This window comes from Tursiops truncatus, chromosome 1 (assembly GCF_011762595.2).
Source record: "Tursiops truncatus isolate mTurTru1 chromosome 1, mTurTru1.mat.Y, whole genome shotgun sequence".
Taxonomy (NCBI): Eukaryota; Metazoa; Chordata; class Mammalia; order Artiodactyla; family Delphinidae; genus Tursiops; species Tursiops truncatus.
In genome coordinates, this window is record NC_047034.1 from 37,676,567 (window position 1) to 37,748,655 (window position 72,089).

The window sequence follows — 72,089 nt, forward strand, 5'->3', positions numbered from 1 at the left end:
TCATTCTTTTTTATGGCTGAGTAATATTCCATCGTGTATATGTACCATCTTCTTTATCCATTCATCTGTCAATGGACACTTAGGTTGCTTCCCTGTCTTGGCTATTTTGAATAGTGCTGCTATGAACACTGGGGTGCATGTATCTTTTTGAATTATAGTTTTGTCCATATATATGCCCAGGAGTGGGATTGCTGGATCATATGGTAATTCTATTTTTAGTTTTCTGAGGAAGGAAATATCAATATTTAAGAAAGCTTTACTTTCTTGAAGTGAAATAACATATGAAACTGAAGAAATCCCAACGTCCACCTTGACTTTCCATGACCAGAGGAAGAGAAGAGAACCTATGGGTGATTCGAGGGGTGCTGTGAAGACACCTATCATCTTCCTTCTCTGCTGTTCCTTCTTCTTGGAAGACCTGCTGTGAGTCATTCCCTTGGGCTGCAGCACTGGCTGGGCTGGCACATGGAGCAGAGACCAGCCTGGCATTAAGAGCCCCAGGCCATTAAGCTCATGAAGGATTCCTTCAGCACAAATCCAAGTCCTGAGCAAAGTCCAGGAGGGCTCCTCCAAAGCTGTGGTCATGCCTTGTATAGCTCAGAAGACTTCAGAGGCTTCCACGGCCAAATGAATACAGTGCTGGTTATCTCTGACTTCACAACATGGCCTTGGCTTTCCATTCTGACCTTACCTGCTGCTATGTCCCTGCCCATGACCAGCACTCCAACCAAGCCTTCCTAGTTCTGGCTCCCTGAACCTTCTCAATGTTTTCCTGAGTCTATGCTTTTCCTCGAGCTGTGTCTTCAGGCTGGAATTCTTCGTCCTGCCCCTCAGCCCATCCACAGAGCTTTTCAAACCCGGTCCCATGCTGCCTTTTAATTGCAAAAAGAACAAATTTATCATAAATACTCATTCATATCAGGAAAGTATAAAGGAAAAGATTTCTCCATGCCAAACCTCCCACCACCACTACCAAGAATGACAACCTGGCATCTCCCTGGTGCCAGGGATGAGGGTTTGATCAGCTTGGTGGGCATCTAAAGCCCTCTGATACCCCCATTTACATAAGTGGGTAAGATCTCTCCAACCTCTGAAGTGCCCTGGTACTTAATATCCCTCTTACGATACTTTATCTTGTTCTGCATTATATTAGAGTTGTATGCAGATTTATCTTAATTGACTTCCACACTCACTAAAATGTAACTTACCTGAGGGTCTTCTGTGTTTCCCCCTTTGCAGAGCTTAGGACAGTTGGCTCCATATTTGGTTTAGCGTATCAAATCTCTATGAGCACCTGTCCTGGGCCAGCTAAGGACCAAAGAGGAAAAAGAAAACACAACCCAGCCTTCAAGGAACCTGCAGCTTAGGTGACCTTTCTCTTCTACCAAATAACAAACAAAACTGTGTGTGGAATTTTTAGATACTAACTACGTAGAAGCAATAGATCCTGTGGAGGCAGCACTTTGAGCAAAAAATGGGTTACCAAAAATATTGAGTACTTACAAAGCAATCATCAAATATGAACATATGAACACAGAGGTCAAAATGGGGGCATGGAATGAGAAGGAATGTAGGCGGAGGGGGGTTCAGACGGAGGCTCTCTAAAAGAGAGTGACTGAGGGGGTAGTTGGAGCACCTGGGACATTATTTACGATGCATTGAAAGCTGTCAACAGCATTCTTCCAGAGAATTCTGCCTGCAAGGGGAAATAATTTAAAAAGAAGGCCTGCCACACTGGAATGGATAAAGCTTTCCAGCTTCTAGTTTATTCCTTCTGACCCTGGAGATGAATTTCTATTTCTGTTGATCTTTCCTGGTCTTCTGTCATCGACTCTTATTTATAGTTTTAGTCAGTGTAGCATATATGTAGTGAAGAGGCTTTGATGTCAGAAAGACCAAGGTTCAAATGTCAACTCTGAGTTCACTGGGGACCAGAGCAACCAAGAGCCCAAATTTCCTCATCTGTAAAATGGGAGTAACAGTACCTAACACACACAGCTGTTATGAGATGAAATTTAATTGCATTTGGGAAATGATTTAGCTCAGTAGGTTAGCACAAAGCAAGTGATCAATGAACAGGATCTATTTTTATTGTTAGGCCCTTTACCTCTAACTAGAGCATAATCATTTTTGAGAGAGAGAGTCCATCTCTTGGCCCTCCTAGACACTAGCCAGATTCCCACGTGCTAAGAGCATTCATTAACCACCACTGAGGCTCCTGTTTCTGCTTGAAAAGATGAAAAGAGATGAAAGTACACAAGTTCCCACACCAGCTCATCATGAATGGAGCGAAGTTTCAAAGGATGGTTTACGAGCCAGAAAATGGATGGAAATAGAGAATCAATAGAAGCAGGAGTGTGAATGACCAAAGGACCTTTTCTATTAGACTGTGTGGGCGCCTGAAGCACATTGCCCAAAACTCTCAAGACAGGTTTAAATAGGTAAAGAGAGAGTGTACATTTTGTTCCATAGAAAGAAGATATTTTTGTAAAATATGACATCTTCTGCAAGAAGCCAAAGCCATGACTTTTATGAAAATATGGCTATGAGGCAATGATCTGAAATCTTTAGAGAAGTGAGCTCAAAATTTTGCACTGACCCTGAGGAAACAAATACTCCCACCAAAGAAGAGATGAATATGGACGATTTGTTCCAGTTTCCTTGGGACTTATAAATGCATATTTTCATATCAAATCTCACTCTATGTACTATACACAAGATCAAACTTAGGGGAGGTGAGATCAGTATAGAAGCTCTGTCTGAGATCTCATCTCTTTACCACTGTTCTCATTTCCTTTAGTGGTAGAAATAGAGCTAATCTCTGTCTTTCAAAAAGTTGTTTTGCATTTTTTGATCGAGGAGAATTAAATTGAATCAGATGTCTCTGGAGTGCTTATTAGAACCATTAGCTTTGGCATAATGGACATACCTAGAGAAAACATTTACATAAGGAAATCAAAGCTGGACTCATATTTTAGCCAGTGTTCTGACCTCCATTTGATTCTGACAAGCAGAATTTAGATGAATATTTCTTAAGATGGTACATGTAACAGTAAAATGTATCCCCTAAGATATTTACATAAATCCACATTTCCTTTTGCTCAAAGGAAAAACTGCCGAGAGAGAGAGAGAGAGAGAGAGAGAGAGAGAGAGAGAGAGAGAGAGAGAGAGAGAGATGGAGAGAGAGGTCTTCTCAAATATTTATAGGCATATTTTTCATCTGGGTCCTTATTTGAATTTTACTCTCATTTAGAATACAATTCTGACAACTCCATCATTAATACCAGCTCTGGCAATATTCCATGAAAAAAACACCAGTATAACACAAAATCTAGATGTGAAGGGGATTATGATGTCATATTTTAAAAAGGGGAAAGAGAATTAAAATGAGACCTATCTGAAACCATCAGAAATGAAATTCTCCTTGGGATAAAATGGCCTCTTCCAGAAATGCAGTCATTTAAAATAAGATTAAAGTGATGTTTTATAAGAACTAAAGCAGAATATAAATGATCTCTCCCTGAATGAACTCATATTTGCATACAACGGAAGGTAAAAGAAAAAGAGGGCATTTTTAGGCTATCAGACTGAAGCTTCCCCACTTTGCTCAACAATTTATCAACATACATTCCTACATCAATAACATCAGGGGTCTGTGTTAATGAAGAAAATTCGTGGGCTCCGTGACCTCAGAATCAGAATCAGAACACATATGGGGGAGAGGAAGAGATTCTGCATTTTAAACTAGCCTCCAGGTGTTTCTAAAACCCACTGACTTTGAGAACCTCTGGTTTGGAGGGTCTCTGGGGAGTACAGGTAGACCCGGACAGAATTCAAAGCAGGCTTTATATCTTAAGAATCACCAAGTCTATTCAGTAGTCCTGAGTTCAAGCCATTCCTATTTCTACCAGTGACCTTAAACTTAATCACGTAATTGACAAGTCAATCTCCCAGTTTTCTCATTTATAAAATGGGATCATTTGTTTCACAGGTTGCCTTGAGCCTTGAGACGTCGATAGTCTTCTATAAAAGTTACTCCTTGTTACCATTATTGTTACTATGTGGACAATGGTGTGATAATAAATGATAACTTTGTTTAACTAGCAACATCCCCACTGTTAAGAGAAGGAATATAGAGATCACAAACTAAGTAGCCCAGAAAATAACTAGCTGGTAAAATTCTGTATGATCATCAAATATGTGTCAAGAGTAAATATGAGGGCTTCCCTGGTGGCGCAGTGGTTGAGAGTCCGCCTGCTGATGCAGGGGACACGGGTTCGTGCCCCGGTCCGGGAAGATCCCACAGGTCGCAGAGCAGCTGGGCCTGTGGGCCATGGCCGCTGAGCCTGCACGTCCGGAGCCTGTGCTCCACAACGGGAGAGGCCACAACAGTGAGAGGCCTGTGTACCGCCAAAAAAAAAAAAAAAAAAGAGTAAATATGAATCAGTCAGTTGGCATACACTGAGATGAAAAGAATATTGATGGGAATGACAAGGTAGAATTAAGTTGAGACAAAGCCATGATGATACGTGAATGATCAGATCAGGGTGGCTGCCAGGAAGTATGTGGTTTTGTTTCTCAGAGACATCAGAATGATGAGGATTAGTGAGTGGAAATATGGACAGGTGACTATCTTTGTATAAGATCTGGGGACCAAAATCAGAGAGGAAAAAAGAAATTTCCAAACACCTGTGTCTGAGATGAAACACATCAAATGGAGGAAGGTGAGGTGGACATGGCAATTAGAAATCACAGCAAAGGAACAATGAAGAATCCTAAGGCTAAATTTTATTTCCAACTCTGAAGCAAATCATCAGAATACCAGAATAGAGGGAATTTTAAAATAGTTCCCTGATCACAAATGATGCAAGTTTAATTACTGAAAACCACAGCCTTGCTCTCCTTGCAGGTTCCCCACGTCTTTGGTAGGGGTAAGGGAGGAAAGGAGGGAAAGAGGGTGCTGTGCTTCTCCTGGAATGGGAACCAGAAGCACCAGGACCCAGAGTAGCTTTACTCCAAAAGGGTAGAGCTCTGGCTTCCATTGTGTCAAGCTCTTGGAGTTTAAACTTAAATATCTGAGGGTCTCTCCCCTTGAAGCCCAGATACATTGATGTCCTTCCTGGAAGTTCTGTCCTGTGCCCAGCTTTTACTCATTTTGTTCCCTTGCCTGAGAATGCCCTTCATTGCCTCTATCTCTGACCTTTCAAGTCCTAATTAATCCCTAAGTACCGACTCTAAGTGTCAACTCATCCACTGCTCTCCTCTTCATTACATCCATCACTCCCTTCTCTCTGACCTATGTTAGTATTAGGCATCTGCATATGAGTTTACGTTGAGAAAGTTCTTTGAGGTCAAGGACTACATCTGATTCACTACGTATCTCTCTAGATGCCTTCTTCTGTATAGTAAGGATGCTCAAAACACATTTACAAAGATACCCCCCTCGTCCTATACCTTTACTGGACTTTGGGTTGTTGTTCAACCTGAACAGATAGAACATCATTCAACAGACCCATCATAGGAAGAAACAGCCATGGGATTCTCTGATCCTTACAGCAGGATCTAAAGAAGGCTGCTTCCATGCCAGCAAGCCAGAGGATCGCAGTAAAGGGCTGTCTTTACCAGAGACCTTTGTTAGGAGGGATCATCTATTATTGAAGGTTGAGACCCTGGGACCCCTGTCCAGCTTTTCTCGGCTGTCAGACTTACCCTTTCTCACACAGTTGCATGTGGTCAGGATGGATGTCTCTGCTCGGTATACACTGGTATGTCTGGCCTATACATGGAATTCTCTCTATTGGTTGCCTGTTGTAGGAACTCCCTACTGACTAAAGTCATAACACAGATCAAATCAAGGAAAGTAAAAGAGGTCAAGTGTCTGAACATGGCTCCTTTGGACTCCAGCAGTTCGTATGCTTGTTTTCACCCAGGACTTGGCTTTGAACATCCTAGTGAGTGAGTCCATACCAATAGGGATTCTCAAGCAGAAAAATTTGATTCCAGCTTCTGTTCTTAGAGGGCTCAAAGACTGTCTGGTGCTGGAGGGGAATTTCAGACCACTCAATCCAACACCTTATTTCAGGAGGAGACAGAAGTCAGAGAAGGGAAGAGACTTCCCCACAGGTACATACTCTGTTACTGGCCAAAGTGAGACTAGAGCTCTGAAGTTTTTCAGCTTCTCCAGCAAGTCCTCCATCTCTAAGGAAAGCAACACTTCATCTTCCCCTATATAGTATCCCAGATCCTCACATCCATCTCTATCAGAGTCCAGCTTCCCACTTGGTTTACAAATAGGTCAAGAAAACCCCCTCTGTAAGAATGTAATGTATGCAAGGACAGCTCACTTGAACAGGCAAACTCGTCCTGCTGAGGTGCTAGACCTCCACTGCTTCTTTAGCATCCAACCCTCTTCCCTGCATGCCAGCCCACCTCCCACCACCTGGCTGTCTTCACGTATTGCCTTCTCAGAGAATGTTTCTCTGGCATCCTTATCCAAATTTTGCCCCAAATACACACATCCACTGATTATTTTATATCTTCCTGATTTTTCAATCTCCATGGAATTTTTGTGACTTGGGATTATGGTATTTATTTAGTTAGTTTTTGTCCTCTCACGCCAGAATGTAAGCCCCATGAGGTTAGGGACCTTCTCTGTCTAGTTCTCTTTGTGTCTCCAAACACCTAGAAGACTGCTTGGTACAGGGTTGGTACTTGGTTATTGCCTATTGTATAAAGGAATGAATAAATGAACTGAAAAGCAATGAGACCCTGGCTGTTACTTACAGATAAACAGAAACAGTCTGCACACAGAGGGAGAGGGGAAATGATCTTTTTTATGGACCTTACTGGCCAGTGAAGTCTAGAATGTTAACAGCATGGACACGTTCTTAGTTAACTACAAATCAAGGGTGGAAAGGTGATAATGTTGGGCCAAACATTTTGACCACATTGACTGATTTGTTCAAAGAGCTGGTATGGAATTTTAGTCCAGTAAGGATACACCATTGTTGGCACTACACACATGCATACAAGGAGTGTGTACATACACATATACACTCACTCACACCCTCTTATTACCTCCTGCCTATTAGATATTCTAACAAAGCCCTCAAGCTAAAAGTGACATGATGTCGTTAAGTTTCTCAGGAGAATCACCTATCCATGGAACTCAAGAGAGCAAAGAGGCTGGTCTATTGCGAAAAATAAGAGTCCAAAAACAATTATATTTGTCATTTTTTACTGGAAATATTTGTTTAGTCCAAGAACTAGTAAAGAAATGTTGAAAACGCAGGGACTTTTTGACATCATTTATTTTTTTCATACAGTTCTACCCCCTCTGCCTTGGAGATACATCTGGCATTAAGATGTAAACATCTTCCAAATTAAAAAAGAAAGAAGCTTTTTTTTTAATAAAGAAATGCCCACAATGCAACTTGTTTCTCATTAAGCACCGTACATGTCCAACGATGGTGGAGAATTTAGAAGGAAACAAAATCCAACTCCAGTTTAATTTCCGTTTTCCTGTTTAGCTCCAAGCTCAGTATGTGATCTTATAAGTTGACAGGGGTAACATTGCACCTATTAGCACTCGTCAACGGAAAGTAGATTGTTCAGGTTTCAATAAATGTTTTTTGAATTGGATTTAGCTTGGTGAGAAAATAAATTAAGTCAAAAATTCTTTGAGGCAAATTACATATTGAAATGAACAGTTTGATGCCCAACCCCTCCATCATCCCCTGCCGGAAAAAAAGACAGAAAGAAAGGAAAAAAGCAGAAGTCTTGCTTCTCTAGGCTGTGAGAATTTCTTCTGCTGTTGCATCTGTGAACGCTTTACAAGGCAATATCCACAGTTGGATTTTAACAGCCTGTGTTTGATGGGAGCTTGCGTGACATCTGGGGCTGCATTTCTGGAGAAATTTCAAAGCTAGTGATTTCCAGTTTTTAATCACCAGAGTATTTATTTTCTACCAAGGCATAATTGTCCATTGCTCCACATTTATTTTCTATGGGAGCACTGCAAAATGAAAATCAAGATGAATTACTAACTTGATCTTGTATCTCTCAAGGTTCAATGGCTCTTACCTGCTCTAGAGGCTAAAAGCCAAAGTGCTGACCTCACCTAACCGTGCTGGAAAAATTGAACACGTGGCCGTTGTCAAGGACAGAACACCCTCAGTTATAAGAACAAAGGGAACAGCAAAGGCTGGTGAGGGAAGAGGCCATGCACCCCAGACAAGGACACAGCATCCTGCACCTCTGCTCAGACCTGGGTCGTGTCTGTGGCCACAGGTGCCACAGGCAGAAGGGTAGGCTGTGCAGAAATTATTTTCACCCCTTTCTACTGAGAAAGGAAAACCTCACAGTGGATCAGCCTGCTCCTCCGTGAGGGAAAGAGTAAGTGCTTGCTTTTCACTGTGGTTTAATCCAAAAGCTTGGTGTGCTTGAAACTAAGAACAAGAACAGAGGCTGCTCACTGCAAACTCGCCAGGGCTTCTACTGCCCAGCATTAGGAGATTTGGGGTTTGGTTGTTTGGTTGTGATTGTTGATTTCTTCTCCTATGCTTTGGATGAAGCTACTGAAACTCAAGAGGGATGAATTGGGAGACTGGGATTAACATATATACAATAATATGTATAAAATAGATAACTAATGAGAAACTGCTGTATAGCACAGGGAACTCTACTTCGCTGTACAGTAGAAACTAACACAACATTGTAAAACAACTATACCCCAATTAAGAAAAAAAAGAGAGAGATAGCAACCACTAGACCTGTATCTAAGAAGGTAAGTGATTTGCCCAGGGTCACACCGTTAGTTCGTGACAGAGCTTTACAAGACTACTTTACATAAACCAAAGCAGGTGAGGTGGGGTGGAACAAAAAAATGGGTAAAGTGAGGGTCTTAAATTTATAAGAGCTGCATGACATGGAGGGGCTTTGAGGAAAATTAATGGATGGTGTTTTCAGTGCCCCTCCCCCACCCCCCACCCCCGCCACTGCCTTTTTCTGGCTTCAGTTTTCACCAAGCCCTCCTTTACTCTGAGTTCCGTCTGGGCAAGTCCTGAGCTCCTGGAATGCATCTCTGCCTTCCTTATCTGGGAGCTAATCACTAAATAGCAGGTGGCAAAGATTCTGCTTTTCATCTCTTTTGCTCTCTCCCCTCCTCTCTTTTACTCATTTCCTCAGGGCTGTGAATCTCTGAATCTGAAGCAGGAAACCGCCCTGATTTGTTCACACCTGGAATACCATCCTCTCTTTGTTTGGAGAGGAAGGAGCAGGGAGAATCAAGAGAAGAAGCCCATTGTCTAGAGAAGGAAGAGAGATGTCAGCAATTAAATACTAATGTACACACTCAGTGAGGCAGGGACACATTCACATATTTTAAATCAAGCATTCTTTCTTTCAATTCTTATATTTCCCCACTCATCTCCACTCCCAATCAATGTCTTACAAGACACATTTACTGTGTGTCGCTTCAGTTATCAACATTCCACACAAATAGGGTGACAGAGGAAACAGGCAAAGTACCTTTGCAAGTCTGTTTGGGGTTGAAATACCAACTACACAGCCTAGAGGCTCCCGGAGATTAGCTTACTTTTTGCTCCTACAAATGTTAGAAACTGGCTTTTGAGGAAAGCTGTCATCAACCTCCCCTTTGCCGTGGGTGTTAGGAAGTCCCAGCCTTCTTTAAGTCATGCATTCTGTCCTCTTCCTAGACTTTCCATTTGGCCTTTGGAATGTCAACTGGTGCAGGCTCCCACCTTTAGTTATCATGTGTCTCTAAGCTCAGAGACTGGTATTTGTGGTCTGCTGAACACTAAGCTCCCTCGGGGGAAAATGGAAGAAAATATTGGATCCAAGTGTGGAAATTTAAACCCGTGATTTCCAATCTGTGGGCCCTGGGACCCCACAGGGGCACCATCTTTGTGTGAATCAGTACCTATAGTTGTACATGAATCATACTGTTTAGTCAACTATTCTGATACTTCTAATGTACTAATTTATTCATTCTACAAATATACATAAGGTGCCTACTATGTACCAGGAACTGTGCTAGGTGCCGAGTATACAACAGATAGTGAACAAATCAACTATGGCCTTGTGGGGTTTCCAGGCCAGTGGTGAGGACAAAGAGTTACAGAAACACAGAAGGAAAGCAACAACTCAGATTTGGGATAGTATATAGATAAGGTGGTGATTAATTCAAATCCCGTTTAAGGTGATAGCCTCTATTATTAATATTTGCTCTCCCAGTGCATTCCTAAAGTGTAAGTATCTTTATCTGCAGGTCTATAAATTTTTTGAAATTAAAATGTGCTCTCCATACTAAAACAGGTTGGACACCACTGACCTAAATCAGCCCCAAGAGATGTCTTTTCAATCCCAGATGAATGAATTAAATAGCAAGAAGTGATATTTCACCAATATTCCAGCAACTCTCAGGTGGATAATTCTTCCCTAGGTCTGAGTTTGCATTGTTTCATTGAAAGTTAAACTCAGACTCCCTGTACCCCATCATCCAGGAATACCACCTCTCCGGGTGGTATTCCACCTCTCCTGGAGAAATCAAGAAAGAACATACCCATTTGGTCATAGATTCCTCCTCCCCAAGGGGCAGAGAGCAGCCCCACCTATGCCCTGACTTGGGTGAGGTCGGAGGAAAGTCTTGTGGTTGATTTTGGTATGCTGGGGAATTGTAGGCCTGGAGCCGCGGGACGTGACTTGCCGCTCTATTAGACATGCTAGATAATCTCCTGAAACAAAGAAATAAAGCAAAGATTAGATGGGAGGATTTTCTTGTCAAGGATTATGAATGCAAAAATAACCCAGAAAATAGAGCTGGATTTGAACAGGGACCAGGCAAGATAATAGACAGGAAGACCTGTTAAACGTGAGGTCCCATTTAAATCAAAATGAGCCACCAACTCTCAGCTCCCAATGGGGCCTCTGTATACACATTCAAGGGTAGAAATATTCTAGGGACATTATTACTGTATTAGGCAATGTGGTGGGCACTGAACCTACAAATAAAATATGGTTCTTCAAGTGGTTATATTTTAGCAAAGAAAAGGTAAAGAGCAATGTTCATTTAAAAGATAATTAAACAGTAGTTTAGGCTTTGTGACAATGGAGAGAACACCAGCATGGGGGACAGCACCAGGTTTAGAGTCAAGAGACTGGATTTTATCCTCGTTCTATGTCAAATTTGACTCTTACCTTTGGCAAGTCACTTCCCTCTTATCCTCAACTCAGTTTTCTGACCTATAAAAGGACAAAGGTTATTTCCAGCTCCTAGTGCTATGATTCCAGGCCCCATATCAGAAAGCACTTCTTTTTTTTTAATTAGTTATTATTTTTTGTGTGTGTGGTACGCGGGCCTGTCAGTGTTGTGACCTCTCCCATTGCGGAGCACAGGCTCTGGACGCGTAGGCTCAGCGGCCATGGCTCATGGGCCCAGCCACTCCACGGCACGTGGGATCCTCCCGGACCGGGGCACGAATCCGCGTCCCCTGCATCAGCAGGTGGACTCTCAACAACTGCGCCACCAGGGAAGCCCTAATTTATTTTTTATTGAAGTATAGTTGAATTACAATGTTGTGTCCATTACAGAAAGAACTTCTAACAAAGGTCCCTTAACTTATTTGGTCACGGTTATCCTTCCTATAGAATTTGTCACAGCAGAACAGAAAATCCACCTCTTTGCAGCAGGCCTGGGTTGTAGGGTAAGATATTTCCCTACAGACTCCAGAAGTGTCCACAGGTCCTCTCCAAGTGACACCACAAGAAGACCTATTAAAGGAAGGAGATCAAAAAGCCAAATGGTTAGGACAATTTGGGGGACCACCTGTCGGAAACAGATCCACTTATTTAGTAGGAGGAAACATAAATGCATGTATCATACAGTCCCCCAACACCCCACTCCCACCAAAAATAGAAAGAACACAGCAAAATCATTGGCACTGTTAGACTGCACCCATCTTCAGCCCTGGTCTTTCACTGAGATAATTTCTTCATCTGCTGTCAACTTGACATGTTGGTGTAGGTAACTGTTGCTTCATTCTGACTCATCACAATGTGCTTTGTGGAAGTGAACCCAGGAGCCATTGTTCCCTGGTGATCTCTGGCCTCCTTCTTCCAAATTGCTGTCGGGCAGCCACGGAGCAATGGCGCTGAATTGACTTTGCCTCGGTTAGTCAACGGCCTTTGCCCAGCTCCCTCCTGATCCTCTTTAAGCCCTCCTGAGAACTCACAATGCAAAAGTCCTGGTAAAAACCTCCCACATTCTGCTAATTCAGTAACAGAATTTTAAAGAGTAAAGACTGGGCATCCCAAGCCCCTGTAACGTGTCACATATGCCGCACCTCCAAAATCAGCTAGTTGAGGAGATCAAGCAGAGTGGGAAGAGGGCTTGCATTTTATTTTTTATTTTTTTTATTTTTTTTTGCGGTACGTGGACCTCTCACTGTTGTGGCCCCTCCCATGGTGGAGCACAGGCTCCGGATGCGCAGGCTCAGCGGCCATGGCTCACGGGCCCAGCCGCTCCGCAGCATGTGGGATCTTCCTGGACTGGGGCACGACCCTGTGCCCCCTGCATCGGCAGGCGGACTCTCAACCACTGCGCCACCAGGGAAGCCCAGGGCTTGCATTTTGAAGTCAGATAAACTCCAGTCAGATCAACCGCAGGGCAACAGTGAACTGCTCATAGTTCCACATATCTTGTTATTTTTAATTCCACACGTTGACTGTGCGACCTACTCTTTCTGAAATGTCCTGCCCCACCCCACATACTTTCTTCTAACTCCTGCTTATCCTTAACCCTCAGCTCAAACATCACCTTCTCCAGGAAGTCTTCCCTGACCCTCCCAAGCTGCATTAGATGTCCCCTTGGTGCTTAACCCAATTCCCTGTGTATAGCTCTATCATTTTACTTACCATATTGCTGTATAATTGCTGTTGTCCTCTCCTAGACTGTGAATTTCTTGTCAACTAGAACCAACTCAACGTTTTCTTTTTTTTCTCTACATAGCTTAAGGCATAATCTAGTTTGTTTACTGAATGAATAAATTATCTGATTCATCCACTTATTAGTAGTGTGTTCTGGGCAATGTAATGTACTTCTCTGGGCCTCTAATTTCTCATCTGTAGATTGGAGATAATAGTCCATTGCTCATTGAGATGTTGTTCAGACTTGGAGGTAACATACATAAAGGCCTACCACGATGCTGATGCGTAGGCATGGAGAATTAATGCACATAGGCCGTGGATCTGCACGGGGCCTGATGAAAAGGAAAGAGAACACAGGAAGCTCACTTGAGAGCTGTGAAGACTCCCACAGTCAGTCTGCAGTGCCTGCCTCTGTGGATGTATGTTCCCAGCCAGCAGCTCCCTCCCTATGGGGAAGCCTGGAAGTCCTTGTTTTTTGCTTTTTCTTAAATGAGAAATAGCAGATCATTCCTAAAAGTTTCCTGGGACTCCAGCCTCTCCAGTTGGATTGATTGACTAGCATAGCTACTCTTATCATTTCTTGCATTGACAAAGGGCCCTGTAGGCCTAGGACACCCACCCACACCCCGCCCCTGCAGACAACCCTCAACTCTATTGTAAATAGGTCCTTCATGTGGTGAGGTCAGACTCACCCAGAGAGTTTCTGGTGATTTATCTGCACGCTTTGGGTAGGAAAAGAGGAAGCAGCTGTGGTCTGAGCCTCCTGGAAACTTGACAATTGCCCTGACACTTGGAGGGTTTGCTCAAGGTGTCTAGAAAAGTTTCCAAATAATAGAGGTAAGGAAGCAGGGGCAGCTTAGCAGAAGCTAGGTGGTCACCATGGCAACAAGTGCTGTTGGCCTAGCCCACAATATCATTACACAGGACCATCCCCACATGCCCCCAGTTCCTCCAAAACACACACGCACATGAACACACACACACACACACACACACACACACACAGCCTCCCTCCGGGAACATGCAGGGCTCTCCACTGGTCAAATCCTCCCAGATCCTCTGGTGAATCAGGCTGAATCAGACCCTCTGAGTCACCTAGAGCCCATGCAAGCCAGGGTTAATTTATTCAATAGTCATTTATTGAGCAAGTGCCAGTGCCGGCTTTGTGCTAGGCACTGCAGGCCGATGCCTTCTAGAACATTCTTGAGAGCCTTTCTCTCCAAGCCGCCCCATGGGGGAGAAACCACTTCAGTCAGAAAGTTGGTGAGGCAAGGGCTTGGCATGGAGGTATCGCCAAAGAAGAGATCTGTGCTGAACTGGGCACGGCTCATTATCAATCAGCTCTTTCTGCAAGGACACACGAGAGGGTGCCAAACCACTTCCAGGGACCCCAAATGGCCATCCAATGGCAAGTAAACAGTGGAGGGTCAATACTGAAGAAGAGTAAATTCCCACAGAATTGCTGCCACTCTGAAACTCAACCATGGCCAGAGAACCGAGAAGCACTTGAGCAACATTCCTATGGTCACCTCCAAATTACTCTGGGATCCCAGAAGTGAAGAGGAAGGAGCTTCTTTTAGGAAAAAGGACAGAGAGTGATGGTGGGCTACTGCGGAGGTTTTAAAACATGTCTGAAAATACTTATACAGTCCTTCCAGGGAGAGGTAGGTTGATATCCCCTCCACCTGAATCTGGGCAGGCTTCTGACTTGTTGTAGCCAACTGAATGTGGCAGAAATGATGCTCCATGACTTCTTCAGCTAGGTGGGAAAAGGCCTTGCAGCTTCTACCTTGTTTGCTGGAACACTTGCCATCTGAGCCCTGAACCCTGAGCCACTGTGTAAGGCTGCTCCTAGGCCACCATGCTGTGAGGAAGCTCAAGGATATGGACCAGCCATGTGTGTGTGTTCTGCCCGACAGCCACACTGAGGTCCCAGTCCATCGCCAGTACCCCATGTCAGACTTGTGAATGGAGGAGCCTCCTAACCATCCCAGCCCCAAGGCCTTGAATTGCCCCCAGCTTTGGAGTCTTCACAGCTGAGGCTCCAGACATTGTGGAGCAGAGATAAAGCATCCCTGCCGTGCCCTGTGTGAACCCCTGCCCCACAGAATCCATGAGCAGAATGAAATGGTTGTTTCATGCCACTAAGTTTGGGCAATCTGTGGTGAGTGGCAGGACTTCAGTGACCGAATGATCCTGGAGGTGAGAGTGAACAGTATTAGAAAAAAGGAAGAGGAAAGTACAAACAAGAGAATGACACAAGGAGAAAAGGACAGGGACCTGAATGATGCTGTTTGTACTCTGTTTTCTTTTCTGATGTGAAAAAGGAACCAAATGTAATCACATTTCACAAGCCATCCCTAGGCTTAGCTTTTGGTAGCCCAGCCTTGCAGTGGCCTGGGAATACTCACACCTGGTGGTCCACAGCCTCCCATGGCATGGGCCTTTCCTTATTGCCCCTCAGGGAAGATAGGAACCTCCAGCATTTCAGAGGCCCCCCTCCATGGGGGGAAGCCACATGACTTCATGGTGGCTGAAGCTGAGGCTTCTGCAGCTTCTTTCCCTTACCACCTCCCAGGGGTGCTCCAGAAGGAGGTGACAAGGACTGTGTCTGCCCAAAGGCATGCTCAGTTATCCCTGAGATAGTTGATAGTTATCATTCTAAAAGAGACCCTAACCAGCACTGAAAGTGCTAATTTCATCTGAGCTTCTGGGAGTTACTTGTGGCAAAGAGCTCTTTACTCTTTGAGTTTCTTCTAGTTCCACTGCTAGGAAAAAAGACCACCTTCTTACCCCCATTCCTCCCACCAGACTGCTAGGAATATTTATCCTTGTTTAGACAGCCCTTTATTAGAGCTCGAGTGCATTTTAAGAAACCCCTTTGACACCCTTGCCCCAGAAGGAAAGGGAGGCGGCCTTTCAACAGGCCCAGCAGGGACCTCACCCAGTGGTCAGGTCCCTGGTCAGGGAGCATCCAGGACCTCTGGAGTCCTTGAGGAAAGGCCTGGTCAGAACTCACTACAGTAAGTGCAGCAGTGGGGAGGGTTCCCAGATCTGCAGGACTCACCCACTGGCCTTTGTTTTGGTTTTCTGAACAGCCCCATTTTCCGAAGGTCCACGCATATTGTCAGAAGGCCTTTCTATCTGTCTTGGATTGCTCCAATTTCAATCTCCTCCTTCAACTTAGTGGCTGAATTAGACCTGAAGTTATAGACTCTTTGAACTAGAAGGGACCTTAGAAATCATCTAGGTCAACCCCCAGGAAGGGAAAGTGACTTGTCCAGGGTCACACAGCAAGGGTTCTTTACTGTTAGAGTAAGGACTGGAACTAGGGTCCCAGGCTCCCAAGCCAGGGCTCTTTGTACAGTGCTCTTGGTGCTGTCAGACTACCCAGACGGCTTGCTCCCTGGAGAGTATGAATTCAAGGAATCTGCTTGAACCCAACCAACCACAGGAATCCTGGGTTCCAAAGATCCTGTCTGCAAACCCCACTCCTTCCTCCTCTCCTCCCTACCTCAAACCCAACCTCCCAAACCTCTAGAATAGTTTGGAGGCAAGTAAAAACAATCTGCCCAGGCAGTGTTCTACTTTTAGGCATCCTTAGAATTAAAGCTCCTGGTTGCTTTAGAAATTAAGACTTTCCCACCCACCTCTCTCTCTCCCCTTTTCATTCTCCTCCCCACCCTGGCTCTGATTTCATGTCTGCTTTTCTGTTTCCTTAGCTACATGAGGCATTTCAAGCTTCATATAGACTATTTCCTATAAATGCAAACACTGTCTTGGACACACCAATAAAACTTAATTTTGGTCAATGTGCTGTTTGGGGAGTTTTTAATAAATTATGCCCCTTGAGCACATTTTCGAACAAAATGAAATACCAAGAAAAGAAGAACATGGTTATTTGCAGACAATGGGGGAACCACTTAGACATAAATGTTAGAATAGAGGGACAGACTGTCCTATATTATAACTGTTTGGGTAAGTATCTATTTTTCTGACTGGAACTGACTCCTGAAGGGTTTACATCATGTCTTTTTTCAATTCTACGTCCCTCATAACCCCAAACATACCACTTTTCACATACAAGGGCCTATATAAATGTTTGTTAAATTGAATCTCTTTTTTAATTTACTGAGAGCCTACTATGTAATAGGCAGAAGGCTAGATGTTTTTATAGCTTTTTAAAAATTGATTCTCATGATCCCCCATCAGTTATTTCTTGCCACATTAATGATATTTTACAAACCACCCTAACAATTCTGACTCCGATTCCAATGGATGTGGGGTTTTCCCAAACCAACCAAGCAATTCTGCAACACCAGCTGGGTGTCCCACAATTCAACTTAATCCTGACACTATCTTCCTGGAGACAGCATCAGATCCACAGGTTGAGGGCTCAGTCCCACAAGACTGCCCCCCAATTCAGATGCCAATCACAAGCCCAGGTTGTCACCTATACTTCTGACTGCCTGGCTCTAAATCAGAGGTTTCCAAAACCCCCTCCTTGGGTTTGATTCATTTGCTAGAGTGGCTCACAGAACTCAAAGAAACATTTTACTTACTAGATCACTGGTTTATTATAAAACGACATAACTCAGGCACAGCAAGATGAAAGAGGTGCCGAGGGCAAGGCATGGGGAAAGTACACGGAGCTTCCGTGCCCTCTCTAGGCATGCCCCCTCCCCACAATTCCAAGTGTTCACCAACCAGAAGCTCTCTGAACCCTGTCCCTTCGGGGTTTTATTGAGGCTTCATTACATAGCATGATTGATTAAATCACTGGCCATTGGTCATGACTGATTGAACCTCCAGCCCCTCTCTCCTCCCCAGAGGTCAGGGGGTGGGACTGAAAGAGCCAACCCTCTAATCAAGTGGTTGGCTCTACTGTAAACCATCCCCCATCTTAGGTGCTTCCCAAATGTCACCTCATTAACATAACAAAAGACACCTTTATAGCTCTCCAGGCTTAGGAAATTCCAAGGGTTTTAGGAGCTCTATGACCGGAAGGGGTGGAAGACCCAATGCCTATTCTTATCATAAATCAAAATATCGTACACCCTAAAGCTTAGTAGCTTCCAACAGCCCCCTTCTGCTGTATCTGTGGGTCTCCAGGGTGGCTTGCCAGTGCTGCTGAGCCAGGCTGGGCTTGGCCAGTCTTGGTGAAGCTTAGCTGGAGGGCAGCTGGGCGGGCTGATCTAACATGGCCTAAGCCGGGGTGGCAAGAATGATGGGGGCCTCTCCCCACATGATTTTCACTTTCCAGCAGGCTAGCCCAACCTTATCCTCACAGTGGAGATAACAGGATTCCAAAAGAGCAAGCAGAAGCATGCAGCGTTGTTTGAGGTTCCGGCTCAGAGCAGGCACACCTTCACAGTGACCACACTTTATTGGTCAAAGCAAGTCATAAGGCCAACCCCAGACTCAAGGGCTGGGGAAATCAATTCCACCTCTCAATGGAAGGAGCAAAAAAGTCATGTCACCATGTATAAAAGGATTAGAATTGAGGTCATTTTTGTAATAAATCCACTGTGTAAGTCCAATCGTAAGGTGAAGGGAAAAAAATGGAGAGAGGTTAAAAGATTTATAAAACAATGTTATAAAATTGCATTGTAACGATGGTTGCGCAACTCTATACGTTTACTAAAAATCATTGAACTGTACACCTACAATGGCTGACTTTTATGGCATGTAAGTTATTCCTCAGTAAAGCTGTTTAAAAAAACTGAAAAAAAAAATGTTAAATTTACTGACAATCATTCAACTAATAATTGTCCAAATCTGCAGTTAAACTCAGGTATTCTAGCCCAAAACTCAGTAATCTTTTCAATGCACTATATTTATCATACCTAAAGTATTAGATTCTCAGAATCAGAGCATCTAAGAGCTAGAAAGAGCTCCTACTGACTATTTTGTATACCCCTCTTTCTTCAAGCAGCTGAATGTGTAAGCCTTCTGGTGCAGGTGCAAGAATCCTCTTCTTAGGTTGAAAAGCAGAAACAACAGTGCAGGAAACCTGAACCATTTGAAAAATACCCCTCATCTTCTCATACGCTTTTGGGATCTAGAGTGATTAACATTGGAAAGAACTTGACCCACTGTTCTTTCTAGAACCAGAAGCTGCCGACAATTCTTCTGATTCTGGCTCCTCTCATTTTATGCTGACCATATCGTAAGTAGCCAGGATACCTAATGTGCCTAGATTCTCGTATTAACAGTGATGGCATTTTTCTTCTATTTCATTAGTCAGTGTCCAAATCTAAGTTCCTTTTTGGGCTGAAGGTTGTATTCAAATTAAACGTAGCCCAAGGAACATCCTTTGTGTCTAAAAATCTCTGACATGAGGACTCTGGGAATAACAACACTTAAAGAAAAAAAAGGTGGATTGTGCAATGTGGTCCTTCTCTCATGCACATTAAGGCATCTGTGAGGATGATGAACACATGGGAAGTGGTATGATTTTGTCCTATAATTTGGACTTGTTTCTGGAAAGAAAAAGAGTGAAATCCATAGGAGATGCACCCAAGCCCTCCATAAACAGGGCTTTGAAAAGCAAATTGAGCAGCTTTCATCAATCACACACAGACCACATCAAAAGCTGCCTGAGGAGAATCACTCACCCCATGTCAGGCAGGGTCAGGCAAACGTTATCAAACGCTCTTTCAAGATATTACGAACCAGAATCAAGAGAGAGAGAAAAAGGTAAAGAGGAGTGTCAAAAATAAAACCATGAAAGGGAGAGAGGCAAATAAGGCAGAGAATGTGATGCAGTGGGAAAGAGGATGAGGAGGGAGGACAAAGGGAAAAGAAGGGAAACAGGAGGATATCAGGATAGATGGCAGGAGACAGAGCCAAGCTCTTATAGCAGAAGCTATAAGGAGAGTGTGGCAAAACGGAACAAAAGTAAATCAACGGCTAAAGAGAGGCAGAGATAGGAAAGCTCAAAGCGGAGAGAAACAGCCTTTACACACGGTGGAGGCCATGTTGGCAGCCATCTGTCCTGAGGACACGTGGTCTTCGTGGACTTCTGTGGAAAATTAGCCAGAACAGATCTATTTTCCCACCTAGAGGAGCATCATTAAGTCCCACTGAAAGGGGGTGGAACAGAAAACAAAGAAAAAACGAACACTCCAAACTTCTTCCTCTCCAGCTTCCCCAAATGATCTTTTATCTACTATGAAGGGCTCTTTGATCATCCCAGCCGGCTTTACTCAGGCTCTGAAAATCAGAGGGAACAGTCATTAAAAACCCAGCCTGATGTCCACCCAAGCCCCCAGTGGAGCGATTTCATCTTTTATTACAACAAAGCGAGGGCAGTCATGTATCAGCTCAGGTTATAAATCTGTCTTCTTCATAGATCAAGTTCGATTTTCCAACTAATTGGAGGCAAACAAATCCACTCCTGGGTCAGAGCAAGCAAATGTCCCTTTCTCAGTAAAGGGCCTGGCTCTGTCTTAATCAAGAGGTAAGGGTCCAGCAGTACTTCACTGAATGGATGTGTCACCAATTATTGAAGTAATTTCTTGGTGTTGGTCACGTCTTTTCATTTTTTATTCTTAAAGATGATACTTTCAAAAACACCTTTGCCAAGAAAGAAAAAAACCAGGAGGTAAAGTTCCAGGTGCCTAGGTGTTCCCATGAGGAGCCCTGGGGGAGTCCAGGGTCAGTGGGAGGGTACCAGGTGTGAAAAAAGGAAGCCTTTGCAACAAGGGGGAAGAGATGATAAGTGGGAAATGGAAGGGCTTTCTCCAAAGCAAACTTTGCTCATTGTACATTTTAACCCCATAAAGTGACATTGGGAAGAGCGATGCGTTAAGAAACAGTGTCCTAGAGACAACCTTGCTCTTGGCACTCTGTGCGCATTTGTTGAAATAAGGCAGGATACTAGGAATGATTTGCTAGTGGTTCCCAATCCTTAACCGCAGGGACTAGATTGGAGCTGAGAGAATAACAGTGCCCAAATTTATGGAGCCAATCATTTTACATGCATCATTTCATTTAATCCTCACAACAAACCTATGAGGTAGACATTCCGATTATTATCCCCACTTTACTGATGAGGAAAGAGAAGCTCAGAGAGGTTAAATGACTGATCCAGAGTCCCAGAGTGAGAATGTGGTGGAGCAGAAATCTGAGCTGCAACTAACCCCAGAGCTGGTCGTCCATGGCCAGCATCCACTCAAGTAGCAGATGGAGGCGATGGAAGACCACTTGGTCCTTTGTCCCCTTGGAGCAGCGTGCAGGATGGGGAGAAAGGAGAGCCAAAACAGCCTCAGTTCAGCTGCACAGGATCAGGGTTTCAAATAAGATGGTAACTAACAGTCCATGTTGCAAAATAGAAGCCAATGTATGATATGAACATTTTTTGAGCTTGGGGATAAATGGTACAGCCATATACCAAGAAGAAGGTAGCATCACTATGGGCTGTAACAAGTGTGGAGAGCCTTGAAATTCTTCTATTTCCCTTTATAAAAGCAAAAGACCAGAAAATGATGCATAATTACAGAGCCATCGGCACTGAATTACAACACCTCTTGCATGGACCAACATGGCAAACGACTCCACAGCATCAGTGAGTGTCCTAAGTTCCTCCTCCCACCCCCAATGCCACACTGGCATAAGCAGCCCACACCACACACAAGCAGAGTCCAGAACACAGGCTGTGTGGTTAGACAGACATGTGTTCAGATCTTGTCTCTACCACTTACTACCTGAGTAACTTTAAACACTTTGTTCAAAATCTCTGAGCCACAGTTTCCTCATCTGAAAAATGGGGCCTATAAAAATACCTGAGACCCAAGTAATGTTAGGATAAAATGAAAAAATGAATGCATAACATCTAGAACAATGCCTAGTATATAATAAGCACTCTTTTTAAGAAAAAAAAAAAAAGCTATCATTATATGTTTCCATCCCTTCATCTTCCTTATTTGAAGCTAAAAGAGGAAGAGGCAGATCAACTGAAATTGCTACATAAAAGCCAGATAGAGCCTGGCTATTCCACCAGAGGCAATAATTATAAAGCTGCTTCAGAGCACAGAGAGTTCCCAGAACAGAATACACATTTGGAACAAGTTCATTACAAAAAGCTGCTTACTTATAAAAGCTGCTATCGTTATAGCCTGACAAATGGAAAACACAGCACTGATAGAGAAGATGCCAGTGGTAAACAAGACAGCTACACCAAGAGGTCGCTTGATTTCTCTCTTCCCACCCATCCTCCAACAGTTTCTTAACCTTTGATGGGATTATAATGACAAGTTCAGTTAGGTTTTATATGCCTGTTTACTGAGTTCCCCCCAAACTCCAAATCGAGGGAAGAAGCCTTGGACGTCTCTGCCCAACCTCCAGGAATGGAATGAGGCAGCCATGGCGCCCAGCAGGCCCTTTCTCACTTCTTTGCCGAGTTAAGTCAGCTCCAAGCTTTTCCCACCTCTTCAGCCTTTCTAGAGACCCCAAAACCCTCACCATCTCTGCTCCAATGCTGCCCCTCACACCTCATTGGTCCACTCCAAGAAGAACTCTCTCCTGGCCAGTCTGTGTCCTGAGCCTTCTTGCTCCAGCCTGAGTGGGTCACCTTCCCAGTAGTAGAATGAGTGCTAGATGGAAAGTCAGGAGATTGGGGTGATAATGCAGCCCTATATATAACTCTGTGATAATGCGGCACAAGCCACTTAGCCGGACATTGTCACTGAACTTCTCTGAGCCTCAGTTTTGTTGTCTACAAAATGGTAGTAACAACACCCCCGTCATGGTGTTTCTGTGCAGCTTCAATAAGTTTATGGTCATGAACTTTCCCTGTAGAGTGCTTGGCACCAGCGGGAGCTGTTGCAGCCAGACGATGACAATGACTAAGCCCCCTGATATCAGAGCTCTGTCCTATGAACTTGGGGCTGGGATGGCAACGGAAAGTGGAGGGGAAAGCCCCCACGTATGTACCCTCACAACTCGCTAGAGATCACTGAGACTTTCAAGGAGTTTCTAGGTGCAGAAATGACCTGAGGAAACAGGGCGAAGGGAGCTGGATGCTGTCACCCCTCCGCTGTAACCTCCCTGTCCCTGCCCTGCTCTAGCCCCAACAGACTTGGCTAGGTCTTATTCCCTTGCCAAAGAAAAGCCAGCAACATCAAAAGGAAGCAGGTTAGTGCTTTTACAGGGCCTGTGGCAAAACAGACTTTTGCCAGCATTTACCAGAAACCATGGCAAACCTTCTAAATTCTCACATAATGAAAACCAGCGATCTCCATCTACTCCTTTCTCATCCAATCACCACCTCCTTGACTACTGCTTTTCCGGAGGTTAAAACAAAAATTCTGTGTCACTAAATTACACAAATCAGCAGCTAATTTAGGCTTTGAAAACTTTATTTATTTTGTAAAAAAGGGGACTAAACACTGAGTAATACCTTTTGGGAGCCAAATCCTTCCGAAGCAAAATTTCCTGGAGAATTGGCTTTCTGTGTGAGTGTGCTTAGAGACTGGATATGGCTGGCTTAGATTTGACTATGCAAGCGCTAGGCTTTTAGGCAGCCACTCAGTTATTCCAGAAATCTAGAAGTCATTCTAGAAATTGAATACCCACTATATGCAAAGCATTGCGCTAGGGGCTGAGATACCAAGACAGATCCGACTCATGATTATTTCCGGTTCATCAGAAACAACTGGGGAGTTTTTAAATAACGAAGATGACTGGGTACCACCACTAGATAATCTAATTCAATTGAAATGGGTAAGGGCCGGCATTGTTTTCCCCCCGCAGGTGACTATCATGTGCAGTCAAGGTGGATAAACACAGGCTATCAGGAATAGTACAGGTGGAGGAAAGACAGGAGTCCAGGCTGGAAAGGACCAGTCGTGGCAAGCCTGATTCATTCACTCTACAAAGAGCTACATATCAAGGACTGTGTTAGGTGCCGGGGATACAAAGGAGCCAAAGAGCTGGCTCCTGCCATCAGGGACTGGACAGAATAATGACACAGGTGCAATTATTCTGTGTGTAAGTTCTGTGATGAACTTGAGCACAGAGGCAGCTCCTGGAGCACTCTGGTGAGTAACAAAAGCCTTCCCAGAGGAGATGATACCCAAACCATATCTTGACAGATGAGAAAGAGTTAAGCAAACACAGGGACAGACATTGAGAACATTCCTAGCTGAGGAAACTACCACTGCAAAAGCCCCGAGCGAGGCAAGAGAGAGCTCATTGAGATCTGGGGACCGCAGCAGTTGTGCAAAGCAGAGTTGGGGCCAATGAAGGGTTGGATGGGCAGCAGGGAGGGACTAGAGCATGATGAGCTTCTCACATTTCAAACCACTTGATCATCACTCTGTCACTGACCCCCAGCTCCTAGCACAGGGCCTGACACACAATAAACTTGCAACCACCATTAGTTGGATAAATGAGAACAAGCAGAAGCCTGAGGACAGAGCTCTGGGGGAACACAGACACTTAAAGGCTAACAAAGAGAATTGGCACAAGAGAGGACACAGTCAGAGAGAAAGGAGAAAACGAGATTAGTGGCCCAGAACCAAGGGAAGGCAGTTTCCAGAAACAGGGGACCAGTGTCAAAGGCTGGAAAGAAGCAAAGGAAACACATACAAAAGGCCAGCTGTTGGATAACAGTGAGTTGGCCCTAGCAATTTGGCAAGAGCCAGGCATGTGGGAGCTAAGGGAGGAACATGATGGTAGTGAACTCAGGAGGGAACTCTGGGGAAGTAGATTATTCTGTGAAGAGGCTCCACCGTGAAAGGGCAGGTGAGGGTGAGATGGCCGTGAGAGGGTAGATGGGGCAAGAGAAAGTTAGATTTTTTTTTCCTCTTTTTAGATGAGTTAGCCTTGTTTTTTTTTTTTTTTTTTTTTTTTTTTTTTAACACGTTCAACTGAAAGATCCTGTAGAAAAGTTAGCCATGTGGGACAGTGGGCTGCAATGACAAGAGCAGACCTGCCACTTGCTGTGTGACTCTGGGACCATTACATAACCTCCCTGAGCCTCAGTTCTCATCTGTAAAACAAGGACCACCATGCTTGACTTGAACACTTGTTGTAATAAGTGAAGAAACTGTGTTTAGTGACTGGCTCCTGTAGGTTTTCAAGTTTTCTTTTTTTTCATCTTTAATTGAAAGAGGAGTTTCACTTAAAAGTTGGTGGGATAGAAAGACTTGTGTTCTCCTTCTATCTCTCCTCTTAGGAATTTAGTGGCCTCTCGCTAAACACCGTGTGTTTACTTTAGTTTCCTCAATCGAATGGGCACACAAGTAAGTCCCTGCCTTGTACAGCTGGGGCTTTTAGATTTACTGTGAACAGAACAGTAGAAGACACTTGCAAAAGTTAAAAGTGCCACTGACGTCATATGATCACTATCTAGGAAATACAAAAAGGAGAACCTTGAGATGGGTGACCAATATTACCTTAGAGTCAGGCTGACTCATGGATTCATTCTTAAGGAAGATGAACAGAGAGCTTCTGTATCTTGGTGTCTAAAAGGATTAAAATGTTTTTCAAGTGTATGAAGTTTTCTGAATGTAGCAAATGTCAATAAATGTTACTTTCTTGTCTCCTGATCTGGAAAATTTAAAAACAGTATTATCTTACATCTCCATGGAGTAGTCTGAGTGGAATTTGGCTCAATTATAAAGTAAAGACAAGAAGATTCAAATTCAAGTTTAGGAAATGATCATCAGAAGGTTCAAGAAGAAGAGGCAAGCTGTTTCTAAACTAAGCTGTGGCTGGGGACCCTCCATGGTGATCTTTTAGCCTTAACAACAGGTCATACGTTTAACTAAAATCTTCATTCTACCAACTCTTGCCCCAAACCAGCACCTTGGTCAGTCCCTCTGACTGACTCAGCACCTTGGTCAGTCCCTCTGATTTGATTGCAAGCTCCGCAGAGGGACAAGAACAGAGCCTTAATCACTCTTTTCTCCAGCTCTAGGTTCAGCACTTGCTCCACCCTTAAGACTCACTATACAGTGATGTTATATAGACCTGCGTTCCGATCTCTGTGGCATTCCGTGCAGGTGCCGTTAACAGTGTTCCGACCTCAGCATAAGCTGCAGTTTCCTCATCTATAAGAGGGAGGCGCTTGTGATTTGCAAAGGTGGGAGGGAGGGACAGAGTGAAGGTCTGTAAGAAGGTGGCCCGGCAACCAGTCACATAGTAGGAGATCAGCACATCACGGGAGCTCATATTATTAAGAATAGAAGCCCACAGGGTCCCAGGCAAGGGAGCCCAGTGAGATTAGAGTGCACACAGGGGTGATAGAATATGGACAGTCAGATTTTACAGCTAAAAAGAGGAAAAAAGCCTCAAGGGAATTTTCTCCCCATTTCACCAAAATAATATGCTCCAAGCCTGAGACCTTTTTCCTCCTGTCTATTGCCCCAAACTCATTTTTCCAACAGAGATCTGAGCCACCGTAAATCCCATCAGGGGTCAAAATGGCTGACACAATTTTAACTACGAGAGAGCCCAGCATGAATGGCATCATTATTATCCCCAAGGGCTGCTCTCTGCCTTTTCTAGGGGACAAAAGAAAAAGTCATATTTTTTAACCTGGAAATATATAGGATTCGCAAATTTTTGATGGACAGATCCAAGAACTCAGAAGCACAAAGGCTGTTAAAGGAAAGTATGACCGGACTTAAAGGGAACAATCTTTCTGCCTTTGAAGAAATCTCTTTATTGCTATCTTACCAAAAATCTAGAGACACTGTTTCTAAATAAAGTCAGTTCTGCCTCCAATTGCCTCTGACTGTATAGTCTTCTATATGCCTCTATATTCTATAACCACATCTCTTCTAGTGATGGGGCACTCAGTCCCTCACTGAGTCCACACACTTTCTCCCGGGGAGGTTCAATACTGCAGTGCATTTCTGACACCGACTACCCAGAGTTAGCTCAGACTTCACGAGTTAAGGGCACAGTCTCCAACAACACTGCCCGCAATTCAGGCAACAGCCATAAGTGCAGGGCCAGGCCACCTGCACTTCTGACCAACTGGCTATCCATGCTGGGGTTCCCACAGCTCCCTCAGGTTCAATTACTCAGAATGACTCACAGAATGCAGGAAAGTGCTATACTTATGATTAACGTTTTATCATAAAGAATACAACTCCCCAGGCCAGACAAATAAAAAGACGCATAGACCTGGGAGGGCCCTGAAAGTGAAGTTTTTGTGTCCTCACTGACGGAAGCAGGATGCACCACCCTGCTGATACATCGATGTGTTCACCAACGTGGAAGCTCAACCAGGCCTCAGTGTCCAGAGTTTTCACTGGGGTTTCATTACGTCGGCATCATTAAGTTGAATCACTGGCCATGTGTTTAAATTCGATCTCCAGCTCCCCTCCACTACTGAAAGCTGGGCCGATATCGTATGGCTCAAAGCCCCAGTACTCTAATCATACGGCTGGTCTTTCCAGCCTAGCCACCCCCCATCCTGAAACTATCTAGGGGCTCACGACGAATCACTTCCTTTGCATAAGTTCAAGCATGGTCCCAAGGCTTCGCCATAGATAACAAAGACACTCCCATCATTTTGGAAATTCCAAGGGTTTCAAACCTCCATCCCAAGAACCCAGGACAAAGAACAGACAGGTACTTTGTTACACAACAGGAGGGGAGGATCTAACCTCTAAAACGCTCAATGTTGACACTGTAGACCCAGTGCTTGTTCACCTGTTGCCAACTTCAGCAAGTCAAACACTTCCTTTCTGAAGTCTTAGTCTCCGTCTTGGAGCACCACCGTGCCTGGCCGACCTCATTTCCACTATTCCCCATCACAAAATCTGCACCTTATTCCTCCTGTTCCGTGATAAGGCATGGAATGCTAAGATAACCTTGAGAGCACAGATGAGTAAGACCAGAAGAGGACCTGGGACAGAAGCCCCTCTAATATTTAAGAGGAAGAGGGGCCTACAAGGAAGCCTGAAGAGGTAGGAGAATTCAGCTGCTGCACGTGGCCCTGGAGGCACAGGAAATGAGCTTTCAACATGCTAGGAAGGACCAAAAGTGTCAGCTCCTACAGACAGGTCAAGGAAGATAATGGCTTAAAAGTTTCCATTGGATTCAGCAATAAAATACTCATGGATGACCTTGCTGAAAGCAGTTTCAGTAGAGTGATAAGGGCAGAAGCCAGATTGCAGCGGGTAGAACAGAGAATGGGAAATAAAGAAGCAGAGAAGCAGATACATATGTCTCTTCAAAGAGAAAGCAATGGCTGAAAGGTGCCATGAGGTTTGAAAGGAATGGGATATTCAGGATGAAAGATTTGAACATGTTCAAGTGCTGACAGGCAGAGGCCAAAAGGGAAAGGTCAGGGTGATGGTGTAGGAGAGAGAGAGGGGACGCTGATCAAGCCAGGCTGCTAAGGACTGGGAGAGAAGAGCTCCAGAGGACCAGTGGAGGGACCAGCCCAGGTGGGGATGCTCCCTTTCCATTGTAACAGAAGCAAAGAAGGGAGGCATGGAGGTGGTAATAGCTAACTTGTAGGTTTGAGAGCAGTAAGTTAAGGGGAGGGTGGGGAAGTGTTTCCATCTTTGGCATCTACTTTCTCTGTGAAGTAGGAAGAAATGCCGTACGCTTAACTTGTGAAAGTCAAACATTTGAGGAGAGGAGGAAAGTGAAAAAGGCATGCAAAAGCTAGTCTAGAGAACTAGAGAGAGAATTGGCTAAGGAATCATGGAACGGTTACAGGGCAGCAGTGGAAAGCCAGGAGAGTCCAAACCGTGAAGTTGTGGTGAAATTAATCTGCACACCTGTGCAGTTTTCTCTCCAACACTTAGCAATACTGGTAGAGAAGGCTGATAGTTCATTAGATCTGGGGTTGAGGTTTTGCCCGTCAAGTATGAAAGAAATCCATGAAGAAAGGCTGAAGGAAGATGAAGCTGGAGAGGGAATGAGGAGGGTCTTGTAAATACGAGGAACAGAGAGTATATGGTGTGAACTCAAGAATCAGCATGGAAAGAATGCTGGTCAGTCTGTCCCTCACTCTACAACATTGTAATGCCTCCCCTATGCTCTCTATACCTTGCCTTCCTCTCTCCAGGCCTCTCTTAAACAAACTCAAACTGATCTGTGATCTTGGTACAGCTTTCCATTCAGATTTCCAATGGTAGGTTTTCCTCCTCTTTACCTTTTTGCTGTGCTCTCCTTATCCAAAAAGAGCAATAAAAGGAATCGGAGAAGAACTCACAGTTTCTCACCTTGTCTCGCTTCAGTCTAAACAAGAAAACAGCTTATTAAAAGGTGGGGGGGTGCTGGGGGGAGAGAAAGGTGATATTTAATTTTACTGTGGAGAACAGATCATTGCTGGAGAATGCCTGCAGCTAAATGAGGCCACCAAACCAAGAGCAGAGCAGCGAACCGCGCGCACAAATATGAAGTTAATATCTTTCTGCTCCGGGGGAAACTGCCACTCAATTTCAGAAGCTTCAGGCAGGCAGCTCAGAGTAGGGTGAAATCACAGCCGCCTTCTTGGAACCATTTACAATGGCTTCTACTCTCTGCTGTGAAAGTTTAAAAAATGCAAATGAAATGGGGCCATTTAAAGAAAAATATCCCTACTAACTGTGCTCTGGGAAAGGAAAAAAAAAAAAGCTTATAGCTCAGAGGGCAATCTTAAAGTCAATGAAACTCAGCAGCGCTGGATGATGCTTCATTCTGATGGATAATGTGCGCTGTGCTTCTCCCTCACGAGTTTAGAAGTATTTAAAGAAAAGGGGAAAATCACCCTGTTTAGGAGATTAATTTCTTTCTGAAAAAAATGTCTGTTTTTGCTGTCACTTTGGGTTTGATGAAGAGTAAAACCAGAGCTTATTCTAAATGTTTGCTGCTGGAAATTACCAAGGTGGCGGGCCGGGTAGAAAAATCCTGAAGAGGTCAAGTTCTGCCGCATCTCCCCAGGCAAAGTCATGCTTAGATTATCCAAGAATACCTATAAAAGTATTTCTTCAGGGATAAAGATTCTAATAACGTGTGCTACATTTATTGAATACTGAATGCCAGGGATTGAGCTTAGCACTTTACATGAATTATATCATCTTCATAATCCCCTTCCCATACATATACCTGCAGGAGGTCCTATTACTCTACCCATTTTACAGATGAGGCAACTGAGGTTAGGGAGATCAACTAACTTGCTCAAGGTTTCATAGCTGGAAAGTGGCTGGGCAGGACAAAGTTCAAGTTCAGGCTACAACAGTGACATCGCTACAATTCAGTAAATTATGCCTTGTTTTGAAATTTCTTTCTTTGGAGACTGCATTTAGAATATAAAGTCATCAGTATTTGATGAGCAGGCACTATAAACCTAGGGCTGAGGGGCAAATTGGGGACGGCCAACTGATCAAAAGACACGTGGCATCTCCTGCCCTTCATGTGCTTAGGTTGTAATTGGAAGCCCATCTCTATTAAGCCATTTAACTCAAAAGAAGAATCCACATTGATCTGGAACCTAAATACTTCTTGGTGCAACTCAAGTACATTTTCCCACTTTATGATGAGATATTAGAACCAAGCTGCCAAGCTCACCACCTTCTCTAGTTCTTAGATAAAGAACTAGAGAAAAGTTCTAAAAAGATGCTCAACACCACTAATTATTTGAGAAATGCAAATCAAAACCACAATGAGGTATCACCTGACACGGGTCAGAATGGCCATCATCAAAAAGTCTACAAAAAATAAATGCTGGAGAGGGCGGGGAGAAAAAGGAATCCTCCTACTCTGTTGGTGGAAATGTATAGTGGTGCAGCCACTATGGAGAACAGTATGGAGGTTCCTTAAAAAAACTAAAAATAGAGTTACCATATGATCCTGCAATCCCACTCCTGGGTATATATCCGGAGGAAACTCTAATTTGAAAAGATACATGCACCCCAATGTTCCTAGCAGCACTATGCACAATAGCCAAGACTTGGAAGCAACCTAAATGCCCATCAACAGATGAAGGGATAAAGAAGATGTGGTATGTATATACAATGGGATATTACTCAGCCATGAAAAAGAATGAAATAATTCCACTTGCAGCAGCGTGGATGGACCTAGAGATTATCTTATTAAGTGAAGCAAGTCAGACAGAGAAAGATAAATATATGATATCACTTATATGTGGAATCTTAAAAAAAATGATACAAATGAACTTATTTACAAAACAGAAATAGACTCACAGACATAGAAAACCAACTTTGCCTACCAAAGGAGAAAGGAGGGGAGGAATAACTTTGGAATTTGGGATTAACAGATACAGACTACTATATACAAAATAAACAACAATGACCTATTGTATAACACAGAGAGCTATATTCAATATGTTGTACTAACCTATAATGGAAAGAATCTGAAAAAGAATTTATATTATATATAAATATATATTTACATATAGATATAAAACTGAATCACTTTGCTGCCCGAAACACTGAAAATCAACTATACTTCAATAAGAAAATAAAAATTAAAAAAAAAAAACTGCAGTCTGAATCTGACAAACATATGGAACAATGAGAGCTGGTACACTGCTGGTGGCCATGTAGATTAATACAGTCTTTAGGAAGACACTTTGGCAGTATCTTGAACACTTGGGGTTGTGTGTACCCTACAACTCAGAATTTTTATTCCCAGGTAATACTTATAGCAGCAATGTCTATGAAAACTAAAAGCTGGAAACAGCCCAAATGTCCCTCAACAGCAGTAACAATAAATAAACCGTAGCATATACACACAAGACAACAGTGTGATCTCTTGAAAATCACTTAATTACAGCTGCATGCATGTATCAACTCTGTGAATCTTGTAAGCACAATGAGCTAAAGAAGAAAGTAACAAAGGAAAACCTATTATGATACATATACCATTCAAAACAGGCAAAATTAAACTATGTTGTTTAGGGGTGCACAATAGGTAGTAAGCCTATTTTAAAAAGGTCAGAAGCAGGTCATCACAGAAATCTGGAGAGAGGTGATCTGATTGGGAAAGGGCACATGGCACATAAGATACTGGCAATGTTCCAATATTCAAACTGCATGGAGGCTAAATGGGTATCCATTTTAAAAATATTCATTCAACGGTATATTTTGGAATGAGCATTTGTTATAAAACATGGTCTTATGTTTGTATGACAAACATATATGAATACATATATGACAAACATATATGAATACTCATGCATGTATAATACAATATTAAGAAAGTATGCAGTCTGACTCTGTGTCATGGAGTTAAGTCTCTGCTTTCATGCAGAGTTATAGAAGTTCGGAAATCATTGGCATTGATCCCTTCTAATCATGAAATTCCCTCTAGAGCATGCCACATGAGATTGTCCAGCCCCTGCTTGGATACCTACAGTTATGGGAAGCTCAGTACCTCTCATAGCAGCCCATTTGTTCTTTGACTTTTGGGGTTGATTCTGTAGGCAATGGAGCTCTTGATTTGTTTTTTTTAAACTGTGGTAAAACGTACATAACATACAAATTCACCATCTTAATCATTTTTAAGCATACAGTCCTCTGGCACTAAGTACATTCACGTTGTTCTGCAATCATCACCACCATCCATCTCCAGAAGTTTTTCATCTTCCCAAACTGAAGTTCTATTATACCCATTAAACGACTCCCCATCCCCTCTTCTCTCAGCCCCTGACAACCATCATTCTGCTTTCTATCTCTATGAATCTGACTACTCTAGGTACCTCATATAAGCAGAATCATACAATATTTACTCTTTCGTGTCTGGCTTATTTCACTTTGCATAATGTCTTCAAGGGTCATCCATGTTGTAGTGTGTGTCAGAATTTCCTTCTTTTTTAAGACTGAATAATATTCTGTTGTATGTATATACCCCATTTGTTTATCCATTCATCCACTGATGGACACTTGGGTTGCTTCTACCTTTTGGCTATTGTGAATAATGCTGCTGTGAACATGGGTGGAAGCCAATTTCTTCTCAACTACTAGTAAGTTTTTCCTTATACTCAACTAAAATTTTTTCCTTGTAACTTCTGCCTGTTGGTCTTCATTCTACTACCTTAAGTTCTTATAAGGTAAACCCTCTCCCTTTTCCCCATAAGGAAACCTTAAATTTTGGAAGACAACCTTGATGTTCTAGTCACCTCTTCTTTAGCCCAATTATTACAAGGTCTTTTGTTACTTCAGTAATCCTTCATACGATGCATTCCCCAAGCCTCTCATCAACTTAACATGCTTCTCTGGATACTTCCCAGATAACAATAACTTTTATGGAAATCACAGCCCACTATTGTTTCATCTCCTGCTTCTTGTACAATAAAAAGCCCTTCACCTAGAAAGCCTTCTCCCTTTCAATGTTAACATCTACAAAAACGGGTCCCCTAATGCTGTAGCTGTGCAGTTGATTTATTGAATTTCAATACAGCAGATTAATATTTTATCTTTGGTAAATCTCATCTTCTTGAATTTGGTTCAGACTCCCAGGCTATTGAGATCACTGTAACGTTTTCCCATATGACTCTATGTCATACAAAGAAATTGGAAATCATACTTGTTACTGTGTTCCTTCAAAGTATTGATGTATAGATTGAACACAACATGATTAAGGCAAAGGTAAATTTCACCGACCTCTCCTTCCAAATTATCATTTGTTAACACTCTTTAAATACATAAATTCAACCAACTAGAAATTCACTTAACTGCGATACTTCTTAATATACCTATTGTAGTCTTATCCACCAGGATATCATGGAAGACTTTGTCAAACATGTTGTAGAAATCGAAATATCCTAGGTTTATGGACCTTCACAGATTTGTCAATGTAGTTGGTCCACTGTGGGTCAGTTTATGGTAGCAGTATCCATATTGGCTGCCAGAAATCACCTCATTTTTTTCTAAGCATGAATAAATCATGCTAATGTACTTTAATGTACTGTTGAGGAGTTTTACCAGATGTAATGTCAAGTTCCCTTGGAGTTGGCTTCCAGAACTACTTTTTCTCTCTTTCTGAAAATTAGAAGAATATTTTTCTATTTCTAGTATTCTGGGAACTTTTCCATTCTTCATGGTTACTAAAAACGAGTTTTGAGATTTCATCTGCAAATGTGTTTAATACATGAGGGTGCAACCACCTGGACTTGGAGAGTGTGATCTGATTCATGTTAAAATCTCCCACACTCATATTTTAACATCTTCTTTGACTACCCTATTCTTGATGAAGACTGAACTCAAACTACCACTGGGCTTCTATCATCTCTCATTCATCCATTAACATTATAATTTTCTCAAGCCATTGGCTCATCCATTCTTGACAATTTTAATTTTCATTGTTCTTCTTGCACCTTTAAGCCCTTTTGTTGGTTAGGAAAATAAGATTTGTGGTCCCCAGTGGATAAGAAGGAAAAAAAATAGGTATCCAAATACCAAGACATACCAGGTTCTGATTGGTTCTCCCATTACATAAAGGAGGTCTCTTCATATTAGCTGTGCAACTACTAGTAAAGCTGGCATACGGAAATAAAAGAAACTGGATCGAGTCAAATCTCGACCTGTAAATCAGCCCCATTCACTGTCATTTTATTGACCTAGGGAATATCAGGCCTTAGTATCTTCATAACTTAAATGATGAGCTGGACTCAATGTTCTAAACAGAAGCACTACTGCCATTTTGGACAGCTGCTTGGAATGATATCACACCATATAGCATGTAAAAGTGTAAAATGCTTAGCATCCGTAATTTCAGAACACTAAATTTAATTATGCCCCTCAGTCATGGTCATTGTGACATTCCAAAGCAAGCAAACACATTTCCAAGCGCCCCTGGTTGAGACCCACTGAAAGATGTCTATTTTTTTTTAATATTTATTCATTTATTTATTTATTTGTCTGCTCCCAGTCTTAGATGCGGCACGCGGGATCTTCTTTGCTGTGTGTGGGATCTTTAGTTGTGACATGAGAGATCTAATTCCCTGACCATGGATCGAACCCAGGCCCCCTGCTTTGGGAGCCCCAAGTCTTAAACACTGGACACCAGGGAAGTCCCAAAAGATGTCTTTAAAGTCCTTTCAGCTCTGAATTTCTGGGTCTATAATTCTTTGCAGAGACTCTGAAGTTTTAAAATAACATATTGCATTACTGAAAGTCATTTTCCAGATGAAATAGAGGTAATCTGTTCAATTTCAGCAGACATGCAACATTTTTATACAAATTTTTAAAATTAGCAGGAGTAACTAATTACAAATCTAGACATCCAGAAAAACTAGGACACGGTGAATCTTTTAAGTCAATTGGAGGAAGAACCTAGATGAATAAGAAATGATAACACATTCTTATCACAGTATCACAATAAAGGAAAGAAAGCTGCTAAATCTAGTCATTTTCCTTTGTTTTAAAGGAGTGAAGCCCTAAAAAGCTTCTCACTCGCTACTGTACCTGGAAATTCTCCTGCAGATGAAAAGAATTTCTCCCAATCCAGGAGAACTCTCTTCCTGCTCAAAACTTGTGTCAGGGCAAATAATTTAGTCTATTAACAGTGTGCCTTCCAAGAAGGCTTATTTTTTTATCCTTCCCCTTTGCAATAGCTTCCTGTCCCCACTCCCACCCCCAACACACACCAGCCCCTTCCGTCACCCCCATCATCACCACCACTGGCACAGTCACCGTCACCACCCAAGGAGAGCCAGAGCCATGGCTGGCTGGCTTCCCCTCAGCAGAACTGGCACAACTACTCCAGTGTAATGCAGGGGTCTCTACGGCCAACACGTGCAGGAAGTGTTTTCCTTCCGCAAGCAGAAGGCCACCGTCCTACAAAAATATCTGGCACCTTCCAAGGCTTCTGAGCTAGTCCAGACAGAGAGAGATGATTGTGAAACTCTTATTTTTCCCTTGATAGGGGGTAAAAAATAGGGAAGGAGTGCTTTTCAAACTATGCATTCTGTCAGGCTTCCTTCTCTTCCCCACAGTTCTAGGATCTAGCATCAGCAAAACGTGTTATATCATGTTCTGGTGTGGAAACAAAGAGAGAAGAGAATTCACTTTGCTAGGGTGGGGCTTTGAGACTTGTCTTCTCTTACTGTGTTGTGATCTCCTTTCTTCCTGGATTTGGAGGAAAAGAAAAGACTGCAAAGGATTGGGGGAGCTGCACAGAAAAAAGTGAAGGGACACAGTATGTGAGAAGCTGAGATGTACGTAGCTACCGTAAAGACATCGGAAGTCGAGCGCAAGCCTCAGTTTCATTTTTGTTTTTCTGCTAATTATCTGGCATAGAAAGTCAGCCCTGGGGCAGCTCTCCTCCCAGCAAAAGAATTCAGGTCTCCAGCCTGGATTGGAACCAGGCTTTGGACAAAAGCTGTATAATCCCCGTAGCTTCTTCTGCCACATACAGAAGAAATGGGATGAGTTATTCTTCCTTAAGGACAGAGCCAATGAAAACAGGTTTATACTATAGCAGTTGGGATCCAGGTTAGATAATGAAGTTACTGGCCATGAGTCCTGCAGCGAAGGGATGTTATGAGATGTCTCATCTGAGGTCTTAATATTTGAAGAGTTCCTCATCTCCCTCCTGTGTCTAGCCTGGTCTTGTGGGAGGCAGGAGTTGGTAATAGATTCATTTGTCTTTCCTTGCTTTCCCCGTTTCTTGATTTAGCCAACATTTCTTCAGCATCTATCGTGTCAGTCTCCGTGCTTGGAACTGGGAGGCGGGGAGGGGAAGCCTTCTCCTTTTGATTCTAATCCAGGTGATTAATACCTGTGGTCTGCACCAGTGTGGGAGTAATGAGAATGGACCAAACTAGCTGGATTCAAGGCCTATTAAGGTGACAAAATTGACAGGTTTTGATGACAAATAGGATGTGAAGAATAAGGGGAAGAAAAGAATCAGGGGTGACTCCTAAATTTCCGGCATGAGCAACTGGGTGAAAGGTGATGTTATTTGCAGAGAAAAGGAACACAGGAGTGTTTGGGGGAAAATACGATGAATTCAATTCTGACATATTGAGTCTGAATTTCAGCTGTTCGAGAGAAAGTTGGACAAACAGGTCTTATACTCAGGACAAAGATCTGGGCTAAAGACATGAATGTGGGAGGCACGCCATAAGGCAATTTGTAAAGTGGGAAAAAAGGAAGGGATGGAGAAGGTATGTGGATCTTTCCAGCCCCCAAAGAGATAAGAAGATCCCAATGGAAATCCCATGGGGCTTTGGGAATGGATCACTAGCCTAGATTTCAAAGAAAGATGCTGAATTAGTGAGGAAAACCCCATGAAGTCCTAAAGGCAGCCTTGGTTGGCCCGGAGAGTCAGCATCTTTCTGTAACAGGCCAACTGACCCTTGGGCAGATGCAGCTGGACAAAACCTCCCTTTCTACTCTGCCAGGCCTGGCCAATGATGGCATGACCTTTCCAATGACCTTTCAAATGACATAAGATCCTGGTAAAGAAGGCTTTACAAGCAAAGTCCCCTGGGCTCAGCTGAATAGCACCGCCAAACCCAGCTTCCCCAGAATGGATTCATAGGGTGGGCGTTTAGCAGCCCATTCAGTACTTTGTAAAATTATTTTTTAAGGGAAGTTGACTTTGCTTTATCCCAAGAGCTCTGAGATCTTCCCAACCTGTCCTGGATTTGCCTCCGTCCTCATGACAGCACCACAATAAGCAAAGAGTCTCTCCCCAAGTCTAGCACAGAGGTCCCCAAGGGAGCATTCTTTAAAGGCATAGAACCTCTGTGGGTGCCCTTGGAAAGAAGGCTGGTAGTAGGTGAGGTGGGATGACATGGCAGGGGCTGCGCTGAGCGCAGAGAAGAGAGAGGGTGGGGTACCATATGGTGCCCGAACAGAACCAGGGCAGTGCTGAGGCTGCCTGCCAAGTTATGAACCTCCCTCCGTTCCAGATGCTTAGATATCAAACCAAGCCCACTCCTTTAGGGCTAAAATTTGTTTCTTCTTGGCTGAGGAAGATTTCACATTTTCAAAAAGGAGAGAGGAAATGAGAAATCAGAAGAAAATCCTAAAGGTCTTATTAAATGACACTTAAATACTTCTGTCAATATAAAAAGTGCCAGAAATATACAAATTTCCTGAAACATCCCCCCTGACAGAACAAACCTGCTTTTAGGTTACCAGGAAGAGTTTGTTTTGTTTTGTTTTGTTTTTCAGAAGCGGCCATTAAAACATTAACTGATGAAAGAAAAAAAGAGCAAGTTCATTTTCAAGGTTGACTCGAGGCACACCTCATCCCAGCTTTCTGACCAAATCGAAAAATCACAGCAGGAAGGGGCTCCCGGCCTTTTCTAAGGACAGGTTTTAAGAGTAAAACCTGTTTTTCTTCTCTTTCTTTTTCCTTTTATTTTGGATTTTTTAATAATTTTTTTATTTTTCATCTTAGAACAGTTTCAAATTGACTTTCCCTTTCTTTTCAATATCCCACAATACTACTTAAAAGAAAATCAAGTATTGATTCATCAATTCTGATGAAGGGTATTTAAGACCCACCCACAGGACTGTCTAACTTTGAAGAAACCTGGACTTCAAGGAAAAGCTCAGTCTGACACAAGATACCAGCTGTAAGCCTCACAGGGGTGTTTGTGGCCTCTGGGTCAGCTGAAGCCAAACTCTGGGTGTTTTTACAGATCAGAATTAATATAAAAATATTCCTGAGCTTTTAGCAGTTTACAATTGACCAGAAGAACTTTCCTATATTTCAGTTCACAGCTCTGTTAGGTTACCATGTTGTGTTATATATAGGCCCAGAGAGGTAGAGAAAATAAAGGAACAACACTAGAAAAGGCCAGAGCTAGGAGTAAAATACAGGTCTTCTAAGCCCTGCTGTCAGACCCCAGGTGCTGGAGAGGTCAGGAGTCCTCCATGACAGTGCAAGGGACACATGTTAAAGAAAAGAAAGGAAAGGAAAGGGGAGAAAAAGAAAGCACAAACACCTAGTAGAGTCATTCTCATAAGGCATCTGCAGTGAGCACTTCCATACTGGAAACACAAATCCCCCTTTGAAATGTTGTGCCTCCAGCATTTCCTAACATACATTCTGCAGGGCCAGCTGGTACCCCTTCCAGGCCCTCCTTAGCCAAGCCTAAGGACAAGCCTTGCTGTTTCCCATGGCTGGTTCCCCATCCAAGGAACAATTAAGGCACTGAAGCACAGGAGTCACAAGAAAGAGATGTGGCCCACACTTCCAAACTCAGCTGACCAGGTCCACAGAAGATGATGAAAGACATGATGCCCCCTTGGTCCTCGTGTCCCTCAGTTCTCTGTGTCACAGAACTGTACAGACCAATGCTTCTCAAACCTGGGGATCTTGTGAATCTGGGGTTGTGGATTCTGATTCAGTAGGTCTTGTAGGGGACCTGAAATGCTGCCTTCCTAACAAGCTTCCAGGTGCTACTGCTGGCCCAAGGACCACACTTTGAGTGGTAAGGGTATGAACACAGTCAGACCTAGAATGGCCATAGAGAGCAATGTTCTCAGTGCTCAGTGTTCAGACTGGGTTCCTGGGAAGTTCTAACAAGGGGGATATTTCAGGGGATAATTTGAAAGAACAGAAGGAAACAAAGAGCCTCTCTGCACCCCAGGTTCAATCAGAATGGCTCTGCTTTTCTGCTATAGAAATTGAAATTCTTCATAAGATTTCATTTGATAAAAGGGTTCCTTTGTTTTATAAATTTGAAATCTATTGCTTGACTCCAACTACCTCACTTTACAGAAAGGAAGTTTGAGAGTAAGAGAGGGTAAGTGAGCCACATGAGATGACACAGCAAATGAGTGGCCAAGCCAAATCGGAGCCCTGGTCTCTTTTTCTCCACCCTACTCTTGCTTTCTTTGGGCAAAGACTTAAAAAAGCCATGACTCAGTGGTTTCTCCTCTTTCTCCTGGGTTTACCAAAGTAAACCCAGCAGAACCTCACAATGCTCTGGCTCTCAAAGGAAAGAGTCCTGTCTCTCCCCACCAAGGGCTGGCTCTTCAGAGGTGCCCTGCCATCTACACCTGACAAGTCAGGGCAACCAGCGGAGGGAAGCAGCAAGGTAAAACTAAGGAGCATTCCCAGAGGCAAGATGGGGTTTGGCTGTGGAATCGTTCCACGGATGGGCAGGCATGTGCCTGCAAGACCTCAGAATTCCTTGTCTTCCAGGAGGGGCCCAACTGACTCACCAGGGCACTTACAGACAGCTTACTTCAAGCTGATTTGCAGCAGGCATGCTAGGGCAGCTGCAGGGCTCCAGTTGAAAAAGAAAGTTTGTCATGGGAAGGAGCAAAGCAGGAGCTGGGGAAAGTGTGTGGAGGCCGGGGGAAAGTCTAGTACAAAACCTGTGACCATGAAAGATCAGACACTCTGAGGCCAGCAAGCTTAGGCCAGGGGGTGATTCAAGAAGACAGGGTCCCTGGCCCCAAGAATCTTACAATCTGGAGAGGTTGTGAAGAGGTAAAGAACACACATGAAACAATTGGAGAACAATACAAAACAGCATGGAATTAAAAGCTAGACTGAAGCGTTCAGAATGTAATGGCCACAGCAGGTCGGTGCAAAACAGATCACCATGGGTTGGAGCAGCTGGGGGAAAAAAACGTGATGAAGGCCATACAGCAGCCTAAAGGATGGGTACAGTAAGATAGGAGGAGAGAAATAAGTCAGGGATGGTGATCCATGTGGTCAGAGGAACCAGTGGGTGCTATAAACAGCATCTGTGGGGGTGCAACATGAAGTTACATCTTCAAGAAAGCAAGGGAGGGCATAGCTGGCTTGGAGTCAGAGTCCTAGCAGAACCACGACTGATCCAACCCAATCCAGGCCGATTCAAATCTGCCTCTGCATTTCCACAGGGTTTTTCTAATTTCTCAAGGTATTGGACAACTTCAAGAGCTTCGCAGGATACAGGCAACAGAAGAAGTGCTGAGCTCCACTTCATGGTGATCCTAAGCCAAGTTCAAGGTCACATGTCAAAAAATCAATACCCATGCATTGTTCTGGCTCTGGCTAAAGCCTCTCTACTCAAAGACTTGGATACACTCAAGGAACAGATTCAGGTTAGCCTCAAGAAGGACATCAGCCCCAGAGATTCGGAGAGACTAAATGCTTTGTTGGAAACCACTCAGTCAATTATGAAAGAGAAATCCGTCACCACTTTTCTCCTCACTCCTATCTCTGGTCTGATCCCAACTAAAGATCAAGAGTGAGCCTTATTAAAATCTCATCCCCTACTCACATACAATCTGCCCACATCTACATTTCTGAGGTAGGGAGTCTGAGTGAGACCCACTTCCCAAGGATGCACTGCTCAGTCTACAAACCAAAGGATGGACTTGCAAAGCCTTCTACCTTCTGCCTCATCGCCCACCTATGTGGCACCATCTTCCGACCCCTGCACTGTGTTCAGCGGACACAACTCAGCAGCCTGGCGTTCTTCAAGCTCATTGGGATTCCCAAGGGCTGTAAATAAAAAATCATGGAATCTGATTCCGCTACCCCTGCCTCTCTCTGACCCATACTAGGGTCATAACTTTCCTCCTGTCTTTCAGCAACTTGATTTGGGTCCTTTCCAAAGTCTACCTGCAACCTTCTGAAGAGTTAAGCTCTACATTAATAATCATCTAAGACTGTTGGAGCTGGAAGGAGCGTTAGAGTCTGTTTTCTCCAGCCCCATCTCTTGACAAATGAGAAAACTAAGATCCACAGATGTGACGTGACTTGTCCAGGGTCACACAGCTCCTTAGTAGCAGGTGGGCAGCTGGAATCCTGGTCTTCTAACTTCCAGACCTCAGGCAGTTTGAATCACCTTATGAGAAGGTGGCATTATTGTCCGAGACCCTTCCTGGTCTCAACTTAACCATATCCCTGGAGCCATTTGCAAGTGAAGACACATATCTGATGGCCACATAGTCCATAAGGGATCCCGGTGATGGGAGGGAGAAGAGCCTGGGTCAGCTATTTGATATTATTTTACTTCACTTTAAGACTCAGCCAGAAATGCTGAGTTAAGGTGCTGACCTAGATGGTGCACCTTTATTGCACAGTCACCTCAAAAGGAAGGTAAGGCAACCTGCCTCATTAAAGAGTGAGATGGCAAAACAGAGCTTATGAACACCCTGGTTATATCTTGCAACAATAGCATGATTAATTCAGATCACTCCCTGATGCTTCTTTTCAGACATTCAAACCACTCATTGTCTGCAACCGTTTCCTCAGGCCCCAAGCAACAGAAATCCCACACTCACTCCATCTTCAATTCTGCTGGAAAGAATCTGTGTGTGGGTCTGGGAGGCTGTCCTGAGTGAAATGAACCCTCGGCTGAGAGCCCAGGACACTTGGGTTTATTTGTTATTCACTGAGTAACCTTGAGCAAGGGGGTTTACCTCTCTCTGTGTTTCACCTGTGTGTGACAGCTAAGTTGGAGGCTGAGAAGTAAACAAGACAATGTCCCCAGTTGCCTTTCAGTGTATGGAGTCTGTGACATTGGCTGATACCAATATTCTTCACTGCTTCCATTTAGGGCAGAATGAGAACATGGGAAACTAGTATTTATTGACCATTCACCATGTGCCAAGGGTTGTGCTGGGGCTCACACCAGTCTGTGATGTGGTATTAGCTAAGTCTCAGATCTGGAAACAGCGATCAGAAATGTAAAGCTGTTCATCCAAAGTGACACAGTTAGTGAACAAGGGAGCCGGGATTTAAATAAGTTTCTCTGACTCAAAAGACCTTCTTCTTTGCACTACATCACACTGTCTTCAATAAAAGATGAGTTCATATTACTGAGAGATAGTGGGGTGGGAGGGTGCAGATTGACAGAGAGACAGAGAGGGACCCAAGGATACAAATCATTCAAATGCCAACAGTCAAGACGTTTAAGTAAATGAGTGAGGAGGGCCGGAAGGCAAGTGATAAACTCATTGCCTTCTTGAAACGACCTGAGATTCAAGGTCCAGCAGAATGTCATAATGAAGAACTTCTGGCCCAGGATTGAAAGTTTTTTTTTTTTTTTTTTTTTTTTTTTTTTAAGGGGAAGCTGAAATCCGGAATTTTATGTGAAACCACTTAATTTACATCTGTGGCCCTAACCCATTCTCAGGTTCAATCCATACACCCCTTCGCCCCTCCAGTTTATCAATTCTGGAAGTTGAGAATAATCTCCTCACCACAGGAGTGAGAAAGATTGAAACATTTCCCTTTGGGACCCTAGGAAGGCCTCATCTCTGATTTCCTTTTTAGAGGAAGTGAACCTTCTGGAATGTTCAGAGCTAGGATACAAGGGTGCTGTGATTCAACCAAAATTGAATCACAGCAATCAATCAACCCCACTAAATTGCTCATACCGCAATTCTCTTCTCCCTTGGGGAGTTGGGGGGAACCATACATGCCACTAAAGCCAGTACGATTACCCTTTTTTCTAATAAGCAACAAATTATTTGAGGGGGACTTGGTTGAAAACTAATTCTACCTCTATAGTTAAATCCAATTATACCATAATTACAGGGAGTCTGCACACATCAGAGCTTAGCTGGAAAAGAATAGGAACACCGCGGTTCTTCAAAACATTGGCCAGAGGTAAACCTATAATTTCACTGACCATCGACCTGGCAGAACCTTCATGGGAAAGTAGATACACTTAGCTCTTGACTTGCCATCAGAGGACAACCCAACTGGTGCCTCTTGACCACTGTGTGGCATTGGCTCTCTTACGGTTCAGAAAAGACAGGAGTATGGAGGTGTCTCTTATTTCCTTTGAAACTGGTTGAGAAATAAGAATGGATGCATATCTCCAAGCCCAAATAGAATTAGGCACTAAGCATATGGAGAAATAGGAAACTCTCATTGTTAAATTGTTACCATTCCCTACTTTTATTATGTTTTTTCTTGAGGTGGGGATGAAAGGAATACTTATAAATAAATAAATAAATAAATGAAATCTACAACGAAAACCTTTGGAAGCATCTCTCTTTTTTTTTTTAGATGTTGGGGGTACTAGTTTATTAATTTATTTATTTATTTTTGCTGTGTTGCATCTTCGTTTCTGTGCGAGGGCTTTCTCGAGTTGTGGCAAGCGGGGGCCACTCTTCATCGCGGTGAAGCATCTCTTATTCATTGCCAAAAGCCCATTTACTTGTCCATTTTTCATTCTCACATGGATCCCCCATCCTCAGATTTAAGAGAAATGTTCAATTGTTGTCTTGGCTACAACACGAACAAGAGGCAGGAAAACTTTACTAAAGCTTGGAAGGTCTGACACATGCAATATCATACCTGCACATTTTGTTAAATAATATTCTTCTGCTGAAAGTCCACAGACATGTCCATTTCTGTTGAAACCCTTTCAACTGCCTTCACACAGACTCCAGGTTTCACTCTGAAGGGAACATCTAGCCAAGTACCTACTGGGGGAAAATATCCTCAGGGCTTTGCTGAAGACAAGGTTGATTTTGTAGAAGTAATATCATGCTATGATTCCTCCCTAATCCCCACCTCATTTTTGTCACAAAAAATACATGACTGAGAGGAAGTGAAGTTTTAGCCAATTCATCATGCAGGAATTAAACCCTGACACTGTGCAGGGCATTGTGCTGTGTTCCGTGGGGACGAAGAAAATGACTACAGGTATGAAAATGTGATGGGAAGAGTAATGGCAAAAGCCCTGGCCCAAGGAGTCAGGAAAAATCTCTTCTCAAATCTCAATCCTAACACTTCCTAGTTAAGTTACCTCATACAACTTAACCTCAGTTTCCATATCTGTAAAATGTCTGTGCCACGAGTATTATAGGAAAGCCTGGCATAACCATCATAAGAGAGTCATTCATGGAGAGAAGAGTGTAATCAAAAGCACAGAGATGAACCTATTTGCAGGGCAGGAATAGAGATGCGGTTGTAGAGAACGGATGTGTGGACCCGGGGTGGGGTGTGGGGGAAGGAGGGGGTGGGATAAACTGGGAGATTGGGATTGACATATATACACGACTATGTGTAGAATAGATAGCTAGTGGGAACTTGCTGTATAGCACAAGGAGCTCAGCTCGGTGCTCTGTGGTGACCTAGATGGGTGACATGGGAGGTCCAAGAAGGAGGGGATATATGTATACATATGGCTGACTCACTTCGTTGTATAGCAGAAACTAACACAACATTGTAAAGCAACTATACCCCAATAAAAAACCAAAACAAAACCTTATACACCCTAAAAACACACACACACACACACACACACACACACAGAGTTAAAAAAAAAAATGTGGATGATGTGGATAGCATCTACTGGAAACAGGAAGCAGCCCAGTGGGACTGGAGCCTGGGTTGCAGGACCAGAACCAGGCCCCCCTCAGGGCCCTCAGCATCCCTGCTCCAATGTGCTCAGTGTTGCTGAGGAGAAAAACAGTCAGGGAAGCCGGCCCTAGGGAAGCAACGTGGAAAACCAGTGAAGAGGGAAAGATGAGATCTGAGGTGTGCTCGTAAATGCTTAACAACAAACTCTCAGGAGGACCCTGGTTTGTAGCGTGGTATAAGTACCTCCACGGTGGCTGATTTCAAGCTACCAACACATTTAACAACCAGATGGGAAACTATTTCCTGAAATGTTAACAATTGGCTCTCACAACTGCAGTACATCTCTGGGTTGGGTTGAGGAAAACTGGGGAATACCAGCCAGGTCCTCAGTGCCAAACACAGAACCCAAAAACAGGATATACCTAGCAACTCGAGTCCATAAAACTCTGCATTTTAACATTTTGGAATCTCAAGTGTGATAAACATTCATCATGATTCTGAAAGCCTTCACAGTTTTAGGAGATTATACCCGTGCATTATCCAGGCATCACTATTATGCCCATTTTACAGATGAGGAAACAGAGTGACTTGCGACTTGACTAAATGGCACCATTAGCAATGAATGGAGTCTGACCCCTCTGCCCAACCCAGAGGGGGTCTCACTGCCTAACACCTGGTTCAGCCCCACTTCAGTAAGAGTGAGCCCTCCACCCCATCCTGAGTTTCAAACGATGCTGAATAGACTTAGGTCATCCATCCTCCTAGCCTTTGGAATGTGAATCCCAGGGTTACCGGTAAAGCTCTGGCCCAATTCTTCCTCAGCTTGCCCTCATCCCATCCCCCACCCCAGCATGACGAACCCCAAACTCCTTCTCTCAGGCTTCTCTCTGGCCCAGCAAGGTGCTGCAATCTCATCACCTCCAAACAATCTGCTTCAGTCCTGCTGCGCGTTCCTGCTTATTAAATCGTAGGATTACCCCACTCCGCTGCAGCAACAGGGCTCGCGGACTGGTTTATTGTTCTATTGCTCAGAACTGCTGAACTCAGTACCAGCGCCGCTTCTCCAGGACTATGCCTGACGGATGAGCTGGCGCCCGCCAGCGTCTGAGAGCAGAGACTTGTGCTCCGAGCCCCAAAACGACTCCCCACCTGAAGGTTTGGTTTCCAATTATTTCTTCTAAGAGTGGCAGGTAGAAGAGAGACCCAAACTTGGCTTATTTCCCCCTCCAACAACTCAGCAAGGGTTGGAACCTTTCACAGAAAAGTTTTGCAACTGTCCCATGCTCCGCCTCTTTTTCTACCTCATTCATTTTGCCCACCTAATCGCTTTTCTGTGACTAGCAGGTAAACTGGGCTAAACTGCCCTGATGCTGTAATTACCTTCAGGTACACGTGCACACGTGGGCACGGACACGCATGTGCGGGCCAACCCTACCTGGTGCTGAGCTAAGCATTCTGGTGGCCTCAAGTCTATCTGTCTCCCTTTACCAGCTCACCAGTCAGTTTCTCCCCATTAAAACTCGCCCCTCTACTGCTGATCTTCCCTCTTTATTTAGCAAATTCTAACTGGCATCTCATGAAACCCACAGAAACACGCGGTGAGGCAGCCAACAGAGATTGCCAAACTTGATTACCTGTGTAGGTCCACCTTGCAGAGGTGCTGATGAAGTTTGGCTAGATTTTTTTTTTCCTCCTAGGCAGCGTGGGCTCTTTCAATCCCCTTCCATACTTCACTCCGGATCCCCCAGGTAGTAAACCTGCTGTCTGGGCAGTGACCCAGGGTAGAGCTTGCACTTTTTTATCTTTTTCTTTAGGAAGAAGGCAACCTGCCCACCCCTGCTCAGCCCTGCCAGCCCAAGGAGTCCCCACACCAAATTATCTCTTTTCTCCAGTTGGCACATTTTCTCTTATATTTCTGAGCTCATCTGGGTAGAACCTCTTCCGTGAAGCCTTACTGATATACAAGGCAGGGACAGAGGCTCCTCCCTCTTGGCTGCTACAGTGCTAGCTAGCACAGGGGCTACTGTCCTTGCCCCTCCCTCTTGTAGCCCATGTCACCACACTGGCTCCCTCACTGCACTGTAAAGTCTTTATGTCCAGGGGCTCAATCTTAGCCATCCATTGATCTCCATCATCTGATAGAGTATCTGGCACATAGTAGGTGCACAAGAAAGGTTGAGTGAAGTTATCAGTGAACAAATGACACCTGTCTCTCCTCTGTGTTCTCCAAACCCTCTAGTTCTCCAAATGATGAGGGCCAGAGGAGAGGACAGAGGAAGGTGCAAGCTATCTCTAGCTCAGTGTTTTTTGATTCTGCTCTTGATGTCAAATAACATGAACTGCTTCAGCTTTTCAAAGCCTCTTCTATTAAGAATGCTCCCCCACCCCTCTGTTTTCCTAAAGTGGCATTCAGGTGTTGATGTAGAAAAATAAAATCTCAAACAACCATTCTCCATGGAAATGGAAGTTCTCCCAACCCAGAAAACCTCCAAGCAAGTTGGAGAGACTTTTTTTTGGAGGCAATAACTGTAGGAAATGTCCAGAGTGACAAATGTGCTAAAGACAAACGATTTTGCTTTCATGCACCATAATGTCCCCTGGGATCTCTCTTCTGTCCAGGAGGGGCATGTGGGCAGGCCTCGAAGTTGTTTCTCTCACCTGAAGGACTAGGTTAGGCCTTGGGAGGGAGAGGCCTGGGAGAGGAGACCCACAACAGGGCCGGCTTCAGCCCGCCTTGCTGCCTCTACAGCTTCCAGAGAATGTGCCCACCTCAGGAATGAGGGGTCTCCAGCCCCAGCCCAGAAATAGATGAGTGAACAACAAGCCGTCAGATCTCCCAGAGCAGGAAAACATCTGGTGGCAGGTCCTGAAACTCTGGGACAGTTCTGATCCATATTGGAGTGTAATGGGGCCAGGGGAGTTGGAGGCTGTGGTGTTAGCCCCAGACCTCAAGTCTCCTCAGTAACAGAGGGTCAGAATTCCCAGTTCAGGCCTCTCCTCACCTTCACCCAGTCAACAAATGTTTACTGAGCACTTACCACAAGCCAGGAACTTCTAGGTGCTGGCTTTCTTTAAAGAGGTTCAAGGTCTAGAGAGACAGAAGGACAAGAAATCAATACCTATAAGGTAATGTATTATAGAGGTGTGCACTGATCGCAGGATCGTATGTGCAGAGTGGGGATGTGGTGTCGGGAAACAGTCAATGTACAAAGGGCTGGCTAGTGAAAAGCAACCCCAAACTCAACTTCTGAGGGCACAACACTTGCACCAGGCAAGTCAACTAAGGAGATACCATGAAGCGGGAGGGAAGGTGTATTCACGAGGGCAGGAAGGGGCCTCCATTTGATTTATTGACTTGGGTTTAGGGCTTTGGCTCCACCTGTTCAGACAGGTGTTCTGTACCACCCGGTGGGTGTATGCAGAAAGCGTGCCTAGTCTTTCCACTCTGGGGTGAGCGTTTATCCTCTCTGAGGGGCTCTATGGACTCCAGAACCATCAGGTTTCTTTCGCTGCCTGCCTGTGTCCTTTGTGGTCTATTTCTAAGAAGCTACTTCTATAGGGAACAGGGGATAGGAAAAGAAGTTACCCCTCATTCCATCCCATGAGACCACTAGGAACAAATATAAACCTCTTTTACATGGCACACCTTCATGTATTAATGAAAACGGCTATCATATCCCTCCCTCTACTCCCCAGTAATTGCTTCTCCAGGCTAATCAGCCCCTGTCTCTTAATCCTTTGTCAGAGTGATCTGTGTTCAAGTCCTCTCACCATTCTGATCATGTTTTTCTCACTTTCAGACTTGTTTTGACCCCTCTTAAAATGTGGAGCCCATAACCAAACATAGTAAACCGAGTATAATCTGAGCAGTACAGAGTAGGAATATCACCTCCCTTGTTTCTGGTCTCATATTTCTAATAATACAACCAAAGATAGAGTTTCCTCTTTTGGCAGCCATATCAAAACATTGAGTCCCCTAAAGCTTACCATAAGCTCAAATCCTAAGTTTTTTGTTTTGTTTTGTTTTCTATTTATGTTGCTGCTGAATCACATCTTCCCTACCCTACATGTGTGCGGTTACTTTCTGGGCCAAAGTACAGAACTAGGTAGAGGCAGATGACTTAGCATGCGTTCCTCCTGACTTTGGGCCCTGAGAAACCTCTCAGGAAGAGGTCCTCCTGACTCTTCAATATGTAGAGTGGAGGCCCAGGACCAGTGGAAAGCTGGTAATGAAAGCTCCAGTCCGCAGGCAGCCCAAGGGGGCCCTCCTCGTCCCCCAGGCATAGGCACTGATGTCCCCAGCAGGTTCCTGGGAATAAGCTGTCTCTTTGTGTCATACTATCCTTCCTGTTTCACTCCAAGAGGCCAGCCCGCTCCAAATGTTGTACAACAGGGCTCTTTGGAAGCTCCTCTGCTGTCCCTCCCCAGTAGAAAGAATTGCAGCTGATTCCAGACCTTCGAAGGAAGATCTCAGGCACAGCGCAAGGTGTGGAGGTACAGCTGCAAACTTCGATGAGCTTGTAACCAGAATCTAATTGAATCAGGTACTAGAACATGTGGGAGACTTTGCAGTCTTTTGCAAATAAAGAGGTGACAGTCAGTTAAGGGGCTGGAGGTCAGAGCAGAGGGAATTTTCGTGGGTTTCCAGGACCCAGAGAGGCATGTGTGGACCAAAGATCCTCCACAGCACAGCAGCCTGACTCAGGCATGGTGAGGGGAGAAGGAGTCAGGATCAGGGATACACAGTCAAACCAAAATGTGCAGCTCAGTTGGAGAAAATGAGCAAATCCCGCTAGAATGGCCAGCTCCTGAGTGGAGATGGGAGCCCCGTGCTCCCAGCCCGACAGCCCTGCCCTCCCCAGTCCGTTCTCCTCTGCCCACAAGCACACACTCGCAGGCAGGCAGGCAGGGCGGTAACCCTTGAAAGAGTCTGGGGAAAGCCTCTTAGAGGCGCGGACCTAGAAGTCTGGGGGCAAGGAGGACTCCTAGGGCTTTCACCTCTCAAGCTGACTTTGGAACAAAGAGCCAGACCCAGGGGTGGGGAGACAGGAGGCTTTCCGCAAAGCCACCCTGATGTGCTTCCCACCGCCTTGTTGACCCGCCATACAAACCAGTGTCCAGCCAGTCCACAGAGCATCCTCCTGGACCCTTGTGAATCAAGTTGAGGGGAAGGTAGATAATACTACCACTAATAAAGGGCAGGTGAGACTTTCCCGGCCATGTCAGCTGGGCTATAATTTGTTCCCATTTTGCTGAACAAATTCAGAGATCTAAGATGACCCCTGGAGGGGAAAGAATCTGACCAGCAGGATTTGTGCCTATTTTCTACCTTTGGTACCCCTCGTTCCCTTCCCTTCACCCCACATTTTGGGGCCAGCAGCGAGCCACCTACCTCTAGTCCTACCTGGGAGCGGGGTGAGCTTCTGAACTAGAGGGCGAGGGCTCCTTCCTCAGGTCTTTCATTCAAGCCAGGTCCTTACCAACTTCCTGTCCCCTCCTCGTCTTTTCAGAGTCAGGTCGGGTGTCCCCTTCTCTGTGGGACCTTCCCTGAATCTCACAGACAAAAGTTGGCAGCTTCTTTCTGGGGGGTATTCATCGTGTTTTTCTCATTGGCCTGTTTTTTCTGTCTGTCCATGTACCTGTGTAACTAAGTTGGGAGTTCCTCAAGGGTAAGCACAGTCCCTCACTCACCTGCTACAGAGTTGATGCCATCGTGGAGTGAGGCAGTGAGGGAGAGAGTGAATGAATAAAATAGAGGGAGGGAGGGATGGACAAGGACACAGAGAGTGAATGAATGAAATACAGGGAGGGAGGGATGGACAAGGACACAGAGAGTGAATGAATGAAATACAGGGAGGGAGGGATGGACAAGGGCACAGAGAGTGAATGAATGAAATACAGGGAGGGAGGGGTGGACAAGGGCACGGGGTCTCTACTCCACAAGTGTGGCTCATCTTGGTCATCTCTACTTCTCAGTCTACATTACTGGTTGGGAAATGGAAGAGCTGAGGCTGTGATAAGGCAAACTGAGTCTAGATGTCAGGGAAATTATGTGCCCTGATGGTCTGGGGGAGGAGTCCATAGACTTAAGAAAGCTCTCACCTGGAAAATCTCCCTCCCATCAGCCCCAGTGGAACCTTTTCTTCTTCCAGAAAGAGTGCAGAATGCTCCAGGCAGACGCAAGGCCCTCCAGAACTGGGGAAGGCAATCACGGAGTGTCTGCTGTAAAGAGCCCTTTGATGGAAGCCAGGAGATCCAGGTATATTTGAATCTTAACCCTACACTGGCTGCATGAACTTGAGACAGAAATTCTCCTCTTAGAGCCTCAGTTTTCCCATCTGTTTGGTAAGAAGTTTGGATTGGTTGATGTCTGAAGAGATTTTGAGCAGAGAGAGAATTTGGGTTCTACGAAGCGCTGTGGGACAGCACGGCCCCGCGATATCCTATAAATTGGGTTCTTTAATTCCCCTCCTTTCCTGGGAGGGGGGAGGAATCTACTTTCCCTGAGCACCAGGAGATCTGCCTTAAGAGCACATGGAAGTCAGGCTAGGAGTCTCGGCAAAATACACCACATCTGAGGAGACTTCAAGTGCCGTTGCCCTCCCGGTGTGGCAAGAGGGAGAAATGGGGAGAGGGAAGAAGGAGATGGGGAGGAGAGGGGGAAGGGGAATTAAAATAATCAGTAGTTGATAGACCAACCTCCTTAATGTTCCTAATGAGTTGTCTGGCTCTTTCTCCAATTCCTTTTGTCTCTTCCCAACTTCCTCTCACACAGGGTAGTGTTTTTCCCCACCCCCTGGAATGAAAGAGAAGAGGGTCTGAAAGCCTCTTGGATTATAAAAGCCTCTTACTCTTCACGAGGAGCGCAGCAAACTCACTCTGTACTAAATGCCAGGATAACCCACTGGCTGGGCCTCTCCTCGGGCCCAAGGGTCCCTGGATGGGGTGGCGGATCTCTGCTGGATTCCTGATGTGCACTGCGTAGAGCTAGGACCCAGGAGTACGGCTAAAAGCTCCAGAGGCCATCCAGTTCCACTACCTGCGCGCACGTACGCGCGCGCGCGCGCGCACACACACACACACACAGCCCCTCCTAGCCGGGATAAGATCTGAGATTCCCTTTCTTCCTTCCCCAGGTTTCTGGGAGGCCAGGAAGAGCGCTCAGATCACCTGAGTCTCTCCAAGGATAGAGACCTCCCCTCCTTTTTCTGGTGTTTACAGAACAGTAAGAAAGCGAGGTTAGGTGCAGAAGGGCCTCGCCATTCCTGGCCCCCAGGGGGTGTGGGTGCTGAGAGGCGGAGCCAGCGGCCCAGGCCTCTCCGCATTGGGCGGGCTCGGCAGGTAACCCGAAGCTTGGCGGAGAGGTGCATAAATAAAGTGTGGAACTAGCACCACCTCCTTGAAAGGGGCTGAGTCCTACTTCTTCACCTTTGCCTTGGAAAAACCGGCTTCTCTCTCTTTTATTGTCTGTGCTGAAAGTTCAACTGAGCCCCACCGTACTCCAAACTCTTTCTTTCTGGCTGAATTTGCTCCCCTCTATTCCATCTCCCCTTTCCTCTGCTTTCATATGCTTTTTTAATTAAAGGTAAAGTGACTGTTCAGGACCGGCCCCCACCTGCCCTCACTCAGGACCCATTTCTGTTCTGCACGGGCCTGCTCAGCTGGACACTTTATACAGTAAGTGCTCCTCGTTTCTTATTCCCGGTCCTCAAACCTTAGGAGTGAAAGAACATTCCAGGACTTGGAATTCCTTTTCTTCCTCTCATGCGCACGAGTCTCCAGCCATCCCTTTGTTCTGAATTATCTGATGAAAAAAATCTATGTATTGTTTTGAATCAAGCTCAGAGGAGGCCCTGTTACCTGAAGGTACAGACACTCATACTGACAGGTGAGTCTGAAATCTCTGGATTGGGGGGTGGGGGGCATTGGAAAACCAAAGCCAAGAGGCTCCATTAAGAGAATCATTGGGCAAAAAGAGAAGCGAGTGAGCTGTGGAAGAAGTCACAGCCCCTGGAAGTTGGTTATCAACCTCCCCCAAGGCTAAAAGAACTGAACCTGCTGTATGTTCACCAAATCCCCAGTCAGTTCCATGTTCTCTCAGAGACTGCCAGGGATCCCAGGCAATAAATCTCCCTGATAATCGGAACTGGTGTGGTGAGGTGGGAGCTAACCAGTTAAGTACCCTGATTGCAGTTCTGTCTGGTTTCGTGAAAATTTACCCAATGAGAGGAACAGGGGGCTGACTGGCTTTTCAGTCCTGGGCTAGAGGGTGCAGCCCTAACAGGAGATTCAGGACCTGGGTTCCGTTCTCTGGTTCTCATGTCCAAGTTGGTTTTATTAGGAAGTCATTTAAGGCACAGTCCTGAAGGCGGTTGGGCAGCACAGGAGGGCAGTCAGGGGATGAACTTACTCTATAGCCAAATACATGTGTGGTTTGCTTCTCCAAACAAACCCCACAATGCAAGTGGCCAAGGCAAAGGTCACTGGGACATCAAGTTGGCGAAGGCATATTGGGCAGAAGAATCTTGAACTTGAGGTATGGGGTCCACAGTGGGTCAAGGTTCCTGATACAGGTTTCAGCTCATCCTTTCCTGTCTGTCATGTTGCAGCTGCAGGTCTGTAGGGTGAGGGGAGGGTGATAAGGGAAGGGCCTGCCTTTTCTGGGCTCTCTAATATCAGTGCTACCTCCTATTTGCACGGCCTTTCACAGTTAAAGTGCTTTTACAGACTCTGCCATCACTGGAGTATCCACCCTGGAGGTTAAGGACCCCATATGAGGGTGATGCTCTCTGCACACTCCGATGGAGGATTTGAAGAATCTGGTGGACGGTACATGTTGGGAGGGGTAAGAGTGGGGTAAGGGAGGTCTGGAGGGAGAGGAATTGTCCCTTGTGCTCTCTGATTTGGGCTGAAATCCAGAGAGAAAGCAAAGAATCCTTCCATCCCAGAGCTATTTCCTCCCATCATCGCCTGCCATCATTTATCAGAGCCAAACAGGTTGGTCTCTTTCTTCCTTTAACTATGAAATGGTTCAAAGACAGTGCAGGGGGACCATATCATCTAGAGCATTCACAAGTGGGGCACATTTCTCTCTCATGATTGAGAGCCACGCGTACTTACGAAGAAGCCTGATGGGAGAGGATGGGCCAGCCTCCTTCCTCCCGGTACCCAGATCCCTGCCCAGAGCACACCCTGTGTTCGCCCTGACCAAGGAAAGTGGGGCTCTGCCTCAGCAATGGCTGGAACCCCGAGCCCTTGTTGAAGAGCCTTTTTTGAGATGCCCAACGCCCAGGGGGTTGGATGGGGGGTGGGGAGCCACGTTACAAGCCGCTGCCTCCCTGCATCGGGCCAGAACAAGCCCCGGGAAGAAAGTATTCCAAACAACAGGGTGGATCTGCCCTAACTCACCCAGTCAGCAAGTCGGTGCTGAGAACAGCCTTTTATGGGGCTTACACTGAGCCCAGGGCACGTCTGAACACAGCGAGGAAGGGGAGGGGCAGTAACTACATAGCAACGGGTGGATGGCATCTCTTTGTAGGAGGACAGAGAGCTCTCAGAGGGTTTCCATCCTCTCTGTTTATCAGTCTCTGAAATCCAGGTTATGGCCTCCCTCTCCACATTCCCCATCCCCAAGCCCCGAGAAGATGTACTGGTGCCATTTCCAGGAAGTTTGGGAAAGCATGGGGGGCCCCCGGAAAGTGGCCATCCTAGATGAGTCTGTAGGAGTGAGAGCAAGAAGGCTCACCCTCAAAAAAAGAAACAAAAACAAACAAACAAAAAGAAAAACGGAAAGGGCTTCCCTGGTGGCGCAGTGGTTGAGAGTCCGCCTGCCGATGCAGGAGACACGGGTTCGGGTTCGTGCCCCGGTCCGGGAAGATCCCACATGCCGCGGAGCGGCTGGGCCCGTGAGCCATGGCCGCTGAGCCTGCGCGTCCGGAGCCTGTGCTCCGCAACGGGAGAAGCCGCAACGGTGAGAGGCCCGTGTACCGCAAAAAAAAAAAAAAAGAAAGAAAAAGAAGGCTCACCCTCATGTGCCCTCCTGCCCCAGCCCCGACCAGGGTGCCTGGCTCCAGCCGTCCATTCTTCCTCCCATTTCGCACCCGCAGATGGGCCTGCCAAGTGCTGTTCACGCTTTCTGGACAGTGTGTTCTGGAGGGCAACGCCCCCGCCCCTGCCTCCCTCCACCTTGGTAAGCAAGTGCACAGTAGATGGATTCTTCTAAAGCACTTTCAGAACACCTGCCTTCTGTAGCCAGGACCAAGCTCAGTTACGGCCCACGCAGGGGGACACAGACCAAAGAGGAGGATGACCAGCATCCATCTAGGTAAACACAGAGAAGCTTCCACATGGACTGGTGTGGAATGGCTGCTTCCAGGGCAAGAAACGGCAAGGGTCCCAGTCCCGCAGGCCATCCCCACCACTCAGCATCTTTGGTGCTGCAGACACAGGGGGATCTTGGTGAGCTGGATCTCTGCAGCTCCTGGGAGGAAGTGATCCTGGGGAAGATGTGAGTACTCAGATCTCCCACACCTCCCAAGTCTGTGATTCAAAGATCCCGAAGGCTTTCGGCCAGGCAACAACCCTGCGTGCAGAGGCCAGGCTTGACACGTGGCCCACCCTCTGAGAAAAAGACCTCAGACCGTCCATGTGCTTCTCTTGTCCTTCATTCCACCGGAGTCTGTCTCATACCCAACCAGATTTCAGTGGAGTGAAGTTCAGGAGGCGTGGAACTGACACCAGAGCAGCTGCAAGCGTAGCTTTGACTTGGAAAAGGAAAGGCCCAGTGAGAGGCGTGAGAGATGCAGACATCTGCTGTGAGTATCCTTCCGCAGATGGGACGGGCGATGGGCAGATTGGCAGAAGCGCCACAGATGGGATCTGCTTATTCTTTCTAAAATGAATGCCATGGACGTGTGTGTTTTCTGTAACTCATAAAAATTAAAAGTTTTCTGTCTCTGTGATTCACGCTGTTGGATGCCGACTCCCTGGCCTTCTAAGTCACCTCCCCTTTGAGCTAAAACGGAGACATGGGCTTGAACAACCAACACAGAATCCCTGCTCTCCTTGGGTTCTCCAGGCAGGTGGCTGGAGCACTGTTTGAAATCAGCAAGGAACCCTACCGCCCTCAGCCTCCCTGCAGTTCCAGCAGGACCTGCAGAATGGTGTAAAAAAAACTCTATTAAGATGTCTAAAACCCATTTATATTGTAATAAAATGAATGTAAGTAAGATTTAAGTGAGGGCAGATTGCAGATATTTGAGACGCTATACAAGATATATCTCATATAGTACGGGTGCAAATTCTGTAAAGGTTAATGCACTCAACATATTTGACACATAAAAATGTCAGGTCTAACATTTAATCATTTATCCATTGTAATTGCCCTTATATGGGTCTCTTCTCCCCAAGACATATGATTAAAACACCAGGCTTGGTGAAAATCCGGAAGGCGAAAAAACAAATAATACTTCTCAGCTGTCAGGCTCTATGATTTGCTTTGAGAGATTTAGCATTGATTTCATTGGCTTTACAGTCCTGTGTGGTTTGCCTTTTTTTTTCTCCACGTCTCTTCTTTAGGGAAGAAGAAGGTTGTGGGGAACAGGGTGGGCCCCTAAGTCCAAAGGAAGTCCCACCCAGTTACTGAGGAGATGCCCAAGCCTTTCTGTGAATTGCCCCTTCCTCAGGTAAACAGAGGCTCCTTCAGGGAGCCAGTCCACTAAAGAGGCAAAATCTGAACAAAGCGTGCCCCTGACAAGACTTCAGAAAAACCGGTTTTCACCTCCAGAATGTGCCCCAAATGGTAAAAGTCAGTAGATGCCCCTGGCTTGGCCGAGTGGTGTTTTTCTTAGGAGCTGGCTATAAAGGAGAGTCCAGCTTTACAGACGGACGCCTGTCACTTGGGTATCGAAGCCCCCTCCCCCAGCCAGTGACCTCTGAGGGGAGGGGCCTCTTCACCCCTCCACCCCTTCCTGGGACTCCGCCCCTCAGGAATACAGGGCTCCCAGACTGAGGGCAGGAGACGAGAGGAATAAGCATTTCTCCAAAATATTTTCCTCTACGCTCTACCTGATGCACTGTTGGGTCTCCATACCCCAAATCGCACTCCAACGCCATCTTCGCAGCACGGACACAAGAGTCTGAACTGCCCCCTCCCCCTGCTGGTGCCGCACGGGCAGGGTGGTTAATCTCCCATTCGGAAGGAGCGTGAGCCAGCCCGGAGCCACCTGCCAGGGAAGCCAGCATGTGCTGTGAGCTGGAGCGAACTGCCCCATCCGTCTTCCCCATCCAGCCCCCGCTATTTTATGTCCCATATCTTCATTGCAAAGCATGGCTCGCCACGACGCAACACAGAGAAAATGATTTAATCAAATTTCCCCTGCAACAACAAGCAATGTTGCCCTGCTCGCTTTATTCATGATCTTTTATTGAGGCAAAAGGCAAATATCATTAAGCCAAACCTGAACAGACAAATATATACAACCACTGGTAATTTCATAGGTTGTGCTAACGGTATACACTGTAGATACAACCTGAGAAGAGTAAATTACAATCCTATCAATAATACATCACACCCGGGCTCTGGTTTCCTAGTTCACGAGAAAATGTGTACTGGCAAAAGGCCCTCCAAACAGTAAAAGCCACGCATATAATGAGACAGAAGCTACCTGCTCCCCTAGGGCTGTAGTCTGGTCTTTGTTATCAAGGTCCTTGATGGAAGAAATATCCCACATTGAAATATCCTAAAGCCGGTGCTAAATAAAGAAATCCCCTTCACGTTCTCGGCAGACCCCCGGGTGAAACTTCAGTCACAGAATAAGCTACAATCTGGGCCTCCGTTTGCCCGACAGCTCAGAGAACTGCATCCTTTTGAATGCCTCGGGTCCGTGGTAAATGTCTAGGGTCTGTGGGAGTGACCTACAACGATGGACAGGGGTCTGCAGAGAGACCCAGTGCAGACGGCAGTGTCAGAGGGAAAAACCACGTGGCTTCAGAGCTCTCATCCTGACCCTAACTCTGACCCTGTCTGTGGTCCTCCAAAAGAAAGGAAGAAGGGAGGGAGGACTGATAACAGGCAAGCAGCCAAGCACCTGCAAAAGATAAGAGATTTATTCTGGAATTTTAAAAGTCGCTAGTTCTTAAAAGTCAGTGGATCCAAATCCCCTTACTCCTACTTCCAAACCCCGTCCCCCGTCCCCTCCCCTGCCCCCAGAGAAGCAAATGACAATTTCATTTGCAAGTGAGGAAGAAGCCTTTCTGTCAAGGTAATACTGCTATCAGGGACGAATTAGGTTACTGTTTACAAGAGTGCTAGTTCGTGCCATAGTCACACACTGATTCCCATCTTTGACCTCCTCTGATTAAGGACGTGAGGAGGAATCAGTACCTCCCTTAACTCTTTTTAAATTAGACCCTGAAAGAAAGAGCCCACAGAGGGATGAGAGCCTGTCAGGGTCTTTCAGGCAAAAGGAAGACAATGCAAGCAGGCAGCTGCCTCAGACTCAAACTCAGAAATGCAAAGGGCTGGCCAGACACCAGTTCGTTAGTGGAAATAAAAGCTTCCTAAACTGTAGGGAACTGACTCTAGGCTTTCTGGAGAGAGACACCTATGCATCAAAGAAAAACAATGCAAAAGACTACCTTTGTCCGGAGGCAAGGAGCAGCTTCTAGAAGACTCATCACAGTCTCCCGCCCTCCTCCCCACAACGCCTCCGTCCCCCCTCGATTCCTTTTTCCCCTTTGGAGGGGTGAAGAAGGCCATTTTTTCCTTGATGCGTGTCAGATAGCAGGGCTGGGTGGGACACCTGGTGGTGAATAGGGGAATTACACCCACATTGGCTCTCAAGCATCACTACAGGTCTAAGGAGACTTGTGCACCCTCGGAGATCATGGGAAATAACAAGGCAAGCAGCTGCTAGGGTATGTGGAATTGAAGCGGACTTTAAATATAGTAGCAATTCGGTAGATACCCACCTACGTTTCTGCTATGTTCAACTGTATTGGGGAAGTATTTGGCTAGGAATAAATATAAGTAACTGGAATCTATAAATAAACAAATATACACTATGATTTGCAATACAACTCCCGTATTATTATTATTATTATTATTATTATTATTATTATTATTATTATTATTATTATTATTATTTTGCGGTACGCGGGTCTCTCACTGTTGTGGCCTCTCCCGTTGCGGAGCGCAGGCTCAGCTGCCATGGCTCATGGGCCCAGCCGCTCCGCGGCATGTGGGATCTTCCTGGACCGGGGCACGAACCCGTGTCCCCTGCATCGGCAGGCGGACTCTCAACCACTGCACCAGCAGGGAAGCCCTCCCGTATTATTTTAAATTTACTTAAAGTCATGTTGAAAGGAGATACCATCCCAGAGGCTTCATCTTCCTGAACAGCTGGGAGAAGTTCCCCAGCAGATAATCTATAGATGAGAAACTCTCACCCAAGATAATCAAACACTGACTACGTAAGGCTAATACAATTCCTTATTTGCACCCAAGTGCATTGCTGGCAGCAGGCTGCGGTTTCTGAGTCAGTGTGTGAAGTACTTAAGAGGGGTCAGATTAGATCTGGTGCCAATGTGATCTGGCTAGGGGACTTTGGGCCAGACGCTTAACCTTTCTAAGACCCAATTTCCCTATCTGTCAAGTGGACATAATGATAATAATGGCGAGTATTTACTAAGAGCCAGACACTGCATGCTTTGCATATATTAAATCATTTAATGCTCACAATCACCTTATAAGGTATGATTGATATTTCAGTTTTATCATCATAAAAGTAAAACAGAGAGGGGTAAGGGACTTGTCCAAGGCCACCCAGTTGGTGAGCAGCAACCCTGGGCTCCCGGGCCCTGGAGTTCACACACGGGACTATTACTCTCCCCCATTTCTTGGTGCTGGTGTGAGGATGAGGTAGGATAATGCAGGCAAAGGGTTCAGCAAGTGTCCAGTAAACCGTAAGGATTCAAAAATAGTATTTACTATTGTAACCTCAATAACAAGACAAGTACCTTCGAGAAGCTTGCCTTGTGTCTGCCGACCAGGAAAAAGTAACCATATGCACATCTTTGGCTGCCAGCAATCCAGTGTCGAGTTCACTGTGCAGTTTAGTCCCAAGTACAAGCCACCTCGGCTTCTAGAACAGTTCTCTCTTCCTCCCGTCATCTTCATTTTAGGGGAGTTTTCGTTTTTTAGCTTCACATTCAGTGCATGTGTCGTACCTTAAGGCCTTGAGGATTTTTTTTTTTTTTTCAAAATAGGTGTGGCATAAATCAGACGTAAGTAACCGTTTTTCCAGGATAAGTGTCATTTCAAATTTTCACTCTATTTTCCCTGGGGCAAGTGGAATGTATGAGGGAAAAAGAAACTGGTGAAGAGCTAATAAAGAAAAAATGGTTTCAGCTCCCAAGAAAGTAGAACATTCAAGAGATGAATCAAGAAAGACATCAAGAAATAACAAACAGACCATCAGCAAGGAGGCTGCGATGGCTCTGAGCTCAGTACCCTGAAGCCAGAGGCTGAGGTTTGAGGAGCAGTTTCGCGCTGAAGCCATGACATGGAGGTCCCAGTAAAGAGACTGCAGTCCTGACAGCAAGCATGCCATCCCCCCGCTGGGGCTCATTCCCCAAGGGTTTTCACAGATGGGAGTGGGGCTGTTATGCCACTCGGACCTGCCAGGCGCCTGGCTCTCAGGTCACCACTCCCTCCTAGAGTGCCCAGCTGATCTCAGAGTATGAGGGTACTGGCTGGAGACTGCTTATCTGGTAGGTGCCAGTACCAGGGAGGTTCTCACTGGCAGCTGGACAAGGGAAGGCTAAAAGAGAAAGGGAAATGTTTACAGAACCTGTTCCTTTTGTCTCATTACCTTAGCCCAGACCATTTGCTTTCTAAGAAAGAGAGCCTGGAACAAAGAAAGTGTTCCTTTTTTATAACATATCAATTATGTTTCATCACTACACCATTATGGCACGTTGCATTATAATCCAACTGTTAATGGCCTCACCTCAAAAGTCCACAGCACTCCCCTTTGCCCTCCTGAAGCCCTGGCTTTTAGCTAAGTTGCTTTATCTACTGCAATCTGGTCCAGAGTCCTTCCTTCCTCCGTCAAGCCCATGCCAATAATGGCAGCAACTTCCCTGGGCCCCTCCAAGCGGGGTCTATTAAACATGTCTCGCCCCTAGGAGGTTAATTTTCAATGTTTCTATGGGTTAATAAACCAGCAGGGCTTCTTTAACTTGAATGTGCACACAAGGCACCTGGGAATCTTGTAAAAATGATTCAGCAGATGTAGGGTGGGGCCTGAGGACTGCATTTTGAATAAGTTCCCAGGCGATGCCACTGTGGCACCAGGCCTACACTTGGAATAGCAAAGAACTAGAGGGCTTGAGACTCAAAGCCAGTTTCCCCAACACCACGCCTCTCAGTTCAACAGAGGGCCAGGACCCACTTCTCAGCTTTCCTTTGCTCCTTTTCCTCTGTTTTTTCTTTCAAGTCCCTGGCGTCTTAGCCACTCCGGGGACACATGAGAGCCGCAGAGGGCAGAAGGGGGGTTCGGGCTTGTCATGGCAGCCCAGGCCCTGAGATGTGATGAAGAAGTTGGGGTCTTTTCTGGACGTAAGAATGGCCCAGGCGATCCCAATTCAAAGAACCCACAGCAGTTTAGAATAGTAATGGTACCTCCAATGCCTAATATACGAGGTACGTTACTATGGATAAAATCTTTGGGACCCAGGCACTAAGAGGAAGCACCTTCAAGGATCTTGGCCCATGACCACTGATCTGGAGCTAGGAACCATGAGTATACTTTGGCTGCCAGAAAACTCAGAGCTAAACTTAGTGAGCAATTTTGAAGATGAAAGAAGAAGTCAGATAATTTACCAAAGATTAAGATTCTGGGCCAGACCTTGAACTGACCTAGTCCTCCCACCTTGTAGACTAGTGTTACTTTCAACAAGCCACTCTGTTGCTGTGCTAAGGACCTCCTGCTCTCTTGGCTAATTACCACGTGGATTTATCAACACCCTGAAACTCAATGCCTCAATTCATTTTTTTGTAACAGGGGGACCGTAGAGCTGTTAAAATGCAAAAATTAAATATTTAATATCATATATATTTATAAAAGTATACTTATAATATTGAGTTACTTTCTCAGCGGTGACTGGAGAAGTGAATACCACAGATAAATGACTCTTAGCAGTACTATGTTGGCTCAGGAAATCAATAACTGGGTGGAAAGAACTCAAGCTGAAGCAGGACCGATTTGGGTTCAAATCCAGAGTCTGCGGCCTTAAGTAAAATAATAAACCTATCTGTGCTTCAGCTGACAAACAAGTTACAAAGCAAATCATTTTCCTTGTCTCTCAAAGTCATTGCAGGTACAAGAAGTACTCAGTGAATGGTAACTAGGAATAGGAGTATTTTTTTACATCTCACTGGTAGTCGGACACAGAGACAATGAAAGACAGCAGGACCAGGAGAGCTGAGGAAAGACTGCAAGGTCACAGCCAGAGGAGATTAAAGACACACCAAAAACCCAGAGGCCTCAACAAAGTAGGAGTCTAAAACACAGTGGGCAGAGAGGCAAGTGTGGATTCCAAAGGGCAAGTCACCCCTGGATCCAAATGGATTTTGGAGGTACACATAAGCAGAGGGAAGACACACTGTGACCGATAATCAGAATAAAGTAGTGGTTCAGCAGACCACACAGTGTAGGGGTTCAGGAAGGTGCATTTCCCTGCGTAAAGGTGAGACAATGAGTTGGAAAGCCAGACGGGTTGGTGGGCCAGAAACATACCCACCACGAGAAACGAGCAACAGGAGGCTATGAATTGACCTTGCTGGAGGCAAGTGTCTGGCCCAGTCGAGTCCCTCAGTGCTTTCTATCAGGGCATAGATGGCTTCCAAGCCTGCAAGTACGGGCAGGAAATAACAGAAGCAACAGCGTCTGGCTGGGTTGCAAAGAGAATATTGGGGCAGCGCCTGACAGCAGATTCTGACACAGCACCATTAACATACTCCTGACCCACATTCATTTTGTCAAAAGATGCTTTTCAAAATTGAGTCTTTATTGAGAAGACGTGCACCTAGATCTGATCTGAGCAGGCAACATGGCTGCATGCGAAATAAGAGGTGAGAAAGAAACTGTTTTACACCATACTCTATAGCGAGAAGCAAAGCGCCCTATTTTGTATTCATATTCTGTGTTCCAGATAAACTGTCAGGTCCCTCTGTCAGATTTTTATGGATAATTAGAAGGTTGCAAGAAGCAGATGTTATGAAACTATCTATGACTCGTCCTTAATGGTGGATGACAAGAACTCAGCACCGTTTCTTAATTACACAAGACATAGTGAGAGACATAAAAAAAAGTAGAGGGAGAACTTGTCAAAGCCTGACAAGGTATCAAACGGTTAATCACCCACATTGAACCTGAACACCTCTTTGCTATGTAATTCAGAATACAGATCTCACCTCCCTTTAGCTGAATAATTTTCTAAGGTGTGCATTCTCCTGTGTTTTAATAACTAAAATATCATTTCAGGTTTTCATAACTAAAATATGAGCTCCTGCATAAAATAGGTAGATTTCTGGTTAAAACTTCCCTGACAAGAAAATTTGCATTTTATTAAATATAGATAAACTTTTGCTACATCAGATCCTATTCAGTAGGATAAAAGGAAGACACAGTACCTGGAAAACTGGGCTCTTGTCCCATGAATATTATGGCCACACCTTTTTTGAGATTTTGCTCTGTAGCAGGTGCGGTGTAAGCTGATGGCCATGCAGCATCTCAAGTCTAAGTAGGTCGGCATTTTGTTAGGCCCATTTCTTAGAAAAGGAAACTAGTACTAATGTTAAGACGTATAAGTACCTGATAACTGCCACCAGTTGTAGCTGATGTGCCATCTGTTGCTATTGTTGTTATTATTAGTACTAGTTTCTTTTTCTAAAAAAGGGGCCTAACAAAATGCCAACCTATTTAGAGTTGAGATGCTGCATGGCCATAAGCTTACACCGCACCTGCCACAGAGAAAACAGTCCATGGACTGGGGGAGTGCAGGGCCTCACTAGCAGTGGAACACTCTTCTCAATGGATCTGGGGCAGGTGCAAGTTTTATAGGGGTGTTACGAGAGGCAATTCGGACACAGGGCTTGAATGACCAGGAGGTGGGGGATTTCCTTATAAGGCTGAAGACCCTATCTTCTAGGTAATGTAAGCTACTTAAAGCTGAGTTGGGGGATTGTGACCAGTGTGTGTGAGGTTTCCTTGACAGTGAGGCGTTAAGTATGGGCTGACTGAGGTTCAGATTTGTGATGTGGGCCAGGCCACTGGGTTGCCCTCATTCTGTGGTTCCTGATACACAAATTAACTTTATCAAATTAAAAACAAAAATAGATATTCTGAAGGGGTGGAACAGAGTTCATCAGACTTTCTATAGAGCGTTTTTTCCCCCCCAATCAAAAATGAGGCCAGGGCTTCCCTGGTGGCACAGTGGTTAAGAATCCGCTCGCCAATGCAGGGGACACGGGTTCGAGCCCTGGTCCGGGAAGATCCCACATGCCGCGGAGCAACTAAGCCCATGCGCCACAACTACTGAGCCTGTGCTCTAGAGCCCGCGAGCCACAGCTACTGAAGCCCACAAGTCACAACTACTGAAGCCCGTGCGCCTAGAGCCTGTGCTCCGCAACAAGAGAAGCCACCGCAACGAGAAGCCCGTGCACCGCAACGAAGAGTAGCCCCCGCTCACCGCAACTAGAGAAAGCCCACACACAGCAACGAAGAGCCACACAGCCAAAAAAAAAATAAATAAATTTAAAAAAAATTCCAAGGTCAAAAAAAATGAAGCCCAAAAACGCAAATACTCCAGAAAGAGATAGTATACTAACTTAAAGTCACACCAAGCTATAAGTGATTAAATCAGTCCCTTTCCTAGAGCTCAGTTTTATGAAAAGGATGAAAGAGCAGAGGTAATGGGGTGCTGGGAGTGGGGAAAGAACTAAGGAAAGAGTTGCTGAATAACTGAAGACTAATGTTTTCTGCCTCCCAGTTTCCCCCAGGGCCACACCCGGCTGTTCTGCTCTGTGTTTCAGGAAATCTGTTAGAGTTTAGCAAGTTCTTACTGAGGAAAGAAGACAAGTATAGAGCAATAGACTCTACAGAAAGACAGAAAAGTAACTTTTAAGTAAAAAGTTGTGTAACGTCAGGAAGATTTCTCTTAAGCTGGATAAACAAGAACACATCCAAGAATAACTAGACAGTGATGACAACTTAGACTACCTGGCTTCCACAGCAGGAAAAACCAAGTGCATTTCATTCTGCATCAAACATGGATTGAGAGTCTCCTCCGCTATCCGCTCGTATTACCCCACCTTCAGCTGGTGCCATTGCTGCTCTTGGTGGCCTACTTGGTGGCATGACCCAGACCCTTATTCCTTGGGGTCTGTGCTCTTGGTCACCATGCCCTCCTCCTGCCAGGGCTGATGCACTTACCCATCTCCTACTTTCGAGCGTTTAGCTAAGCTACTCCATGGTATTGCTGCCTCAGCATCCCTTTTGTTTGGCCAGGTGTCCTGCAGTTATCTTCAACTGACATTAGCCCTCTCATGAGAGCACATACTCTAGACAGCAGCCCACAGAGTCACAAGCAAGGGTAGGTTCCTGCTATTGTGATATTGTGATACTGCTATGAATTCCTCAATAGCCCTTCTGATCAACAGTCTCCCTTCCCTCCCAGCACCTGTATGCTGTACGTACCTTTTAGATAAGACCCCCAAGGGGTTTATCAAAACCCCACACTTTTGGTTTGAATTGACCAAACCATCCCTAGCCCAGGAATCACAAAGCACTCCACCCATGAACTTTAATAAAGGCATGCGCCCCAGGTCTTGCCTCTCTCTCAGTGCCCTTCCTTGACTGCCCCGTGTAGTGACCTGAGGCATGCTGTGTACTTCTCCCAGGACCCGTGAGTAATAAACTTCTCTATTTCGATCTCTCTGTGGTCTGCTGTTGAACTGTGATTCACCAGCTTACACCCTGTGCTCCACTTAACAATTATGAAGTTAACAAAGTCATAATACCTACTAAAACTGGTCAGAAATTACCAAGAGATGCCTCCAAGTGGATCACCTGAATTCCAAACATGTTTCTCCCTGCCTGCAATGAGTAACAGCAGCCCTACCTCCTTCTTCTAACCAGGGTAAATCACGCCAGACAAAATGGTAACTCCTCTTTTTGCCTACTGGTCTCCGGACACAAGGTGCCTGAAGTGTCAAGGAAGTAAGTGTTCAGTAGAATTCCAGCAGAATTTCCCCTTTAAAAAACAGTGCTAAAAAGAAAAGAAAAGAAAAAAAGAAACAGTGCTTTTACACATTCGTGGCCCAGATCTGTGGGGTAAGAAGCACGTGTTCCTTAAGTGGTCATTGGAGTATGATTCTATTTTTGTCCAAATGCAGTCCACTTGCCACAAAGTGGCCAGTTTGTCTCCTTGAGGGATGGTGTTAAATCATGGGTCCATCATTGTTCTCTGTAGCTGGCAGGTTGCTCGTTTGACAGTGGCAATATATAAATCAACCTTGGAAGTTCATGCTGCTGTGCACACGTATATCTTGCATTCCTGCCAACATGGCTCTTACAGTCATTTGTCCATTGTGCCAACACAGGGGAGGCCAATGACAGATCCTGGCCAAACTTTCTGTGTACATGGTTCTATAATATCTATGCCATGGTAGAGTACACTCTGTTAGGCACAAATATATAGTATGAAGATCTTTGCACTTTTGGCCCATTTCCATATGTCCATCCTCATGCCTCTTGCCCATACCTCCAGCCAACCCATTCCCTACAGCCCATGAGTCCATAAATATTCTAACTTTGGGCCACTTGTTAGATGGATGACTAGGTGGACCTCCTGAGGTCTTCCCATTTTGGAGGCTTTCCCTCATCACCGTCTTTCAAGCCCACTCCTGAGTGGAGCTGTAGTTCAGCTACAAAACACATCCACATACCAAACCAACCCATTCATGAACCAAAATCAGCTTGTTTCCTCCTTCATCTACTGGTCATACAAGATCCCAAGTATGGTCACACATGTGAGCTGAGGAAAAGGCTCTGGTACGGCAAGGCAGAGGTCATGAGGTCTGGGCTACTTGTTTGTGCAACTTGCCTGTGCCTTCTTCTGCTTGTGCTCAATACCAGATATATCACTTCCATCATAGGAAAGCTGGGCCCGCCTGATCTTACGATTTGGTGGATCTGATCAAATCCAGCTCATGATGGGAAATTCCAGATGCGTGATCATTTATTGTCCTATGGTCAAGTGTTTCATCTGCATTAACGACTAATACCACTCTAGGAGCTTTTTCTCTAAAAGCTGTGTAATTCTCTTCTGCAGATAGCATGGCCTTGTTCCAGAATCCCAGGTGCCTATGTTAATATCCTCCCACTGGAACTTTCCAAAAACTCTACAGTGCATTGTTTATCATAACAGACACCTCTAGTACCATTGAGTCTGCTTGATCATATGACTCAAGCATCAGGGCCACTTGTACACTAGCCTGAACCTATTGCAAAGTCCTTTCTTGCTCTCAGCCTCACTCAAAACCAACAGCCAGCCGTTCACGTCACCTGGTACATGGAATGTAGAGTATTCCCAAGTGTGGAGTATCTGCCTCCAGAATCCAAAGAGGTATTGGGTTTTCTTCTTGGGGTTGGGATGTGCAAGACACAATAAATTGTCCTTTACTTTAGAGGGGATATCTCAATATGCTCTAATGCATTGGATGCCCAAAATTTTGTTAATATGATGGTCCCCTAAATTTTCTTAGGGTTCATCTCCCACTTTCTGGAGTGCATGTTGTCTTACCAAGGCCTCCAGCAGGCTCATCCAGTCTGATTAATAGGATGTCATGTCATCAACATAGTGGACCAGTGTGATACTCTGCGGGATGTCTACATAACCCAGGTCTCTATGGATTGTTTGGTCTAGAGTGGGAACTTGGCTACTCTTCTGATTAAGTCCTGAGCCAGGTCTTCAACTTTCTATGTTCATCCCCCTGCAGGAGATGAGAATCTCTTTATATGCTGCCAGGAGGAGAGGTGTAGGAGAGAGGATGTATGTGTCTTCAAAAGACTCCAGACAGGGCTTCCCTGGTGGCGCAGTGGTTGAGAGTCCGCCTGCCGATGCAGGGGACACGAGTTCGTGCCCCGATCCGGGAAGATCCCACATGCCGCACAGTGGCTGGGCCCGTGAGCCATGGCCACTGAGCCTGCGCGTCCGGAGCCTGTGCTCCGCAACGGGAGAGGCCACAACAGTGAGAGGCCCGCGTACCGCAAAAAAAAAAAAAAAAAAAAAGACTCCAGACACATTTGAAGGGGGTGATTGGATGAATAAAATGAATAAGTTTAGACATCAGACTCACATGGGGGAGCTTATAAAATATGGATTCTTGCCCTCCTGTCCCCATCCTCCGGAAATTCTGACTTTATAAATCTCAGAGTACAGCCTGGAAATCTTTATTTTTTAGGAGCTCTTCAGGTGAACTTTTGAATTATTTGACAAGATGACCACTCAGTTTTATGTCTATCCCAACACAACTACTATTTTAAATTGAAAACAAAAGGAATCCAAAATCTGGCACCCAAGTTTGGAAGTAAATTTATACACTGCCTAGGTAGGGGAGGAAAAGCTTTTCCTCTACCCTTCTAGGTTCTTCCAGTTGGTTTAATAATTAAATTGACATGAGACAGATTAACAGGAAAAAAATCAAATTTTAATTTCATATATGCAGAAGGTCATAGAAATATAAGACTCAAAGAAACGACCAAAGCAGGCAGCTTTTAGACAAAGAAACATTAAATGTGTGAAGAACTGGCAAGGCAAAGAGACTTAGGCTTGGGTAATGATTAGTGAAGAAACGAAGCAGAGTTTGTTTACATAGCCTTCTCAGCCCTGAATTTCCTATCTCTGGTGGTAAGAATGTCTCTCTAGCGACTTCCCTGGCAGTCCAGTGGTTAGGACTCTGCGCTTCCACAGCAGAGTCCATCCCTGGTGGGGGAACTAAGATCCCATAGCTGCGACCCACAGCCAAACAGAAATCCAAAAGTATGTCTCTCTACTCCCTGGTACAGGGAGGGTACTTTCCACATGGGAGATTTATTTCCTGTGTTTAGGGGGACAGAGAGGAAGGTAGGTGTCCTTTCCTTGCACTGACTGTTTCTCAAGCAACTTCAATTCAAGCTAATCAATTTAGCAAAATTGCGTATTTGGGGGGGTACTGCCCTGAACCCCATTACCTGCTTGTATTTGTTTTGTGCCTTACCTGACCCCAGGCTAACTTCCACAATACTGGGTTTCCACAGAAATCTACGCAGGAGTGTAAAGTCCTAAGAGGCAGTTGTTAATAGGTTGACAGGGAGAGATCTTGTGAGCTGCAAATTTCTTGCCTCAAAACGTGTGAAAATTTGGAGTCAAAGTGAGACCAGGACAGGAGGGAAATACCCAGGACAGCCCATTTCATCACAGTCGCATGTGGAGTGAGCTCCCCGCGGGCACATCTTTAAAATGGGCCCTGTGGTATAATTAGATAAATAAATAAATAAATATTAGGTCTTTGCCATCCGTGTTCCCGGCACAGAACTCCTAAAACCCTTGGAAACTGCTGAGTGATGACAGTGTCTTGTGTGCTGATGGCATAACCGAGGTGAGTAGACAGCTTCAGGATGGGGGCTGGGCACCAGAAAAACCAACCATTAGAGGGTTAGAGCTTTCAGCCCCACTGGAAGGGGAGAGGGGCTGGGGATTGAGCTCCATCACGAATGGTTGGACCAGTCATACCTACATAATGAAATCTTAGTGGGTTTCAGGGAGCTTCCCAGTGGGTGAACACATCCACGTGCTTGGAGGATGGTTGAGGGCACAGAAGCTTCCCAACCTCCCACCCTACCCCCCTCCATGCCTTGCCCTATGCTTCTTTTCCATTTAGCTGTGCCAGAGCTGTACCCTTCATACTCAACAGGTAATAGTAAACAAAGGTCTCTCCTGAGGTCTATGAGTTGTTCTAGCGAATCACCAAACCCAAGGAGGGAGTGGTGGGAATCTTCTAATTTGCGGGCAGCTGGGCAGAAGTGTGGGTAACCTGGGCACCCCACTTGTGGCTGGTGTCTGAGATGGGGGCAGTCCTATGGGACTGGCCCTTGACCTGTGGGGTCTGCATTAACTCCAGGTACTTGACATCTGAACTGAATTGGATTTTTGAACACCCAGCTGGTGTCAGATAATTGGTTGTTGGTATCAGAAAAATGAAAACCACACAGGCCTTCAGACTACTGCCCTCCTGTGGCTGTGTCCCCATCCAGAAAGCCCCGGCCAGCTGGGAAGACAATGTCTTCTACTGCCTTCCCAGCCCTCTCAGGGCCTGGCAGCAGGGTGGATGGTAACAGAGGGATCTGCATCCTCTGCCGCCCCCCCATAGTCCCTCCCACTTTGCACGATGAGCACCTGCCCCGGCTGAGCCTTTAGGCCTCTCACTGCTCTTCCATCAGGAACAGATCTCAGCCCACAGTTCAGCTCTCCCTTCTTTATAATTGATGTTCAATTTTCCACCTCCAGCTCTGATCTCATCTGGAACTTGGTCTTTTAAGTGTCTGGCTAGTCTTCGAATGCCTCCGCAAGTATGAATTCCCAACCAAATGTACCCTCTTCCTCCAGAGCAATTCCCTCTCCCAACTTGCTGAATTCTTTTTGTGGGTTCATTAAATGTTTATTGAGTTCTTAATATGTGCTAAGCACTGCCCTAGATGTTGGAGCTACAGTAAAAGAATAGGATCAGGTTCCTGCCGTCAAAGAGCTTACAGTCTAGTTGAAAATGTGTGTGCTTGACCTCAATGAAGTAGCTGACAACCAAAGCAGGGGTCTCAGGATCTGTCTCACTGCACGTATTATAGTGGAAACATGTGTGCAGTGAATAATTGTGAAATCAAAAGGATTGCAAAACCTACCTAGCCTACTGGGACCGCAGCACCTCATGTGTAAGGCACCTCTCTCCCTGTGGATACACCTTTCTGCAATTTCAGGTGTGGGCTTGGGAACTCTCTGCAAATACTCTTCCCTTTCTCTGGGTAACTCAAAGGTAACAACTGACTTTTCAAGTTACCAGCACTCTCTGCTCATAACATCACCATCAAGCTTTTAGAGAGAGAACAGCTAAAAACTACTCACAGCGAATGGCCACTGATGAGTCAGAAACCCTTAAAAGCTGTAATCAGGGGCCAGTGTCATGCATAGTTCTGTGGTTAGGCAAGCAGGAGTCACCTACAGGAAAGGATAATGATTATTCCCATCAGTATAAATGCTGTGCCCCCCCCCCAAGCACCTGGCTTCCCGTTAATTTGCCTGTGACATGTTGCTACACTTAATTGCATTTGACAATTAAGTAACATTTCAACACCTCTTTTAATGGAACAATTAAGAGAGTGCTTGTCTTGGTTGGAAGAAAATATATGAGCTGATTTTTCAGAGGATAAGAAAAAAGACCAAACATAAACCCCCAGTGGTAATTCAGTTAGAGTCAGCTTTGAAGTAAGCCCTTTCTTTTTTTTGCATTTTGCAAGAATTATGTGCCAGCATGTCTTTTCATGTTTGTTTGTTTGTTGGTTGGTTTCCCTGAATGAGCATTTCTCCACCAGACAGCTCCGGGCTGTTCACACAGCCAAATGATATTAATTACAAGGAAGAATGGATGCTAAGCAGTTGCTGTTACTCATTTCTCACTCGTGTTGTTGCATTGATTTCTTGGGAAAGCAGATGCCCTGAAGGCAGTACTTCCCACAATCAATGCAGGCCCCAGGGAAGGCTGAGAAGAGTCTTTGAGCTTTTGTCCTCGTTTCCAGTTCCCTCCAAATAGCAGACTCCTGGAGAAGTGTGGCCCTGAGAAGTCC

The 72,089-nt window shown here is 45.1% G+C and overlaps 2 long non-coding RNA genes across 6 annotated transcripts; one reads left to right on the plus strand and one right to left on the minus strand.

Moving 5' to 3' along the window:
* Positions 1-8,982: 8,982 nt before the first annotated feature.
* Positions 8,983-56,184, minus strand: LOC109552980 (uncharacterized). 4 transcript variants are annotated; one of them, XR_012330957.1, is made up of 5 exons: positions 51,847-51,943; positions 50,540-50,794; positions 48,186-48,235; positions 12,934-13,277; positions 8,983-11,790 (listed from the first exon to the last, which is right to left on the minus strand). It is a non-coding gene; the product is annotated as an uncharacterized lncRNA (long non-coding RNA). The 4 variants fall into 4 exon arrangements; XR_012330958.1 differs by lacking the exon at positions 50,540-50,794 and having other exon boundaries at positions 51,847-56,184; XR_012330960.1 differs by lacking the exons at positions 48,186-48,235; positions 50,540-50,794 and having other exon boundaries at positions 51,847-56,184.
* LOC109552981 (uncharacterized) lies at positions 48,177-56,108 on the plus strand. Of its 2 annotated transcripts, none has more exons than XR_004525792.2 (2): positions 48,177-50,349; positions 51,300-56,108. It is a non-coding gene; the product is annotated as an uncharacterized lncRNA (long non-coding RNA). The 2 variants fall into 2 exon arrangements; XR_004525795.2 differs by having other exon boundaries at positions 48,177-49,691.
* Positions 56,185-72,089: the final 15,905 nt, after the last annotated feature.